The following is a 60948-nucleotide window of genomic DNA, read 5'->3' as shown; positions in this document are numbered from 1 at the left end:
GGACCTCCTCCCCTGGCTCTGGGGATCATGGCCATCTCTTCAGTAATAACACCATGATGACTAGTGCTGAAGACAGAGCAACATACACACCCTGAGCACAGATCCTGAGCAGTCTAAGTTCTGGTATAGTTCTGGTAGTTCTGGTACTTGTTCAGTAGAAGCCATGTTTAAACAAAGATGACATCCGCACCAGCCAACAGTCTCAATACGACTGTCTGACCAAACGGCAGCTGGGCAGAGAATTGAGCAGGATCTTACACAGCTGAGATGAGGACAGGGGGATATTTATGTAACCACCTGTATGGTCAACTCACCACCAATCAATCAGTGATGTTGGAATACGTTCATTAAAATGCATCCCAGAAAATGCACGATTTCACACTTGCACCGTGACGGAAATTGTGATTGTTGTGATTACTTTGAGGTTTCTGTTTGGAAGCACACTAGTTGAAAGCCAAAGCTGGAATGAGGAACAGAAGAGAAAAGGAGCAGCCTCACTGAGCAGGGGAGAGGAAGTCCTTGAGCTGTCAGCCTGTTATTTGATGCCCTGACTGAGCCAGGCCTTGGCGGGGGACTAGGTCGAAAGTTAGGAGAAACTTTTGTTGCTAGGTTACAACATATCTTACAAGCAGCTAGAGCATGCTGCTCGCACACCAGTCTTGCTCCAATCCCCAAAGGAGGATGTGAGTGTTTTTCATAACAGCTTCTATTTGAACATGAAGTAAAAAGAGAATTGTCTTCCAAATTGAAAACATGAAATGAATGAACAGTAAAGAGATGTTTCTTTTTTATATTTTAGTAAAATAAAAAATAATTGACATATGTTATACATCTCCACAAGGGGTAGAACTACATTTGCAGCGAACAACCTTTCCACAACACCATGCCGCTATGTCTGAATCGAGAATGTTTTACTCCTAAGAATGCAGTCAGTCAGGGACAAACGGGGAAACGTTCAATGACAAAACCCTATTTTGTTGTCCTTTACACAATAAAGGATGCATTGACACAAATAACACATAGAGAGATGAACCCAAATCCAGACACAGTCTCAGGGTGTGTGGCCTGTTTAATCAGCAGATGAAATGAGTTTTGAAGGTGTAGGAAGTTGGTCAACAGGACTGCTGACAGATGCAGATTCAACACAGATACCTCAGGAACCTTGGGGTGACCATGGATGACAAGCTCTCCTTCACAGCCCACATTGCTGCGGTCTCCCGGTCGTGTAGATTCACCCTCTACAACATCCGGAAGATCAGGAGATACCTGTCTGAGCATTCCACCCAGCTGCTAGTCCGAGCACTTTTCCTCTCCAAGTTGGACTACTGCAACTCGCTGCTCGCCGGTCTCCCAGCATGCGCAACCTGCCCTCTCCAGAGAATTCAGAACACGGCAGCCCGTCTGGTCTTCAATCTACCCACGTTACTACTCGACGCTCCCATGTTACCCCGCTCCTCATCTCCCTCCACTGGCTTCCCATCACAGCCCGTATCAGATTCAAGACTCTGGTACTGACCTTCCGAGCGGAGAACGGGACTGCACTCGACTACATCAAGTCTCTCCTGCAGCCTTACACCCCCACCCACCACCTACGGTCTTCTTCTGACAACCGTCTGGTGGTCCCACCGCTCAACAGCGCCCGGTCCCGACACAAGCTCTTCTCCTGTCTGGCCCCCCAATGGTGGAACCAACTCCCCACCTCCATCAGAGACACTGACAGTCTACCCACCTTCAAGAGTTGGCTCAAGACGCACTTGTTCCGGGAGTACAACGGCGCTTTGGCATGATTGGCTGGACCTGATATTTCAGGATCACAATGACTCTTTTCGAAAGTCTTGTTGCTCTTGTTGGTTAGTTGTAACTGACTGTAGGAGCCGAATGAACCTTTACGTTGGTTCTTGGTTCTATGTTATCTCTTAAAACTATTGTACTTGCTGTGTAATATATTTTTGTTGCTTGCTTTTTCTCCCCCACAGGTTCACCCTTGCACTTTTGAGGTTCATGTTCTTGAATTGTTGTTTAATTGTAACTTGTTCAACTACATGCCCTTATGGTTTTTCCCTCTGGGACTTATTTAATTTTCACAATGTATGCTTCATGTTTTGGTTACCCACAATGTATGCTTCATGTTTTGGTTACCCACAATGTATGCTTCATGTTTTGGTTACCCACAATGTATGCTTCATGTTTTGGTTACCCACAATGTTTGGGGCTATCTTACTGTTATGATCAGGGACTTTCGTAAAACTCTCTTTTGGAAGTTGCTTTGGATAAAAGCATCTGCTAAATGCATAAATGTAAATGTAATGTTGATACAAGCTGCCAATCCCAGAGGCAATGTCTCTGCTACTGTCCCAAGTTAAAGTTGAACACATAAGAGACAGAAAACATAGATGGTATGTCACGGGTATGTTGTGTGTGTGAGGATCGTCATGTTCATGTGTGTTAATGTTTCACTGATGTCAATGATTGATGTGATAGATTAAATATACTCAAAAGATTAACGCTTGATGCTCATACAGACCGTGTAGGGATGGACTAGGCGGATTGCTACAGAGGAACACTAATATAGATTGTCCAAATGAGATTTCACATCAAGCATCATTTTTACAGACGACTTCAAGATTTCATGTGATTGAGATTTTGAGCCGTGAAGCATTCAGTATTGAATGATGTGTGCAGCGACACTGCTCCTGTCGGCCCACCGCAGAGCAGAGCAGCCGCTGCAGTCCCGACAGCTGTCACAAACATGATTAATGATCAGAAAAAGAACACTGTTCCTGTTCAAACACAATACATCATCCACCAACTACTGTGGTAGGGAAGGTTAAAGTGTTGCAACAATAATGAGGTAGTCATTATGAAATGACACAAAATCTAGTTTCTTGACTGACTGCTCAAATTGTGTGTCCTATGTAACTACCACATGACTCACATGTTCAACTGTTAGGTGTGTTTTTTTTGTTATATATTTTTCTAAGTGACAACTTTCTCCTGTTGAAAAGCGTGCGCAGGGCTATTTGTAGAATGCTAATGATGTTCTCCCCTCGTCTGCAGAGACACCAAAGGTGCTAATCCGACAGACACAAGGTGTCGGGAGATAGAAAAAAAAGAAGGGGGGAGACGATGAGAGCAATGAGGGGAGAGGTTTTGGAGAGAGAGAAAACCATTCAACTTTTAGTGCTGCTTAGTTAGCTGCTATTTTAAAATTGGATCATGCAAACGATCTACACACGAAACTTAAACGCACACACACACACACAGTGCATGTTCTCATTCGTGTGTAAATAAATCAGTGTTGCGTGTAATTATTTCTTATAGACAGATGCAGCTCATGGAAGGAGCTGATAACAATCATGTTTTCTGCGCCTTTCGGGTCTGTTCACAATAACTCTCTGATTGCTGGCAAAGGGTGTTAATGTATAATATCATACCCTTTAAATACACACAGCCAATATAAATGAGATCATTTACACCTCCTCAGTGGTGTCCTACCCAGTAGGGGGTAGTGTGGACAGCAGCCTAACAAAGGCTGCATCGCCAGGCAGCTGATAACTCTTCGATGTAGGTGAGCTGCAGTAATATTTTGAGGAGGCTTATAAAAAAGGGATTCATTACAAAGGAAATATTCCAGGCTCCTGCCCCAGAAGCCCTGTTTAATTGTGGTGCTGTAGCCTTGAGAAAGGTCAGTGGATGAGAACAATGGAAGAACGGTCACCAGACACAGATCAGGTGAAGTGGAGAAATTGGCCTTTAAAAACTGAAAAAGGAGAGAGGGGAAGACAGAGAAAAAGAGAAATGGGGGAAAGAGTTAAGGATAACGATAGTCGGAAAGAGACAGGTGGAAAGAGACAAGTTGCAGCGACAGAAAGAGAGAGAGACACACAGAGAAAGACAGAATATAAGTAAGAAAGACAACCAGACAATCAGAGGGAGAAATTGGTGAGGGTTGGAGGAAGAAAAAAAATCTGACAGACAGGATTTACACCTGAGTGGTGAGCAGGAGATGAGGTTACCACTCCGCCCCTGGTATTTTCCACCTGAGGAGTTAAGAGGGGAACACATACTGTACCTCACACAGGGACAGTGGGAGTGACAGAGAGAGAGGAAAGAGAGAGATGTGGAAAGAGAGGGTGACAGAGAGGGTGACAGGAGGAAGATAAGGACATAAGGAAAGGAGAGTAAAAGCAACAGTAATTCATTTCTTCCCGGACATGTTGAACACACGTTTCCTCCTATGTGTTTCTTCAGATATCACCAAGGTCTTTGCATTTGCTAAATTACATAATTCTATACACCATAACAAGTCAAGTCAAATCCAAACATTGTCCTTATCACGGAAAAGAACAATACCACAGCGCCGAACACACCAAAGAAATTGGCAGGTTGAATGTGAATGCAGCTAGCGCCTTGTAGTCAGACCAACTGCAGCTTCTCGATTACCAGTCTCATTACCAGGACCCACGTGGGAGAGAGGAGCATCTTTATCGACACCATACAGACAGAATCACCGGGGCCTTTTGGTAAAAGCAAAGGGAAGGACCTAATCCTGCCTCTGAATAACGAAGAACAAAAGAAGCACCCTGGGATGGCCAGCAGGCTGTCTCTTTCTGCGTGGGCGCTGTTGCTCTAGTGCGTGTTGGGAAGACGTGTGTAAGGATCAAGCAGAGGCTGTGTCTAGCTGGTGTGTAAGGGTCAAGCAGAGGCTGTGTCTACCTGGTGTGTAAGGGTCAAGCAGAGGCTGTGTCTAGCTGGTGTGTAAGGGTCAAGCAGAGGCTGTGTCTAGCTGGTGTGTAAGGGTCAAGCAGAGGCTGTGTCTAGCTGGTGTGTAAGGGTCAAGCAGAGGCTGTGTCTAGCTGGTGTGTAAGGGTCAAGCAGAGGCTGTGTCTAGCTGGTGTGTAAGGGTCAAGCAGAGGCTGTGTCTAGCTGGTGTGTAAGGGTCAAGCAGAGGCTGTGTCTAGCTGGTGTGTAAGGGTCAAGCAGAGGCTGTGTCTAGCTGGTGTGTAAGGGTCAAGCAGAGGCTGTGTCTAGCTGGTGTGTAAGGGTCAAGCAGAGGCTGTGTCTAGCTGGTGTGTAAGGGTCAAGCAGAGGCTGTGTCTAGCTGGCGTGTAAGGGTCAAGCAGAGGCTGTGTCTAGCTGGTGTGTAAGGATCAAGCAGAGGCTGTGTCTAGCTGGTGTGTAAGGGTCAAGCAGAGGCTGTGTCTAGCTGGTGTGTAAGGGTCAAGCAGAGGCTGTGTCTAGCTGGTGTGTAAGGGTCAAGCAGAGGCTGTGTCTAGCTGGTGTCTCCTCAGCTGAGCCTTCCCAAGTGTTACTGTAGTAAACCTAAAGGGACACCATCTTGAACACCACAGAGCAAAACACAGCATGCAGCTGGGAGGAGCTCCTGGCTATTCCAAACCGTCAGAGCTGATTACTCGAGGCATGATTGGTCAGTGATAGGTACACCTTCTACAGATCATTATAATCAGTATGCTAACATGGTGACGAGTTCCACTTATGACTAAGTTTTGACTTTGACTAGAGGACATTCACAGCTTCCCTAACACTGCCACCACCTGGTAAAAGACACAATGATGGGTCTACTTTACATTTCAACTGGGCTAACAAGCCTTAACTAATAAATAGGAAATGTAGCAGACTATCATTGATTCAGGATTCATATTGAAATGTATACTACAACTAAAGGAGGATTTAAGTAGGAATATATATCAGAATAATGATCGGCAGCAGTTTCTGTGTTGCATGGCAACTAGCTTTAGCTGTTTGGAACAGAAGGAAGCTGGTAATTAAAAAATTAAAGCTAGTTATTTAAAAGTGAAAGCAAGATAGCTTAAGTTGGAAGCCAGTTATTTTGCAATGACAAAAACAACAACACCTTTTTTGTGTTCAGTAATATTTCATACGAAGGAACATTTTTTTGAAAGCTCTAATGCTTTGAATTTACGAGTGCAGCTCATTAAAGGTTCCTGAGCAAGATGTTGAAACCGACTCAACCGTTGCATCATGCCTTAGATAAAAATATAAAAAATAAGTTCTGATGTGACTTTGACCCCATAAGGAGTTCAATGAAAATGACACCAGAGGACTGTCCACTCACTTTGTCATGAGGCTGGATGCGTGACTCACTTCTGACAGGGACATGTGTGACTGCCCACTGACAGGATCTGGAGGTGAAGTCAGTCTAAGACTAATCAATTCAAAACTACCTCTGGTGATCCTAATGTGTCCCGCTGAGGCCTCTACATCCATTACGGATAACGAGAAAAGGGGATGGACACAGCTGAGGGTGGAGAAGGCAAATAAAAGATACATTATTTATGATATCACCATGAGACTGAGAAGTGTTGACTGCATTGAGAGGCTGTGTGCTATCCTGTGTGTGTGGCATGTGTGGCGAGGGGAAGGGGGATACGTTCATGCATTTAACTAATCCACAATAAATGTTAATCACAGCACATAAGTGAGAGATCCAAAACCCATTACATGCTGCTAGAGAGAGGTGCCCCACTAACACAAGCCAAACATAACTGTAACATTGGAATCAAGCAAGCACAATAGCCACTGTCCACTTTCCTTACACAAGTAAGAGGAGGGTTTACATTTGGGGGGAGAGAGAGATATAGAGAGAGAGATAAAGGGGGGTGGGGGGGGGATTATAGAGAGACAGAGCCAGGCAGTTTAATCCCTTGTCAGAGGTAATTAAGGAGTTGAACAGAGAGAGTTAGCCCAAGGCTTTTAAGAGTACAGATAGAGAAAGAGATGGAGAATTCACATTCATGAAAAACGTACTGTCCATAATTGTTTGTGTACAGAGAATTCAAAATACGGAAAACTGAGATTGAATGTGACACAGTGACAAAGCATGCATAACTCACTAACTAGGCTTATCTGGATGAAAAAAATGTATCTGAAACTCTGCCAGCAAATCTCACTCCTACTGCGATATGTATAGCAGTCTCTGTAACTCGAAAATGACTTTTGTAGCTATTAGCCCCCTAGGGTGTCTTGGTAGCGGTACCCCATAATAAGGGCCTCTCTGTTCCTGCTCAGTGACACAGCATACCTGGGGTGCTCTAATGATCTGTCAAACACATGTATGCCTCCCAGCAGGGGGGGTCACAGTGAGAGTGAAACGGAGGCACGGGACGGGCTCAGCACACCCCTGGGTGGGGTTTAGCACATTAGCCAGCGTTCTCTGTTTAACCTCCCTTCCAGGCTGCTTGATGGTTATCCTGTTCTAGAAATGCCCTCTAAGCCCCCAACCACCCTCACCGCCCCCCCCCCCCCCCTCCCCCTCTGCTCGTGCTCCGTGCAGGAGCTCTTAATACTCTCCACACACACACACACACACAAACAAACACACACACAGACACATACGCATGCATCTCCCTCTCTTGCCAGGCCTCTTGCGCTGCTCTCCCTCGTTTAGGGAATGCAGCTCTGACACTGGTGTCGGGGGACGAGTGACGCGGAGCTGCTGCCGCTCGGTCCGGGAGAGAAACGGCAGCAAGGGAAATAATGTGGCGCACAACGAGGGGCCAGGGAGCGAGCGTGCTGGGGACTCGGTGAGAGGGCTTGGAAACCCAGTCCTGATAGAGGAACAGCACCGCCAGAGCGAGCGAACGAGCACGGTGAGCGGACTGTGTCAAGTAGGGGCAGTGTGGTAGGAGTAGCAGTAGTACAAGCACTTGTTGTAGTAGTCTGTGGGATTGGGAAGCACTGGTGGACCTATATTTTCACAGTATTTGTGTTGTCGTGAATCTGCTTGGGGTGTTTTGTGCTTGAACAGTGTGGTCTTCAGGAGAGCTGGGCACAGCTAAGGAGACTCTGGGACTGAGTGTCTAGACAGTCACCTCTAGAGATGCCTGTGTCAGTGTGCTATCACTGTGATTGACAGGTTCATCAATGAGCTTCCACCGCCACTGTCCCCTCACATACAGGTGACAATCCCGAGTGATTTTTTTTCTGGTTGGTTGGCATCGGGGCCGTAGCAAGAATAATCTTTTTGGGTCGGCCTACAAAAATATGGATAGGCATCTTGTCCGTTTTTTTACTTTACGATGTGCACCCGGCGCACAATCTTTCAGAGATCTTTTTTTGTTTTTGGTTAGGCCTTAGAACCTGTGCCAGGCCTACCCGTGGTTACGCCTCTGTTTGGCATACATCACAATCACCACTGGTTTATGCATTGAGGCTGCCATTGGGATCTGTAAGACCTCATCAGGCAATGAAACAAAAGAAACACAGACAAAAACAAAGCCGTATTCTCTGAGGTTGGGAATTTCCTGGCATTTCCAGCCATGCAGAGATAATTCTGTGGCTGTGGGGAGACAATTTTTAAGGGTCCGGGACCTCATAGCTTGGTAATTGCTTTGCCCAGTTATCAAGACTGCAGTAATGAGCTTGTTTAATTGTGATGGGCACAGGGCAAAGGAGAGATCAGATGGCTTTCATTGAAAACTGTGTTGAGCAACAACACCTATTCAGAACTGTCTTGTTTTCTCCGTGTCGCAAAAGTGTTTTTCAGAGAAGCTGTGTTCATTTCCCTTTGACAGAAAACACTGTTGCCTCGTCTCTATTGACACAGATGACACAAATCATCAACCCATTTAGAAACATGATAATACCCTGGTGTAAACATCACACACACACACACACACACACACACACACACACACACACACACACACACACACACACATACAGAGTGTGTGTTCATACAGTATGTATGAAAGCACATGCTCGGGGCAGGTGTATCCATCTTGAGATACTGAATAGAACAGAGTTATAATCTCCAAGTAAGCTGTTTGTGTGACCCGAGTCCTACTTCCTTTTGCACATCTCATACTAATTAAGGAGGTAATCCTCATACTAACTGGGAGAGCTGGACTCATCGCCTTTACACCTCATTAGCAGTACACATGCAAGTACTAGCTTACCTTCCTCATGTCTGTGGCAGTGAACTGGGTTAAATTGCTTCTCTACACAGAATGCAAATGTGCCCAGCAGTTAAAACCCTCCCTGCTGGCTGGATGCCATGTATTGTAAAACCAGAATCTTCTATTAGGGTCATGAGTCTACACGGGGAAGGAACTTCTAAGTGGTCACATGGTTTGTGAAGGATCAGGGGTTTTCAGGAAACCTCTACACTGCAATGTTTTTGGTACAAAAACAAAATACCAATGGAGTTTCCATCTCTTATTCTTGTCTAACAGGCAACCTTTGAGGTAAAGTTGACAAGCTTTCAGTTTGTGTTAGAGTCTCCAACAGTGCAAATGTGGTTTTAAGACACTAATCAATGGAAGTACTTACACTATCAGTAACTTTCATGTAAAACAAGAAACATGTGCAGCACAAAGACAGCAGATCAAGTCTCTCCATTTGTGGACACCCTCTGTGGAACAATGGGTTGAATGGAGCTGACCGACTCTGGGAAATAACCACAGGTAAATCAAACCACAGCTGGTTTGCCTGCTCTACATAATAAATACAAAACAACCATGGCTCACAGGGATAAAGTAGGGTGAAGCGATAATGTTATTAATAAAACAACACGGGTTGTCTCCTTTTGGGTGTGAGATGCCAGTGTGGGGAGTGAAACAGAGGAACCACAGAGAAGGATTTGAAGGTATTAGATGAGGATCCAAAAAAAGCCCTCAGTCACTAAAGGCGTGTGGCGTAGGAGGCTGGGGTTAGAGGGGAGCGCATTACCACAGAGCAAGTTGTGTTCCTGGCAGTGCTGTCGGGTAAGAACACTACTGGGAGTGACCAAAGGCCTATTAAATGGTTTAATGTATTAGAGGGGTTACAAGGCTGGCTGTGCTGAACGTAAACAAAAGGAAACTGATATTATTTTATATGGGACTGACAGAAGTCTTCTAAAGCGATCTCCTCTCAAAGACTCTGACTAATGCTGGAGTGTATCACCATTGAAAAGATAGAAAACAAGGTGAATCTCTTCTGCATTGTTTTATTTACTGCTTTTTTGTACCTGCTGTTAATAGTGGGAGTAAATATCTTCTGAATGTAGCTTACTCTACAGGCCTAATGAGTGCCACTGTCTTGGCCATCTTTTGGGGCGAGGGGCTTATTGTTTTCTGAATCAGGAGTTGTCTTGTTTTTTTACCGAGTGTTTTTGCTGTGTTTTCAGCAGAGCTTCATGAGGTTTTTCTAGTTATGATGTTCTATGTTAAAGCACTACTTTGTGATTATGGCATGTCGTTTGAAAGCTGAGCTGAACGTTGGTGCTGCTGTATTCTGTCATTCGCAGTACCAGGCTGAGAAACTGGAGGAGCAGGAGGTCAGAGGAAGATGCTGACCCCATGTAGACTGCTCCTCTGCCAGCTGGCCATCAACATTTCCTACCATGTCGTGTCAGGTGGGGAGCTAATTACTCACACACCCCCACTGCCCGCTCCCATGCACTCCCTTTGAAACTACAGCATGCCTCAACTTTCAAATCCTGTTCATATCCTATCACTTTTAAAAGTCCACCATAGATGAAGCTGTCTGGCATACAGTATATTATTGTCTTACTTTGTGATTGCTTTACTTATTGCCTTAGTGAATAAAGACTTACTCAATGCGTGTCTGCTCTGATTGACAGCTAGCCTATGCCTTGGTGGGTCAGACATCTTTGCAAAAGTCAGAGAGAACAGCCCCACTGGAGAGTTCATTGCAAACCTCAGCATTATTGGCGACCCAGGAGCCAATAGCATCCGCTTGTGCCTCACAGGAGATAACGCTGATTGGTTCTTCCTTGAGGGGCGGACCATCAGGCTAAACTCCTCCTTCTCAAGGAACCTGGATCGAGAGGTCAGTCTTCTTTCTCTTCTTGTGTTTAAAATGAAGTTCCATCAAACAAGTCCATGTTAGCACTGTGTGGGGAGTAACACATTCATCTTAACTCTTTAAACCTGTCTTTCATAGGTTCAGGGATCCATTCTGATGGCAGCATTAACTTGTTATGAAGAAGACATTAAACAGGTTTGTCTGCTACTTAATACTATCAACTGAATGTGATTCAACACAAGAATAATGTAGGCTTTGTTAAAGCAAATGAACTTCATTAAAGAGTATTTGTTCTGTCCCCAGAGTGAGTACAGCATCATGGTAGAGATCATGAATGAAAATGACAACAGACCACGCTTCTTGCAGAGGACTGTACAACCATTCTTCATCAGTGAGGTAAAGCTAATAATTTGTAATGCATTGTAACCATGGACAGAAAATGTATAAAAGGGTGTTCTATGAAGCCAAACTGCACCTGGCCAACATATCAAGATTTGTGGATTATCTCTTTTGGAAAGTACAATATCAAATATAGAGAATAGAGTAGTCTAGTTATGTCATTCAATATACAAAGACGCTTTTCATTATTCCCCAGCTTGCTACCGTGAACTCTGTGGTCTTCACAGTGAAGGCAGTTGATGCTGATGGAGACACCCTCACTTATCTCATTGACTACTCATCGGTGCGTATTCATCCAGGATGAACATATTTCAAATAGGATTTAATAACATTTCCATACAATGTTTTCACATGGACTGCGCTGTAAACATAGGTCAAGTATGTATGTGCAGGCCTGTATGTTTGTCTCTGTATCCTCCTATGTCAGCCTGATGCAAGCTACTTCAGGATAGATCTACCAAACATTGGAAAAGTATTCCTGGACAAGCCTTTGGACTATGAGACCCAAACCCAACTGCAGCTGGTTATCTACGCTGTGGTAATACCTACTAAACCTAAATTCTAGAAATCAACAGGAAGGGAAAAGCACAATATTTCTCTTTCTACCACATTACGTAATTAGGTTTATTCACTCAAATATTTCTTAAGCTCAGGTGTAAAGTAGGTCATTGACGGTCATTCACCTGTGCCGGCTGAACAATCAGCCGGCACGAGGGCCAGCACCGAAGCAGCTTTTGAAAGACATTGTTTCTGTTGCAGGAATCCAACACCAGGGAAAAGTACAACGCCACGGCCAACCTGATTATCAACCTGAAGGATGGAGATGACCAGTACCCCCAGTTCCTCCCCTGCACCCTCATCTCCCAGGCCAGCAGCCCTGAGGTCTGCACCAACCCCATCTACACCAGCAACATCACAGAGAAAGACCAGGTGAACTCAACTCATTGTCTGTCCTGGTGTTCGTCTAACTCTACCAACTCTATCGTCAACCATCACTGTAGACGCTAACAAACACCAAACTGTTCTCATTTCAGGACAATGTACTCAAATTTTCTCCTGGTCCAATTCATGCGGAGGATGGTGACAAAAGTCTTGATACCCCTCTGCTGTACACTCTTCTAGCAGGTGAGGTCTCTACAGTACCTCATCTCAATGTCAACGACAATGTGAAACAAATCTGACCTATCCAGTGTGTGTGTTGACCCTCACTGTGCCTCAGGTGACGATGATGGCAGGTTTGTGATCGCCAACCTGACTGGAGAGATCACGTTAACGAGACGTGTGGAAAACAGACAGCTGACGCCAACCTTCAGAATGCGTCTCATGGTAAGGAGGTGTCTGACCGAGAGGATCGTCTAAATCTGGCATCTCGATTCCTGCAGTGACGTCATTGTCACCCCCCCCCCCCCTCCCCACCTGTGAAATCACAATGCATAGAGACACATGTTTAACACTCTGTGTCACACCTGCAGGCATCTCAGCTCAACGATCCCAAAAAATACAGCGTGACGACAGCCTTGATCCGAGTGTTGGCAGAGAACCATTTCCCACCCGTCTTTAACAAAACCATCTACAAGGGCTTCATCATCGAGAGCTCCAGCCCTGCCACACTGGTCTCCACCTATGGGAACAGAGTGCTGCTCATCAACGCCATAGACCGGGACTTTAGAGATGTAACACGTTTGTCTCTGTCCCTCCCTTTTCAGCCATCTACTTGTCCCCTCACTCCATTTCTGAAACATGAGGACACATACACAGTTCTGAAAGCCTCTGCTTTGCACTCCCCCTTGCAGGGGGTGAATCCAAAGATACACTACTCCCTCCAACCTCATTCTGCCAGCGATGGGCTGTACCACATGACCCAGGAGGGGGTTCTTATTGCCAGGACAGACCGCCTGCGAGCCTTTGACAGGGATATCCTGGAGGTGAGGTTTTAACCCGACCAGAAACACAAATCAGCTGCCTGGGAATCAGGGTTAACTTAAAAAGTGTGTGACAATGTGTGATTTTAGTGGGATGGTTGTTCATAAGATTTGTTGCCTCCACTTTCACAAACGTTGGCCTGGGCCGATTAAAAGTTTCACAGTAATACTATTTCCTGAAACACACAGAGTGGGATGGGCGTCTCCTAAATCGGAGATTAGAGCAGCAAGCTTTACAGTGTCAATGTCCCTTCAGCTCCTGTGGTGTGACATGACTCATACATCCAGTCGGGCTGCATCAAAACGTAGATTAAATATATATTTGAGTGTCCCCATAGGGAAAATTGTGAGTGTGTGTGTGTTGGGGGGGGACGACATTAAATTATATCTACAAAAAGCATTCCAACTTTCTACTTAAATAAATCTATTTCCAACAGATAGTAGCTACGGATGAAGAATCAGGTGAAGTTGCTAAGGCCTCTGTGGACATTGAGGTATTACAGAGAGGGCAGCCAGGTAAGCAGAGCAGGAAATGGCACTTAACATCAGGCTGCTGAGAATTTATGGCCAATCCAAACACAGACACATTAAGCTGTTCGACATGTCATCCCTACACAAGCACAACTGGTGGCGGGTCAACAACGGTTAATCCCTCTAGATAAAGACAACAGAGAATAATAATACCACTTACAGCAGTTGTAGTAGTAGTAGTTGTTGTGCTACTAAGGACAACCAAAGGACACAAGCATGCTTTGATTGCTACAGTGGTTTAATCTGCTCTATTCATTGTGAGGGCCTAAATCTGTCTCTCTAATTGGATTACCTCCATTATCTCCCTAACCCCCCCCCCCCCCTCTCCATACACACATCCTGTCAATCACCCCCCCCCCCCCCTATTATGGCATGCCAAAAGTTAAACACTAAAGGATGAATCACTCCTGGAAGCTCATCGTCAAGCTGTTCTCTTTGGATCCCCGTCTATCTCCTCGAGTTACCATACCAGAACAGCTATATCCACAACACTGTGTCTTGTGTTCAAGCTTCAGAAAACCGCTTTTCAGCAGTGCAGATGAGGGGGTACTGAGAGGACTAGGAGTGAAAGACAACAGACAGACGGGCAAACTGACTGACTGATTTATCCCCCCGCTCTTCTTCCCCTACCTCTCCCTCCCTGCCAACACAGTGCCCCGGAGCCCGTTTGGAGAGGAGCGCTTGTTTGCGGACATGGACGCAGGGATGGCTGGAGGAATAGCAGGAGTGATATTACTGGTGTTAGTGGCAGCCCTGGTTCTGCTGCTCCGATTGGTCAGGAGGAGGAGACACAGACAGGACCCATCCGACAGGGGCGCTGTAGCCCTGGGGAAGCACCCAAATGTGGTACGGGATTTACACACACACACACATTGACAGCAGACAGAGGGCTTCCTTCATTATTGTGCAAGCAACACCAAGGGCACACACAACAGGGTAGTAATCTAGGCACTCAAGTTAACATTATCTACAGCACAACATAGTATCCATGTCAACACTACTTCACTGTCAACCACACATGTCCTACCACAAACTATTCTCACTTTTTTTACAAAAGCAGTTTAGACAGAGCAGAAGACTGCCTCCACACCTCTTTCACCCTCACTTTCCACCATTACCACCTTCACCCTCTCATCCTCACTCTCCACCATTACCACCTTCACCCTCTCATCCTCACTCTCCACCATTACCACCTTCACCCTCTCACCCTCACTCTCCACCATTACCACCTTCACCCTCTCACCCTCACTCTTCACCATTACCACCTTCACCCTCTCATCCTCACTCTCCACCATTACCACATTCACCCTCTCACCCTCACTCTCCACCATTACCAACTTCACCCTCTCACCCTCACTCTCCACCATTACCACATTCACCCTCTCACCCTCACTCTCCACCATTACCACCTTCACCCACACTCTCTCATTACTTCCGCCCATCTCTCTTCCTAATGCTGCTTATGTAGACCCTATGCTGGTTCCAGATGGTGAGTCAACAATGTAGCTTTTGTGTCGTTGTTGTGGTCGTGACCCTGAGTGATGCAGTGTGATGTTTGTACTCGAGCTGCACTTCCATTGCATGGAATGGCCTTGTGGTATTTAACGGCACTGGGTGTTCTGTTTTGCTTGCCCAATATGGAACTGACAAGCTTCTTGAATGTGGCACTAAATGTGGCTGTATAGCCACAACTGTGTTTTTGTTGATGAGGTGAAAAACTGACCAATTAACGTCCTTAAGTGTATACTGGGGTCAAACGGCTGGGAATTGGTCAGAGACTGTCTCGTGTGTATGGTGAATATCATAGACCCAGTTGTGATGTGCTATAAGTGTAGATTCAACAATAACGTTCTGATCCTTGAGAACAGATCGACCAATGAGCATCATTGCGACATGCCCTGAAAACAGACCCCACAGAAGCCCCTAAACGCCCCTCTTTCCGTGATCAACAGGTTAACTCAGCCTGCCCTGTCCCCTTGGTTGAGGAAGTGTCCTACCACAACGAAGCGTTCAGAGGGGACCACGAGCCCTGTACGCCAGGACGGTACACCAGGAGGGAGGATATGGCCGCACCCCCCCGACGCTCCACCAACCAGGAGCAAGAGAGCTCCAAAGGAGGCTCCAGGCTTGTCAGCAACACCCTGCCCCTCCTGGTGATCCCAGAGCCAATGCCCAGACAGTCCCCAACACCCATCACCTCTAACGGCGGGAGGACACCAGGGAATATCATCACAACGGGGGTGGCAAAGAAAGACGAGAATCTGGAAGAGGAGAGACAGAAAGAAAATGGGAAGGAGCTCACTGCCTCAAAGGAGAATGGAGAATTTTCTGCAGGACTAACCAAGGACGAGGCTGTGGCTGTTTTGGAATTGGAAAGAAATGATGCTAGAGAGACATCGAAGACAGTGGAGCATCAGAGCAATACCATGATCACAAACCAAATCACAAAACCCAAAGAAAAAGCGATAAACAAGCAAGAAATAACTGCTATTGTGGAGCATGAGGCAGAGGACCCAGTTAACTGTGTCTCTGACCATGATGACAAACCCCCCGGGGGCCAAGGCCATGAAAGGTCTGGTTCCCACGGTAACATAACCGCCCAGAACAGGGAAATGATAGTTTCCCAGAACAAGGACTCAGAGAAACTTACAGTAGACCAGCCATCCAAACCAAACAGCGCACACACCCAACAAGACCCCTTACAAACTATTCAATTTATGGATGATTCGGAATAACTCTGGACGTTATTTTTAAGCAAAACTGCCACACATTGATGGCAAAAGAAGGGTGTTTACAGTCAAGAAGGTTTATAAATGTCAGTTTTCCTAATTTTGAAGTGCTGGCTGGGTGAAACAAACTAATTAGACTTGACCTTTTTTATACAAAAGCCAACACAGTTCAGACAGAGCAGAAAACTGCCTCCACCCCTCTTTCACCCTCAACCTCACTCTCCACCATTGGGAGTTTTCCTCATTTTGAAGTGCTGGCTAGGAGAAACAGAAATGTGTTTGTGGCCTTACTGCCAACAAAGCCACTGTATCTGTATTTCCTTTATAACACAGAAAGACACAGTCCAAAGAACTTCTTGGCAGTAAATTGCAGTCTTGTAGCACACAAATATGACCATGCAGGGCAAATTTCAAACATCAGTGTTAGCCATAGTCATCTGATATATTCTAACAATTTAAGGGACTGTGGTTTTGTCTTAAAAGCAGGAGACCTACACTCCTCAACAAAATCTCACTTATCACTGTTAATACACAATGCACTCGCAATCCATTTGTAATTAAACCAGTTTTGTGACTAAGGAATTTGTAAAAGTGCTTTTTTTTTATTGTGGGTAAAGGATTTGAGCTGTGTAAGCTATGTTTATATCTGTGGTTTTTAAGTAAGAGGAGGGTACTCATTATTCATTAATAAGTAATTTAATTTAACATGGATCTCCTTTGGATTGTGTTTTTTAATTGCCTTTCCAAATGAGCTGGCACTTCATGAGTCACACATCCTGCCTGCTGTGGGGCCTCTGCGCTGCAGCGTTGTAGACTTCCACAAGTCTGAATGATTGGACGAGCAGAGCAACATGTAAAATAGTGTATCTGACGACGGCAAGCAGAGGCCTGAGTATGTTCCTGACAGCCACTGATATGTTGATGAGAAGCCTGGCCAGTGGCTGGATGACATGGCTGTACAGTGTCCCAAACAAGGGTGCAATCATCTGCTTCCCAAGTACTGTGACTAGTCCCACTATCAACATCTGTTGACAGGTAAAAACCAGTAAGCTTAAAACAATTTAGCCAAACAGAAAACTGTAGCATGTAGCATGCTATAGATCAAAAGACTGAGTCCGAGCATATGAATAGCTTTAGGACATGTGTGAGTTAAGGTTAGGGTTTGTCAGTGGGTGGTGGGTGCCTTTACCTCAACAACATACTGCGAGATGAAGCTGATCAATTCTATGATGAGCACAGAGGTGAAGGTTAATGGGAAGCCGATAGCCTGGAAGATTCTACGCCAACAATTGTGCATCATTTGTCTAGACCTAGAGAGATGACCTTAAGGTCATGGCTGGCAGATGTGTTCTTTTGTGTAGCCAAATGTAACATGACTACAGTAACAGGTGCTATGGAGGACTTATGAAGTAGAAACTCACCTGTGCATAGCATGGTCACACCCATCCCTATCCTCTGTGTTGCTGTTTGGTGTGTTTTGGGAAAAACGTAGTGGCACAAAATAACGCAAAAAAACATCTATCAATTGGAAGTGTGTGCTGTGTGGTTTGGCTGACATTGGCTGCTTACCTCTCATCTTCACCTTCTCTCTGTCTGTCCTCAGATCCCAGTGGTGCCCTGCCCTCCACTCCAGAATCCTTAAGGACACACACACACGTTTGTTACCAGTGCGGAGACCTATCATCTACCATTCATCCACAGCTTAGAAAATGATTAAGTGATCCATAAAATTGTTTTAAAATGTAACCAAATCAAAACATTACCATTTGTATCACAGTTTGAAATGTATATAGTTTTTTGCACAGTATGTCTGTAGTGGGTGCAGCAGATTCATTTTCATGAACAGTTTGTTACTGGTACTCTGTATTACCAAGTATATGCTGTTCCCTTTAGAAAATATATTACCATAAGGATGCTGAATACATGCACTGCCAAAAAAAATATTGGTGCTGTTACAACAAATTATGAACAGAAAATATATGTTAAGGGTCAAAGAATTGTGTGGGTCAATAAAGTTAAATGGGACACAACCTTACTCTGAAAAACCATATTAGTACTTTATAATTAACCCCATTAGTACTTCATTATCACACAGGTGCTCACCAGTCCAATGTACATCCTCAGTGGGCTTGTAGGAAGGACATCTTATTTACAAACACCAAGACACCCTCCCAAAACTATCATTCAGCTACACTAAAACAACTGGCAAATCAATTATATTTAGTTCCATAATTTGTTATATTTCATGACCAAGTACTGATCTTAACCAAATGGTTGATCTTAACCTTGGTTAATCTTTCTGATATCATTGCATACTTTTTAATTAACCAGGGTGATGTAATGCCAAGTAAACATGAGTACCCCCATGCTCAGTAGCTCCTCCTCTTCCAGACTGTACTGCGACTCAGACAGGTGATCCTCTGAGCCTGTTATGGTGTCCAGCTTCAGGAGGAGCTGCTGCAGCTTGAGCTTCTTGAGAGCCAGGTCCCTGATGTGCTGGTTCTTCTGGGCCCTGACATGGGTACTGGCCTGCTCCTTCATCCTCAGTAGGAGCTCCTGGCTGCTGGGATTCATGGAGCTGGGTGGATCCACATCATGTTCTTCTCTGTACACACTGTTGCCAGGGGCCTCTGTGAAATGTATGTGGGTAGTCTGACTAGTTTGGGGGAAACTGTTCAAGGTGAGATTAAGTGAGGTACAGGACATGCTATTGAAAGGAATGACTCACCTTGACCAACGGATGGGAAGTTGTAGTTTTCATAGAGTTCAGAGTTTATGCTGCGGCTGTCTGACTGAGGGTCACCAACAGGTGTGCTTGGGCCTAAAACTTAGAGAGGAAGAGTTTTCACTGTTAACAAATGCACTGGATTGAGGCCTGTGCACTGGATGTGTAAAAGTATTATGGAAAACATCTCTGTCACCTTCAGGCAGATCGGGGATGAACGTGGTCTCACTGTACTGTGAAGGAAGGACATCAATGCCAGACTCCAGTGCTGGCTCAGAATACTGTGGAACACTGTTGAGGACTCTGATACAGCAAAGACACCAGTTTACTCACTTATCAGTGATGGTCCAATAAGCTAGTCATTGTGTTAGTGTCAGAAAACCAAGGGTGACATTTTTAAAGGTTACATTACCCTAATGGATTAACATCGATCTGCACAAAAGGAGGTGGTGTATTTACTCTTTCTTTGGTATGTTGAATCTCAGAAGCTGAGTCACTGTTATTGGCCTGTTTGGGGAAAATACACTGTCTTAACATTGACTTTTGATGAAATACATTCAAAAGAAACACATAATGATGGCTTAGCCTACTCACCATGTGCAATTAGGTTAACTCCAGCAATTGTTATTTCAGATAATGAATGACTTTACGTTCGCTTGGACATGACTACTCGCAAGTCATTGAACATATTCCTCCCAAACGTTACGGCTGAAATAACCCAAACTGACGTTAAAGAAACAAATAATAACATGACCACGAAAACAATCAAGAACACAAGCCATTCAATATAGACAATCATTTCAGAATGGTTGATTTGCGTCAAGTGCGGTTTATTGACATAGTAGCCCTATTACCATGGAAATAGAACACGTGAAACAAATTCTACTGAAAATAAGAAGGCAAAGGAATTCGGCTGGAATTATTTTTAAAGTTACCTGGAGTACATTTTGTTTCACAAATGGGATTAGGCCAGGCTTTCCTGTATCTCTGAAACCCTATAACTCCCCCTGGTGGTTACACTATATAATCTATTTAATATTTTGAAATACCTATCATATAGTAGGCCTATATATAATTTGTATTGATGGATGTTAGCCAACTTCCTACTTAAATCATTCACAACCACATTTGACAGTTGACAGGCATGGATGGGTGCAAAAATTTTTTTGTCGGTTTATTCTTTTTGGTCTGTTTGATAAAATTCCAAGGAATAGCATTTGCTTAAATATAAATAAAATTATTATTTAAGATCAGAAAGATACACGTCCATGCAGTTTTGGAAAATAGTCCTTTAGAGTAGCCCAACCATTAGCTACACAAAACTACACATTTACCGGCCCAAAGGGTCAATTGGACCAGCTGTAACAAACATAAAAAATATCACCATTGATGAGACAAAGTTTTGTTTAGCGTACTTGTTTCCGTTCGTTGCGCTGCCACCCGGAAGGGTGGTACCTGCACTAGTTCCACAAACACATTTGTAACGCGTTTGTTTGTAACAATATTTTGCCGCGGCTAGTGGACAAAGTATAGAGTAAGTTTTAAGTGTTTGCTTTAACTTGTAGGAATGTAACCTTTTAAAACGAGTTATTGAAAGAAAATGGCACATTTTAATCCACCCGCACAGCTACACCTGTGGGAGCACTGGACGCGTACCTTTCTGACTAGTTTAACGCTACCTCTTGTGTCCTAGAACAAGAAACAAATCAACCTCGGTACGAAGGTACGATATCGTCCTTTTGGAACGGTGGGTACTACAAATTACTTTAAATTTGAATTTACCAGTTCAAGGGACCGTCTACTGACAACGGTGGCAATATGAGTATATATTTTAAAATAGCTTCTATTCATGAAACATGTCTTGTTTACTCCTTTGCTGCTCTTTTGGTTGGGGTCCTTGCTGGGTTTTTGCAGAGGTTCATACTCTTGATAATGAATCAACCTTTTGTCACTTGGCATTTCATCGTAGAATATCCGCTCACAAATGTCAAATGGAATAGGTTAATGGTCTTCAAATGGACGTTTTTGTTTACCCATACATGAGTTCCTCTTCACAAACCTTATCTTAAAAACACAAAAAGCAAAACCGTGCTTCATTTTGGGAGCAGCTTAGTACAGGTAGGCTGCTTACAGAATATCGGCTCATATTGTGGAGCTCCTGCACTTAAAGATGAAACAACTTTGGTACAGTTTCAGTCCTTATCAAGCACTACTATGACTTTGCAATTCAACAAGTCTCTGGAGTGAAATGTAATGTGTTATTCTGCCTCCGGCATACCTGTCATATCATACAAGGTCGCAGGTAGTATACATTTCCGTCCCATATGAACTCTGTATTTTAAAGGACTAAAGGGGTTGAAGCACCTCAGTTTATTATGCGGGCACGTGTGTGTACATATAGATCTGTTTGTGTTATTTAAGGGCAGGGAAGACTTCGTTAATGTCCATGCAGATGCTACTGTTTTGCCTCCGTCTAGGGTCAGTTAAAGCAGTTGTCTGTGTATTTCTCAGTGTGTGATGCTTCAGCAGCAGTTCCCTTGCTTTCTTTCCCTGTTCCTATGATCCAGGAGCTCATACAGAGGCTCCAATTGGCTGTGGAATGTGTGTAGACTAGCCCAGCATGCTTGATATTCTATATCTCGTATTCTAGTATCAATAAACTTTCCTTAATTCATCTTGAGGTTCCATGTCTTGTTTTTTAGGTTAGGGCCACATTGTGTGTTTTTGTTCTGTATTTGATGAAATCATGGAATCCCTGGTTCCTCTTTTATTCTCAGTTTCAGTTTCCACATTCCCTGTCTTTCTGTGTGTCTCAGGTGATACATTTCTAAACAAGGATGCCATAATACATAGAAATGACACACTACCTTCCCCCCCACCCTCTTCTCCCACCCTCCATCCCCACTGCCCACATATCCTGCCACACCAGCCTGAGCTTCCCCCAAGCCAAGGCATCTCCAGGATGAGTGTCCATCCCAGGCGGATCCGCCTGAAGCCGTGGCTGTTAGCCCAGGTGAACAGTAGCAGGTACCCGGGCCTGCAGTGGCTCAGTCAGGACCAGCGGCTCTTCCAGATCCCCTGGAGACATGCCACACGACACATGCCCATGTCAGAGGAGGAGAACACCATCTTTAAGGTTGTCATTTATTATATGTTCTACCTAATATAGGGATTATTTCGTTTTGGGTAAACATCTGTCAAAATAAAAAGTCAAATGTAAGGTCAGTCCAGCATTGTCTCTGAGCAATGCACATTGGTTGTGAATCAGGGGCGTCGCCAGAATAATCTTTTTGGGTAGGCCAAGAAATATATGGATAGGCATATTTTAATTTTTTTAACTTATTTAAAGTAAAAAATAAGTTATTTTTACTTATGCGATGTGCGCCCGGTGCATAATTATTCGGGGATATTTTCTTTTTTGGGTAGGCCTTAGAACAAATTGGGTAGGCCTGTGTGCCTACCCGTGGCTACGCCTCTGTTGTGAATACATATGCTACACATGAAGATGGGTCTGAGCTGCATGGGGCAAAAAGCTTGTTTTGTCAGTGATTTCTGGCAACTTCCTTGTCTGAAGAGGTGGACATACTTCCTTAGGTTTCTTTAGAGTTAAAAAGGACTAGTTTCATTTCACTGTTTCTGGATCGACTCATCTGGGTTTTCCTGACACTAGCTGAAACATCCTATTACCTTTGAAAGGCATGTGTGTTTCTGTGGTAACAGAAAGTCATTTCCTTCTTCAGTTTCCCAGTTCTCTATTTAGTTGTGACAGATGTGATTCTAACCGCTGAGCAGTAATTCTGGCTTTATAATTATAAGGGAACCATTAAGACAGTTCTATTTAAAGGAAATTAACGTCAGGGGCCATTTAGCTCTTTCTGTGCCGTCATTGCAAGATAAATAAATGTCATTATCTATCAATCATTGAAGAAACCCGTTTGTATACATAATCTCAAAATTGAATCAGTGACTATTGTGAAAACCATTTTTCACGTTATTAAAGTAGTTAGATTGCCCTTTACTTGTTTTGATTCAGTTTGACAATCACATTTAACAACCACCCCCCTCCCTGCCAAAAACCAATACATACATACATATACAAAAAATCCCTTCCCTTTCACCTCACTTCTTCAAACCTGTTCTACTTCCTGTCCACCTCTGTTTAACCTCCCCCTGCTTCCCCTTCCTCCCCAGGCCTGGGCTCTGGAGACAGGGAAGTACCAGGAGGGGCTGGATGAACCCGACCCTGCCAAGTGGAAAGCCAACCTGCGCTGTGCCCTCAACAAAAGTAGAGAGTTCAGTCTGAAATACGATGGCACCAAAGAAACCCCCGTCCAGCCATATAAGATCTACGAGGTTTGCGACCAGCCTGGCAACGGAGGTGTGTGTGTGTGTGTTTCTTCAGCGGGCCTACCTGCTAATGTTCCAAACTGATAATACTGCTTTCATGAAATCTTATTTGTGAGACTTTATGGGGACTTAGGAGTTAGAATAAGGTATACATTTGTCATTTTTAGAGTTATCTTGAATATAAATCAAGTTCCTTTTTATCTGGATTTCAGATGCTGTCGATGATGATGATGAAGAGGTGATGTGATAAATCAAAAGAAATTGCATCTGGGATTTATTTGCTTTGGTATTAAAACAATTTCACTTACGTATATCTTTTGACCTTTCAGATGCCGAATATTAACGACCTTACTATAAGTAAGTGTATCCTTGAGGGTTTAGGTTGGTTGAGGGGCAGTTCTATGGGCGAATGTAAAGCCCTCTGTGACATGCTTGCGTGTAAAAAGGGCTATACAAATACATTTGATCTGATTTGATGTATACACCATCCCTGGTAACCAGAACATTAGGGTGCTCTTAGTTGAAATTAGTAATGCAGTCTGTGTTTTAAATAAGTATTTAATATGTTTGATGATGTCACCAAAGTATCAATAACATGCACTCTTTCACAGCATTCCCTGCTCACAGGGACAACTCAGTCCACTTCAATGAGCCACTCTATGACAGATTTGGTTCTGCCCACCCCATCTCCATGCCCCTTCTTCAGCACCCTAATCCCAACGGAGGCCTTCACATGAAGACAGAACTCCCTGGACCAGCTCAGGTTCAGCTGGTAGGGGTTGGCAGTATGGACCATGGGGCCTTTGCCCACCAGGCAGGACTCTCTAACGGGCTGGGCATGGCTGGAGGGAGCATACCACCTCCGACCCTTTCAGACCTGCATCCCATGCCCGCCTCTGGAGCCCCTGTAGCACCAGGGCTGACCCTCATGGACGTCCAGGCGGGCCCCATGGAGGGGATGCAGAGCCAGGCAGAGGAGCAGCCCCAGCCCTGCAAATACGACCTTCTGAACAGCCTGCCTTGTGAGTGTCACATCACTACCAGGACTGAGATGATGATAAATTATATCCATACAGCTCATTATTTCAGTCCCTCATTGGCCCTAATATTCCATCTATAAAGCACTTTCATTGGTGTTTAACATTCCTTAGATGCACATTAGCTACTAGAATAAGGAATTGGTGTTGAACAGGTAGTACAGTGCATACTTGTTTGTCTGTCAGTCACACCCAGCCTCTGGCACTGGCTGCTGTTTTCTGAAGGTGTGGCAGATGGTGTTACAAATTCTGTGGGTGATGAAGAAGAAAGCTGATCAGCTGGGTTACTGTGTGTTGGGATTCTTTTAAGAGTCTCATGTATCAGTTGCCAATTCACAAAATCAGCAACTGATTTTGTCAGCAACTCAAGTCTGCAACTCAAGTCTGAATCAGCAACTCAAGTCTGTCCACAATGATCATCATCCGTTCGCCCTGTCTCTCTCTTACTCTCGTCTATGTTCCCAGTGACTGATCTAGACTTGAAGTTCCAGTACCGGGGTCGTACTGTGGGCGCCCAGATTGTCAGTAACCCCCAGGGATGCCGGCTGTACTACGGCCACCTGGAGCCCACGCCAGAGCAGGTGGAGCTGTTTGGGCCCGTCACCCTCCACCAGGTGCGGTTCCCCTGCTCGGCGGACATCCAGAACCAAAAGCAGCGCTTCTACACAGAGCATCTGCTGGACGTGATGGACCGGGGCCTGATCCTGGAGATCTGGGAGCAGGACATCTACGCTGTGCGTCTGTGCCAGTGCAAGGTGTACTGGTCAGGGCCCGGCGTGCCTGAGCTGGGGCCCCCCAACCCCATGGAACGGGAACGCAAGATTAAAGTGTTCAGCCTCAACAACTTTCTACACGGTAAGCGAGACCCTCATTGAGAATCAGTCCAACCATTAACTTAGCCCTGCTGGTAGCCAGTGGTTGAACTGAAGGTAATTTTTTTTACATGAGACAAATGTTTGTCTCCTATTCCATTAACATGACCATTGTGTGTGAGCCCTGAGTAACTGGTGTGTACACAGTTGCATTGCCTTTGCATGCCATTCTCTTATTGGCCAAACAGGCCACCTGTGACGAAAGCACTACCAAAGATGATCTTGCATCTTTCTCCTTCCACATAATATCTGCTCACCCCAAACTGCAGGGCTCATCCTGTTCCAGAAAGGAGAAGCTCCGAGTCCTCCTCCGTTTGAGATCTGCTTCTGTTTCGGTGAAGACTGGCCAGATAAGAAGCCTAAGGAGAAGAAGCTTATCATCGTCCAGGTGACGACTCGAGTTTAAAGCAGTGTGCAGTTCCTTTTGATTCTTTCATAACTGCCTGTTGGAATGGAAAACATGAAGACACACATGATAAGACACTTCTCATCTCCCTGTACTGCCGTATCCAAACTAATCTTGAGATAACTCTAATCTGAGAACAGAGATAACACCAATGTAGACAAAAATGCGCTGTCCAATGTGACACAGGCATATCCAGCTGTTTCAATGTTTGTGTTACATTTACGAGACGCTCGTATCCAGAGCGACTTACAGTAAGTACAGGGACATTCCCCCGAGGCGAGTAGGGTGAAGTGCCTTGCCCAAGGACACAACATCAATTTGGCACGGCCGGGAATCGAACCGGTAACCTTCTGATTACTAGCCCGATTCCCTAACAGCTCAGCCATCTGACCCCTCCATTGTGTTGAATGTGTAAGTGAGCAGTGCTGTGACGGTGTTCCCAGGTGGTGCCTGTGGTGGCCCGGATGCTGACTGAGATGTTCTCCGGAGAACTCAACTGGTCCACGGACAGCATCCGCCTGCAGATCTCCAACCCCGACGTGAAGGACCAAACAGTGGAGCAGTTCAAGGAGCTGCAGAGGCTGCTCCAGAGCCAGCATGCCCAGGGGCCCTGGGCCAACAACGCGCCCTGAGTTGGAGCCCTCGACCATGGCCTCAGTAAGAGGCATGTTTTAAGCTGCGTTTTCCGACCTGAACTTCACGAAGACTGCAGTCAGCATGATGGAATCATACTCTACCTTTATGAACTCTGAGCCCATCCTCTGACGCCGACGGCCATTAACATTGGAGAATCGGTACAATGCAAGCTTTTATCCAGACAGCCAGCTGTGGAACCACCCAGAACTAATCCAACCACACCTGGCTGGGTCTGCGCCCTGGCCACGGAATTACAACACCACTGGAATTAACAGTAGCTGTGTCCTTTTTTAAGATTTCAGTTAATACCAGACAGTATTGTTTACATTGTAGAAGGTATACCTTCTCTCCCTTCTGTGTAATTTACTTTCACAAATGTTTAATACCTGCATCTGTGAAGAAGCTACATGATGTACTTTGTTGCTGGCTTCTGCCCAAAGACATGTGCCTACAGTGCCAACAATTGGAATATTTTAAAGCCATACACAATCTCAGAAGTATTGGAATGTTACATTTTTAATAAATACATGATATGCATACATTCAGCAATGAGTGGTAACTGCTTCCCTGATCTACACAAACACATAGCGATGTTTCCTCATAAACACAACTAATGCCAGGTTCCAGAAAAGGGTTGACAATGTAAGCATGGTTCCCAGAAAAGGTGTGTGTCAGGGGGGAGGGGTAGAACTAGTATTCCCCCCCCCCCCCCCCCATTGGGTATCAGATTCTATTGGCAAACCTACAGGGAATTTCCCTTAACAGCAAGTGAACATGGGCCTCTATCAGTGTTGCCAAATTAATATGAACCTGTTTTACCTGAACTAATATACAGGGTCTCAGCTCGGTGATTCAAACAGACTTGGGGAAATGTCATCAGAAACTCGAGGGAGGGCTGAGAGTGGCTTCTATGCTACACAGCTCTAGACTCTGCAGGTGGAGGAGATGAGTGTGGACAGTGATGCTATTCTAGGTCCTAGCAGATCCTGATGTGTGCAGATTGAGTTGCAAGTCAGATTTGAGGGCAGGGGACCTGCTGATGTGCTGCGTGTGTACAAAGGGCTCTTCTACAGTACATGTCTGCATGTGTGGAAGTCTTGTCTGGCAGATGGGGGGGCTGTGCAACAATGGAAAACTTGTTCAACTGGTTTCCAGGTATAATTATTGAAAGGTATAGGTGCAGTACCAGAGGGCTTGATATCTCTACAAGACAACCTAAAACATGATACACAGAACAAGGGTACGTTTGTTCCTCACAGTTGTTTTTATTGTTCACAACAAGGCTACATAGCCAATGGTAGTGTCTGCCTCTCCCAAAAATGGACCAGTTGGAACAAAAAAAAAAAAAAAAAAAATCATTTGCCAGAATCCACTATCCGCTTGACCTACCTGTCACCATAGTCTTCCTGGCAAAATAACAGTAAAACTCCAGCCAACATGTTTAAAAAGGTCAAAGGTGACGCCAAATCTCCAAGCATTCCCCTTCCACCATTTCCTAAATGCCCCCCACAGGCAATGGCTGCCATTTTGTGAAGGGCATCATGGGTTTGCTATTCATTTTTTATATGGCACGGACAGCAAGACCATGTTTTAAAGTTCTAAAGACACGTCCATGAAAATAAATCATTTCTAAATTTTTAAAAACTTACAAGTCTTTTTTTGATGCATTATGATTTGCAACCAGGCACATCCTTTGTTTTGTTTTCTTTGTTGTCGTATTTTGTTCTTCTTCTTGAAGATGGATCCTGTAGAAATCCAACTGACGCAGAACTAATCCATTTCAGTCCATTCAGTCGGTGAACGTCCTTCCTCCTTGGGCCTGCCTCCATCTCGCCCCCTTCCAACACTGCAGCCACCCGCCTCTGGGGCAACAATGAGGCAGGGAACCAAGAGGGAGCTGAAGGGGGGTTGGGGGGGCTCCTCTTGCAAAATGTGTGGTTTGTTTCACCCTGTCGCTCCAGTCCTAGCGATGCGTCTTATTGGCTTTCCACAGTGCCAAGTCCCGCTTATCAATCCAGTAGGAGTTCCCTTTAGATTCTTGTCCGCAGTCTTCAGCCTTTTTGCCGTCACCTCTGAACATTTGCCAACAAAAGATTTAACCTGCGGAGTAGGATACCAGAAGTAAACAAACAGTAAGAGTTTATAGACACTGGACATGTCGTGACTGATCCACTACTGGAAAGAATGGTTGGGTAGGGTGTGGAGGGTCTCTGGGAGGCATCCGTTTCTGGGGCTTAGAGCCTTACCTGGTGTTCTGGCAGATCTCTTTGGGGCGCGGCTATCGGAACAATCTGGTGAACTCCCGGATAGCCCAGCACACCTGTTTACACTCCTCCGCACTGGTGAGGGGGCGAGAGAGAACGGCAGGGCACGGGAGAGTTAGACATGAACAGAGGACAAGACAACAGGGAGCGAGCTCATCACGACAGAGCTAATCAGGGGGGAAAAAAGAGGGGTATTTTTGTCATGAAAGGGGCCTTTAATACATAGTGCCCCATTATATATCTGTGCCCCAAGACTGCCTCGGCTGATTGAGGCTGCAGTATAGCATTGGAAGGGGGCACCCTTGGGCAGGGAACAGGCCGGCCTCTGGGCATGCCTGGGCGAGTGCTGGGGAACCCATGTGGATTCACCCACTCTCTCCTGCATTCTCCTAGGTTCCACAGCACAGACACCTGTCTGGGCATGCTCCGAATACTCCCACTCAGGAGGCGGAAAACCAACTGCCCTTTAAGCACACCTCTGGGATCAGCATACTAATCTTAGCCACGAACGAGCACAATAATTAAAAGTCTAGGGACAGCTTTATCCTGATTCTAATGAAGCAACAGCTGACAGATGAGTCAACCGTCACAGGTGCAGGCCAGGATCTGTCTGGAATCCCAGGTTGTGACAGGTGGGCGTGGCTGTAGCGTGAGCGAGTCATGGTCCTCCCTGCCCTCACCTGGTGACCTGCTTGTGGAAGTCTGTGAGCTGTTTGTGTGTGACGGTCACGGCCCCTCCTGACGTCTCCTTTGGAAGCCCCTTCAGAGCACTCTCCAGCCAGCGGCAGAACGTCTGGGAGGGAGAGGAGGAAGAACGGAGGGTGAGCTGTGGTAGTGCCATCTTGTGGTAGAGCCAAGTGTGTGCACTTTGTGGAATCTGGGCATATCTTTAGACACATAGAATGGGTGAGGGCGAGCGTGCAGTATTGCATGTCGTCATGTGACGGGGGGGGGGGGGGGGGGGGGGGGACTGGGTGTGTGTGACTCACAGGCCGGTCAAACACCATGATCTCCCACAGCACCTCAGCCACGTCTGGGAGGGTGTAAGGCGGCAGGCAGAAGCAGCACGTGTGCATGAGCTGGGTGACCAGCTGCTGCCCGTGCTGCTCCATGGCCTGGCCAATCAGCTGCTTCCGCACCTCAAAGTCATCCTCGTGCTGGAATACAATGACATACATTTACATGTTTTCATTTAGCAGACACTTTTATCCAAAGCAACTTCCAAGAGAGAGCTTTACAAAAAGTGCATAAGTCAATTATCATAAACAACGAGATAGCCCCCAAAAACATTGTGGGTAACTAAAACATGAAGCATACATTGTGAAAAGCAAATAAGTGCCAATGGGTAGAACCAAAAGAGCATGTAGTTAAACAAGTTACACTTAAACAACATGATACTCAAAACTGTCTAGAGTGTACCCCCTTTGTCTCCCCCGCTGGAGAAGACAAAGTTATACACTGTTCAACATACCCCCATCTTCATATCTACTATTCAGAGTGAAAGATGAAGGAAATAGTACTGAGTGATTTGAACCAATCATGAAGTTCAGTATCCAGCTCTGAACACTGATCACATTAGCTGATAAAACAGTTGTCCTGGTGACTTTGTCTGATTAGATTGTGTCAGGATCAAGCGGTGATGAAATGTGTGTGCGCTGAGTGGTGGTTTGACTCACGTCGTTGCTGACCCCTGTGTGGATGAGGTCTCGGACAAACTTCATCACGCTGCAGTTAGCGTCCCGGTGGTCGAGCGTGGTGGCGGCGATGGCACACTGGATGATGTGGACGATGATGCCACTGCTGAGCAGGGTGACGGGACTGCGCTGGACAAACCTGGAGAGGAGGAGAGGAGGGGGTGAGGTCTGCACTCAAGTCACCACAGCAGCAGTCACCACAGCAGCAGTCACCACAGCAGCAGTCACCACAGTAACGCTGGGGGCGTTGAGGGGGGGCAGGCGACCGCGTACCTGGTGGCGAGCCTGAAGAGGTCGTCCACCGTGTCGGGGTGGTTGCGGAGGCCATTGGGCTGCTCCAGCAGCTGGAAGGTGGGCATGCACAGAGCCTACGGGCAGTGAGGAGGGACAAACTGAAGAACCAAACTGAAAATCCACTGTGAGCTCACCGTGTGTGAAGACTGTGTAGCCTTTCAATTTGTTACAGCACAGATGTTAGTTGAATGCCTGTGTGTGTGTGTTACCTGTAGCATGTCCAGTAGTCCCTGTCTGCAACCATCCTCCATCCCATACTCGTCCACCAGGATGCTGCCCAGGTACAGGAAGCAGGAGTGGGGATACACCTGGTACACACTCACCATCTGAAACACACACACCCAGCACTCACGTCAAGGCCGCTTCTGGTACCTACTCACACACACTTAATATTAAAAAAATATTTTTATTTAAAATAAGTCAACACATTCACAAACTGACACACACACACACCTGAGTGACCAGGGGCTGTAGAAGGGAGGCCGAGCCCTTGCCCACACAGCGCACGGCGAATCGGAGGCAGCGGCAGCAGCGCTCCACGATGCGGTTGTCGGCCTGGTGTGTGTTCAGAGTCTCCGAGAGCACCGGCCAGATCTGCTTCCGTGCACACACGCGTGCGCACACACACACACACACGCACACACACACAAACGTTAGAATCAATCGGATTGGAGCCTCGTCCTTCCGGGCGAGGTGGCACACACTCGACTCCCCAAATCCGAGTTACCTCCTGGATGACTTTCTGACAGGGGTGCGTCTGTCCGTTCTCCACGATGGGGTTTGTATGTCTGCAGAAACAAGCAAACATGGGAACGTGAAATCAGCTCGGTGCTCGGCCCCAACTAAACCAAACCCCACCCAGATAATTGGACTGAATGTCGGGGGTGCGGCAGAGCGAAGGAGAGCTGTGTGCGTGAGCAGAATGAGAGCGGAGCGTACCGGAAGATGACCGCTAGCCTGTCCAGCCACACAGTGGGGTCAGCAGTTTTCCCATTGCTGGGGTTCTGAGACAGAAGCTGGGGGGAAGAAAAACACACACATTAGGACAGACACTCAACTACTAAGTTACTACCTGACCCGGTACATTATGTAAATGAGTCAGATCGCCTGATGCCAAGATTCACATTACCTTCTTAAGGGCCATGACCTGCACAGCACACAGGTCACTCAAACACTCTGCTATCTTCTCCAGAGGCAGGCGAGCCAGGACTAGGGCAGTACCTGCAGCATGACAAGGCAGCATTACTACTGGCACACTAGACCACAGCAGACAGGAGAGCGAAAGGCAAAAACAAGACAGAGGGGGAGGGAGGACGACGACGACAAGAGACATGGGAATACAAGGCAAGTTTCGCAGTCACCTTTGAGAAGTCCGACAGCAGCTTCGGTGGAGAGGGCGAATGAGTCCAGGGCTCTGGCAATGTCCAGAAGCCCCTGGAAGTGCTGGGCCATGTGGTCTCTGCACACTGAGCAGATGTTGTGGATGGCCTTGGCTGCCACCGAGGCCAGCGGCTTCTCCCTCAAGCCCTTCATCAGGTAGTTCAACACGGGATCTGACACAGGCAAGCCAGCAGGGGTCAAAGGTCGCTCGTAGACGATGCACACGCAGAAAAATACGTCCGGGGGGGGGAAAACATGCAATGTGGGTCACCGGGGACATCCAAAGACACAAACACAGATCCCTACCTAGAAAGCGTGGGTTCCTGTCCACGACCTCGCTCATCTCCCCCACCAGCTCTATGCTGGTGAAGCGGACAGCGATGTGGACCGTCTCAGGCAGCAGCACCACCTGCTCCAGAACCTCCGTCAGGGTGGGGTTGTTCTCCCTGCAGGTGGGTGGGGGGGGGGGGGGGGGGGAGGAGGGGAATAATTTCCATGTAACACTCAGGCAAAACAAGGAGAGGTAAACGGTCAACGGGCCTGATGGGACGCGCTGCTGACACTCACGGGTCGACACTCTTGGCGATGGCGGCCATGATGAAGAGAACTGCCTCAGTCACCTCCCAAGGCGGGTTCCCCTCTTTCAGAGTGGAGTACAGCTGAGGGGAAAGCAGAGAGAGAGAACAGGATGTGAGGTTCTAGAGTTTGTGCGTTCTGATGGGGTTAGCTTGGCGCTCAGGTCCGCCAGGCTGGGGAGGTGTTCAACAGCTTCCTGTACCTGGGAGAAACACTCCATGGAGCCCACCAGGAAGATGACGTCCTTGACCAGGTCAGACACCCTCATCCTGAACTCCCCAAAGTCATCCGTGTCCTCTGGAATCCCCTCCTGGGAGCCGCCAATAACACACAGGTTCACAAATGCAGCAAAAGACAGAGAATGAAATACAGAAAAAGAGAGGGAGGAGCAGCGTGAGGGATCCATACGTGGTCAGGGTCCAGCTGGCAGTGGCGGGCCAGGCCGTGCAACAGTCTCTGGATGTAGGGTCTGAAGATTCCGTGCAAGGCTGGGTCGTTGGTCTTATACAGGTGCTCTCCCAGACGGTACCAGAAGTTAAAGGAGATCTCAACCACCTGGGACACAGCAACACACACACACACAAACTCAGGATCCGGCTGGCTGTGTGCGTCGGCGTGAGGGACAGAGCGACACGGAAAGGAAAGCGTGTGTGTGTGTGAGGCGTGTGTGTTTACCTCATACTGGGGGTGTCCTGCACAGATGAGCAGGAGCTCCAGGGTCCGTAGGTCTCCCATGCCCTGGCCCGGGCTCCTCACGGTGGTCTCCAGGAACGTCTCGCACAGCTCGGTGAAGATCCTACAGTAATTGAGCACTCTGAGAAAGACCAAAACAAAAACAGGGGAAGTTGTGAGAAAAGGCAGCGGGTGGGAAAAAAATCGGGAAACCCTTTGGTCAGTCGCGCGTGAGTGAGTGCGTACTTGTCAAGGTCCTCTCGGGCCACGGCCATGTGGTAGGCCGTCTCCAGCGTGAGCACGCCCTGGAACAGCTGCAGGGCCAGCGGCATGTGGGTGTCCACGTTCTCGATGGCGTACAGGGCCGAGCACACGCAGTCCGAGGCGGCCTCGTGCAAGTTGGTGGAAGTCTCGTCTCTCTGCTGCAGGAGGAAGAGAGGTTGCCACCCAGGTGTTAGCATCATCCTCATGCAAAATGCAGAGATGGAGTTTGGGAAACGGCATGAATTATAAAGGCAATGGGGGACCTAGAAAGGAATACTGCAGATGAATGAATGCTTGAAGAAAAAAACGAGTGCAAATGAGAGAACAAGAGAAGGAGGCAGATGCTGAGGGGGGGAGAAAAATGGAGACGCTGACCAGCACTTGGAAGAGGACCATGAGCAGCTGGTTGCTGGCCATGAAGTTGCTGTCCAGGACTCCCAGGTTGAACCAGCTGCCCAGACAGCGGAACACCTTGATCAGCATCTTCTCGTCGCTGCCTGTCTTCTCCACACACGTCACCTGGATAACACGACATAACCCTCATCATCCACCACACTGGCCTTCAAGTCAAACATGTCAATGCTCCGTGTATATAAAAATAAAATAAACAACATAATCCCCTTTTCTGGAAAATGTAGGTGTGCTGGGTGTTGTTGGTGTGATTAATTGTGGAATGCTGCCCTTGGGAAACTCTTAGCAGGCAAATGATAGGGCAAAGAAAGGTAACAATTTTCCTGTAAACGTAAAATCGACACTAGCGGAGTAAATCACCAACTTTCATTTTGCTTATAGAGCCATTGATTGATTGATTGAACTGATTAAACTCAGGAGACTGAAAACTGCAGCAAGAGTGAGTGGGTTTGTCTAAGCTTGTGATAATGAGGCTGTTCCCTTGGGTTCCACGGTGACTAATGAAAGAAAGCACTCAGGGGAGCTCTGCTTAACCACTATGCTCTACTTTATTGCAGTCTGTCTGTCTATGCATGCTTGACAGGATGGAAACCCTATCAGTGCAGTAGGATCAGAGACAGGAGGCCATTCGAGCGAGCCCTCACCAGTAGGGTGACCACGGTGCTAGAGTAGTAGGCCAGGTCCTCGATGATCTCAGTCCTTCGGTTGGCTCCGATACGCAGGGAGCGGCTGTGCACCTCCTCAGGCAGCACCGTCAAGATCTCCATCAGGAACGTCATGGAGCTGACGTCGTTATTGTACCTGGACAGCACAAAGGACGGGGGAGATTAACACAGGAAGCAGTCCTGTAACACAGCTATCACTTTTAGACAGTGAGAGGGAACGTGTGCGAGCGTGGAAGAGAGGTGTTGAAGATCTAACACTGTCCAACTTCACTCATTCACACACACAGACACACACAGAGAACATTACAAGGAATTTCCAAAGACGCCGAAACTGCTTCTGTTCCTGCCACTCTTACTTTTCAATGAGGGTGTGAACGCAGCCCTTCCAGGAAGCCATTTGAAGGGCAAGGTCTGCTATGGCCAGAGCCAGCTGACAGAAAAGGAAGAGAGAGAGAAATTAGATACAAGACCAAATTAAATGACTGGTAATTCTATTAATATGAAAGGGTAGCCTCCCAGAGGCCAGCCTCCCTCTTTAAGAATATATTTTCTATTCAGCAGGTCAAACACATTTACACATAACAAAAAAGTGTGCAGAGTGAAACCTTTGAGTAACAGTGACCCTGATGAGTGTGCTACCTGGGAGACAATACCCGGGAACGCCTCTGAGGTTTGAATCAATGGGAGGTGTTACCTGCGTGGTTCTCACTGAAGGCAGGGTGGGGGGCGAGAGGTGTTACCTGAGTGACGATGATGGGGGAAAGGTCTTTGAGGTTCTGGATGTGGGAGAGCAGTGAGTCACGCAGGGCGATGTGCGTCTCTGGTGGGAGCTCGTAGAACGACGTCTGGATCTTCATCTTCATGGTCTGAGCTGCGAAGTAGCACGACTCCACATCCTGCTTCATTTGAAGGAGCTGGTCGGATATCTCCCAGGCATACATCTGCAGAGGGGGGCAGTCCAGGATCAGATGAAGCTATGAGCTCCTCTACCCATGATGTACGTTAGCTTAGAAGTGACACTTTAGTTCACTTCCACTGCAAATCAGGTGTTTTTGGCTACTTTGGCTATGGATCTTAAGACCGTCGAGCATATGTTTAGGTGCTAGCTAGGCATGTGATTACTCTGCTTGGCATTCTTTACATTCCCAGACCTATAAATATAGCATTGCCCAAGTTGCCACTGACTGGTGCTAAAAGCCATATACTGTATACTCACCCGACTTGCAACCCTGCTACGTACACTAGATAAAAAGTATTTACAATTTCCCTATTATATGTATGCAAAGTTGCAAACCTGTTTGATTTAGTACAAACTTTGAAGGGGGGGGGGGGGGGGGGGGGGGGTCTTCAAATGTCAGTCAGTGACTAGTATGTCCTGCCATTGGCAGCCATAGAAAAGTTGCTGACAGAACAGCATGCTTTATCTCCGCTACCGCCACCCCCCTCCACACACACACCGGTCAATCACTTTCAAATTTTCCCTTTCAAATTCCTTAAAAAAACAACAAGCAGTGTGCATTTCAATGTCGTACCACATTAATTTTAGGTAAAAAAAGAATTTTATTTTGGATTCCAGGCGTAAGACCCATAAGTCATCCTGAATCCCATCCGGCTAAAAACAATTTGCGTTACCACCCGAGATGCACTTTAGGAAAGTTAAATTGTATTTCTACGACGAGTGCATCAAAACTCCTATAGTCTTTTATTTTTACACAAGTGATAAATCTGCTGAAATCTTTCTTCGTAGGTACTTATTGTGGTAACAAAAATGCTTAGTAGATTATCATCATCGGTTTTGAATAAATTTGAAAGCAGGTATAAAATACGCCTTACGTAAAAGTCCTCTTTAAATTGCAGTTGGAAGTCGCAGGCAGGAACTAAATTAGATAAAAAATGTGTTTCGGTATTTTAGAACGGTACCCTACTCGTATTTTATGTATCTGGAGCTGCCTCCAGGGAGACATTGAGTAATGTATGCAGTACATGCAATGTATGTAGTATGGGTCAACGGATCTCAAAAAGTTGCAACGACAAGTAAGAAATACAAACACGGAAATGAAAATAACGATGGGTAAGCTATAAACAACGTCAGCGATAACGCTTCACATTCAATACAGGCCGATTGCATGGTTTTCAACTAGCTACCTAGTGTAGGCTAGCATTAATCAGGTGGCACACCGCTAGCAAGCTAGCCCCTACTGAACAATCAAGACGCGACGCCCCTCATTACAATGCAAACATATTTTAGCAAAATATTGCACGCTTTAATAGCCGGTTTGGTGCTGCTGTTAAGTTGGCTAACTACGCGTGTAGCCTACAAGTAGGCTAAGTTGTGTTGGCTCACTGCGGCCATGCAAGCTAGCTAACGGTACCCACCCACTCTGCCGCTTTAGCTGTGCCTAGTAGTAATCCCCGTGGATTTCTCTGAAATTTCAGTTTTGCAGGTAGACACAAAGTACAAACATCTACCACAGTGTTTGATTGAAAGCATGCTGATGCATATATGCAGGTTTTCTGGCAGCTAGGCAAGGCTAGCCAATGCTGTAGTTTGCTTCCGTATAGCTAGCATAAAGGGCTATCTAGCTAATTGTTGTTAGCCACCAGATTCATTCATTCCTTGCAATGATGACGGCAAGCTTGATATTTTACTAACTAGCTAACGTAACGCAACAATTAATCAATATGAACCGACGACGAGGTCTCATGGAGTTTCATGCAATATTTAGCTGAGCAAGGGCCTTTCGCGCTATGGCTTTTTTCCAATAGGTTAGCTAGCTAGGCCCATTCGAAGTCCCCATACCTCTCCCATTTCCTTACCGATCTCTGCAGCTCCCCAAGCCACACGGAGGCTCGCTCTTTACCGGCAGGGTCCGGATCATGATAAAGAGCCTGCACGGCTTGATACACAAGTGCAAGTGTCGGTTTACCCCCCTCCATAGCGCTATGCTATGTCGTAGGTTGAAGATATCTATGTGGGTATCTATAAAGGCGCTAGCTTCCTCAAGAGAGTATAGTTACACGGGGTACCAATGTCTATTCAGTCCTTGTGGTTGTGCTCGTTATTCCCGGCCGTACAGTTTCCCGTGTGCACCGACAAATATCCCCGTCTAGGAATAGAGTTGCGAGAATTAAAGTACCGCCCGCAAAATCAAATGACTAATTACCTGATTTAAAAAAGGTAAACTACACTAGTGTCATGAATAATTTACGTCATATACATCTATGTTACAGTGTTCATACAACGTACGATTATTACTTAATTTTCGACCGTTCCCTAAATAGATACACTCAATTAAAATCATACTAGTTCATGTCAGAGCACAGTGCTTCAACAATGTTTTAGGTTGACAATCCATCATGTACATTAAATTACATGGATGACAGCGCAGATGTAATTTAAATTTAGTTTGTTTTCAATCTGAGCATCAATAAACCTCCATCCATGTATCCCATTCATGTAAATTTGCCTTTGATCAACTTAATCAACTGTATCAGAAACCACACCTTGTCTGGTTGGGTCAATGCCAGTGCACCATCTCTGGCATGCTAGACAACAAAAAAATAGATAAAAGGTGAGGATTAGGATAGACTATGGGGATTTGTGATGTGAATGACTGTTGGAATCAGTGTGGTTTTAGTGGTGGCATGTGAAAATGGTATTCAAGCAGGGGCAAAATACGTTTTTTAAGTTTTCATAAATATAGATCACAGTTCACTGTATCGATGAAATAATGTAATTTACACGATCACATGTACAGTTGCACTAACTGAAATACTTGACTAATGACTTGTCTATGTGATTAATGGAGCATCCAAACTGTTTGTCAAGCCTCTTACCAGCTCTCTTGAGTCTGCTGAGCCTTCAAGAAGGGTCTTAGACTTTCCTCCTTAGCCCCTTCCCAAATTCATCAATACAGACATGGTCTAAGATACTGAAGTGAGCATAAATATTCAGTCATTCATTCAACCTGCTACTCACGCAGTAACTTTCTTGGTAACCTACTCGTTCACCTATTTACTCATAATGCATTTGTAACGTTGGAATGACCAGACATCATCTTTAATTGGATGTTATAAAATTACTGTAGATTTCTGAGTGTTAATACCCTCTCAAGGTCACCTTTGACTATCTGAGTAAAGGGTTCTAGTGACTGAGAGGCAGTTGAATCCCTGGTAGCAAACATGTTTTTTTTTAGCTACATACACGTTTTAAATGCTCTGGAGTCTTGGGGAATACTCTTAAGTCAGTGTGTAACATTCTGAAGCCTTTTTTTTTTTTTTTTGAAGATACCACAAATGCCAAGTTAAGAAAGCACATTTTAGTTATTTTGTTTCCATGGTGCACAATGCCATCAGCTTTCATCAACACACTCAAGTTACAAATAAATAATTTCAAAATTTCAGAAATTTGTCTTCAACTCTTTATTTTCCATCTGCTTTTCAAAGTCAAATATGTACCATAATAGTAGGTAAGTGCAGATGTTGTTTGGGTGAGGCGCTGTTGCAGACCACCCCCAAATCCAGGTCGTAACATACCCATGCATTTGAAACATACAGCTTGGTTATGATACAACCCCGGGTCTGGGGATGACATCTCTTTTAGCTGTTCACTCACTTCCCTTGCGTTAGTACCTATATTCAAGCAAAGTAGAGCAAGCAGATTGTAACAAGATACACATACACATGCAATTATGGTTAGATTCATGTTTTTTGTAACTTACATTCCACAAAAACACTTGAAAGTTTGATGTTTCCCTTCCAATAAATATAAATGACCGATGTCTTGTAAATATTATACCATTGCGCAAATCAAAGAAATTAACCAGAGTGACCATTGACTGTTAGAAGAACAGTCCTAAAATAATATTCCATTTTTTATTTCAATATAAACAGTCAGTTTGAAAATAAAAAATATCCCTTAATTTTCTTTAAATCAAAAAGGTTTTTACAGAACACATTTAAAGACAACCACACTTGGAAGGTTCCATTTACAAATGGTGAACTAAAAAAATGAAACATACCTGTGTGTCAGGAGAGCCTTTGCCTCATGTGAGATATGATTCATCAAAGTAACTGAACCAGCACCTTACCTGGCACACCTTTTAGTCTGTACTGACCTACCAACACAGAGACAGAGAAAGAGATAGGGAAAGGGAGAGAGAGATAGCGAGACAAAAGTACACAGAAAGTGAAGAGTTACCAAAGAAAACAGAAGGGACAGAGGGGAGGTATATAAAAGGAGGGTGTTATGGTAAGTAGTAGAGGAGGAGATTGAACTCTTTGTCCCATCCTGAGATTAGCTAACCTGACACAGAATCAAAATTTACACTAATGGGATAAACCTGTAGTTTGGTGCTTATCCCAGGATTTGTTGGGATTAGGAGGATTGGCCAGGTATATTTCAGGTTAAACCATATTAAAGGCTGATCCCTGAGCTTGTGGCATCCTAAGACTCTTGTGTCCTGTTTGTGACATTGGCCTGATAGACATGGCATTGTCAAGTTGGAAGGCTTCACATGGCAGGACACTAAGAGGGAGGAGCATGACGACAAACCTAGGCCACTTACCTGGAGAACACCTGTCATATCTACTGTCCTTCTATGAATTTCAGGGAGTAAATCCACTATCCAATGCCATGATGTATTAAATACCCTGATGCTGGTGAAGTATTGCTTTCAAGTATTGTTTCCAAAAATGGTCTTTCTTTGTTTTCTTTGTTATATATATCATTTTTAGTGCCTGTAGGGGAAACATCTGGACAAATCACTGTAAATTTTAAGAAAAGGGGAAAATGTTATCAGTGACATGGCTTTACAGAGTACATATGTTGCCATGAGTGTTTGCATATTTCAAACATAAACTATGAAAACATTTACCTTTCCATATTGTTTGCTTTCCATACGTATTAATATCCTTAGAATGTATAGTGTACCACACTATACGTACACAGACAGCGAGATACAGTATTTTCAGAAAGGAAACAATGGTTTCAACAAGCGTTTCATCACCTGAAATTAAAACCTTCATGTCACCCAGATAAGGAGCACCTAAAAACATTTTTTTTGTATAACACTGAACATCATATACAGATAATGCTAACTAACTTTATTGGTTTTAGAAATTACAGGTAGATGCATGTGCTACTTCAGCATAGGCTTTATCGTACATGTCATGCCGTACCAAAAGCTACCTTGCTCCTTTCAGTCACACAACGCAATCCATGTGTCCAATCTCAAAAGAAGATCATTCTCATTTCACAAAAAAGACAGAAAGCAGCCCATCAACATTCCCCTCATACTATATATACGTTCATATTTCTCTAAAAGTTATCTCAAGCATGCCGTGTATTCCAAATGATCCACAATCAATACTCCACACACTGTACCCCCGCTCTACATACACTCACCACTGACTTGATCATTGATGCATAAACAGATCTGCAATGGCAGGAGGTCATGGTCTCAGGTGGAGCTTAACTGCTGTGTGATGCTTATACGTTTCATCCGGACGATCCGTTTTTTTCTTTAGATGGTCTTTGTCCGTCATGATCTTTAAGAGGTTTATGAAAGCTTTAAGACACTTTATAAAGCAGTAGCCACTGTAACATCATTTGGTTTTCAGTCGAGAGTAGCAGAGCTGACAGACAGGAGAGAAGATGGGGAAGTTATTCCAGCTGTAGGAGAACATCTCTAAGGTGGATCGATTTGAGCAATACCAACACTTGGTTATTGGTCTTCTACATGGAAGCTGTCATTATGGGTTTTGTTGTACTGGCTACTGGGCTTATTCTGGTTATGAGTGCTAACAAGTCTCTCTGAGATAAAGGGAATTGTAGAAGGGGATGAATTTACTTACTTATGAGAACACTGAGCACTGTGTGCTGAGCTCATAGTGCTCAGTGGTATTGTTTACACATTGAACAAGGGTAATACCGCATGTGAACTCGCCCTCAACCAACCAACTAGATTCAGGGTATGAAAAGCATCATCATACAGGCCAAGGGTTTAGGGCCATTTTGTTATTTGTGCAACAATGCTCAGTTCAGTTTATTGTTATTGTAATTGGTGGGTGTGGTTACTGTCCATGAGAGGGAGGCAGAAAGGGGGGAGGGGGGGGGGGGCACTGTTCAGAAGCCTCACAGCCTGTGGATACAGATTGTTGGTCTGTCTTGATGTTCTGGCCCATATGGACCTGTACCTTCTACCTGAGGGCAGCAGGAGGAACAGATGGTGAGCTGGGTGGGGACGGTCCCACAGGATGTTGTGCACTCTCCTCAGACAGCGGGTGGCGTAGATGGTACTGATCTCGGGGAGAGTCGTCCTAATGATTGTCGCCGCAGTTTTTTCCCCCCCGTTGGAGTGCCTGCTGTTCAGCCTTAGTGCAGCTGGAAAACCACACTAAGAAACCATAGGTTAACACACTGCTGATGGCACAGTTGTAAAAGTTTGCCATCAGTGGTTTCGGGATGTTGGCGCTCCTCAGTTTCCTCAGATAGTAGAGGCGTTGTTGGGCTTTTCCCACAGCTAAGGCAGTGTGAGTACCCCAGGACAGGTTTTCAGTCATAGTCACCCCAAGGAACTTAAAGTTGGGCACCCTCTCTACCTCGTCTGCGCCAATAGAGAGTGTCGGATGGTTATTTTTTCCGCATGTGCGGAAATCTATAATGATCTCCTTGGTCTTGTTGATGTTCGACACCAGGTTATTGCAGTGGCACCATGACGCCAGGTGTTGCACCTCATCCCTGTCGGCAGTCTCATTGTTGTTGTTAATGAGACTGAGCACTGTGGTGTCGTCGGCAAATTTGACAATGAGATTGAAGGAGGAAGAGGCAAGGCAGTAATGCGTCTACAAAGTATAGAGCAGGGGGCTCAGCAAACACCCGTGGGGGGCCCAGGTGATAATGAAAAGGGTGGAGAAGGTGTTCTTTTCCACTCTGACCCTCTGCGTGCCATTAGTTAAAAAGTCAGCAATTCAGTTGCACAGTATGGTGTCTAATCCAAGATTATTTAACTTGGGCCGGAGTTTGAATGGCCGGAAGGTGTTAAAAGCCAAACAGTAGTCCACAAAGACGAGCCGTGCAGAGGTGTTCTTCTGCTCCAGGTGCTCCAGTAGTGTGTGGAGCACAATGGCAATGGCATCCTCAGTTGATCTGTTCTCCCTGAATGCAAATTGATATGGATCAAGTGATGGTTGAGATAGCTGCTTTAAAATCTTTGATGACTAGTCTCTAAGCATTTTGCAGGAATGGAGGTGAGTGCCACAGGTCTGTAGTCATTTAGACATGTGACCTTAGACTGTTTGGGGATGGGGACTATTATAGCGGCCTTGAAGCAGGCTGGGACCCATGATGTAGCCAGCCACATGTTACATATGCCGGAAAAGACGTCTCTTAGCACCCGGCCCAGCACTCCGTCTGGTCCAGGTGCTTTCCTAATGTTAATTCTGCGGAAGACACATCTCACCTCATGTGTGCTCAGGACCGGGGAGGAGTCCGTTGGGAGTAGGGGGGGCAGGACAGGGTCTGTGTTTTCCCTGTCAAAAACACAAAAGTCACTAGACCCAGATACCTTTAAATACCCTGACCAAGATGTAACACAGGTACTTTTGTCTATGGAAGGCAATTACGGTCGCACAGGAAGCCTTTAAGAGATGGAAAAGAGTGGAGGCCCGCAAGTCCTCTGGAGCGCTTGTAAGGCCTTTTGATGATGTTGACAGTGAAATTCTTAGCGGCATTCTCACTCAAATTTCGAGACTTCGAGACCCAAATCAAAATTCTGATGTGACAGATCAATTAGGAATCACTTTCTCTCTTAAAGGCTGTCCTCCTGACCCTTTTGGTCTTTTTAAATCTAACAATTTGTATTATCCGTGTGGTCCTTTTGCCATTATAAATGCTATCCTTTCCCGGTTTTCTGCAACCACATTGCGCGCGCATCCCGAATGTTTACAAACAAAATATAGGTCTATAAAAAAAGAATTTTGTATTTAGAGCGAGCGCAAGATGCAATGGTTATTTATAGTAGAAATTGGTGCATATCGCGCGTCCTGATTGAGTCCCGGAGGGGGGCTGGGGGGTGGGGGTGGGGGTGGGGGGGGGAGGCACCTCCCGGAAATGAGTCTCTGCAGGTTGGGATGTCTGCAGTCAGGAAGATCAAATCCCAATTGTCACTTTTGTTTCTCTATAGATATGGCAGGACTTGCAAAGGGAAACCATCCCTGCAGTACTCCATCAGTCGGACTTCAAAGTACATTGGCTGGATGGAAGCCACTCAGGTGAACATGACGGCCCTCCATGGTGATGCTGCTTAGCAGCCGGGTTTAGAAGACTGAGGGGAATAATGGAAGGATAAACCAAAAATATGGAGATATCCTCTTAGAAAATCTACAGAGTGCACAGAACTTCCGACTGAGGCAAAGATTCACCTTAAAGCATGACAACCTAAAGCTCACAACCCCAAGAGAAAATCAGTCGACAGGCACACTTGTTTTCTATTTATTCTGATTTAATAAAACCTGCAAGGAATAATAGGGAAACATGTACAATGCAGGTAGAAGCATGTCGCAAATGATACAATAATGTACTGGCTGCCAAAGAGCTTCTACAAAGCATGACTGTCTAGTCATGTAAATCTTTTAGACACAAAGTATTACATTTTCTCCCCTAACTAGAGGAGCAGAAAACACCTTAACTTTAGTTTATTTCAAATACGATCTAATAAATCCAATTAGATTAATTTGTAATTCCTTTACAACAGGGGTAAGACAGCTAATGACCGTCCCCAAAACACTACGTCAGTTAAATAATTGAGGTAATGCTGAGGCAATTCCATGGTGTATAGACTTGCTTACTTTCACAATTTATTATTAATTCACCATACTGATATACAAGACCAAGATATGTGAAATATCAATACAACCTCAATGCCTACTGCATAGTCAAATATTAACCAAATGTCCTCTTCATGAATCACTCATTCTGACTAAATGGAACGAACAGGGTAGAGTTTGGCTGGTTGTCAGGGCACCACCATGTCAGATGTATCTTAAGCCGATTACTTTTAGGAAATGTAAACCATTAGGGTAATTGATCTTGTAGTTTGTGATAGTTTTGTGACAGTATAAAAACATCCTCTCCAGATTCACACACAACATCTCAATCAGAGGGTCTTGTCAGACAGGAGGACTCAAGATGGGGAAGGTTTTCTATTTGTATGAGAACATCTCCAAGATCAGCCCTTTTGAGGGGCCACAGTACCACTTGGCACCTGTGTGGGTTTTCTATCTGCAAGCTGCCTTCATGGGCACTGTCTTCTTTGTTGGAACACCTCTAAACTTCGTTGTTCTACTGGTGACAGTGAAATACAAGAAACTGAGGCAGCCCTTGAACTACATCCTGGTCAATATTTCTTTTGCTGGCTTCTTGGCCTTGTTAATCTCAGTGTTTCAAGTGTTCCTTGCCAGTTGCAAAGGATACTTTTTTATGGGCCACATGGCCTGTTCTTTAGAAACATGGATGGGATCCGTAGCAGGTAAAAAGAGTATACAATGAGAATAACTTTCGTATCAAATGCACAAATCTCAGGATCATTAGATCTAAATGTATGTGAATTTCTGTTATTACTTTCTGTTTCTTCAATTCCTTTTCATCAGGATTGGTGACAGGATGGTCCTTGGCTGTCCTTGCCTTTGAGAGATATGTGGTCATCTGTAAACCCTTTGGCCAGTTCAAGTTTGGGAGCAGCCAGGCTACGGCAGCGGTGGCCTTCACCTGGTTCATGGGCCTGGGGTGTTCCTCCCCACCATTCTTTGGCTGGAGCAGGTAACTAAGCTTGATTTGCCATCTGACTTACATTTACATTTTACATTTAGGCATTTAGCAGACGCTGTTATCCAGAGCGACTTACAGTAAGTACAGGGACATTCCCCCGAGGCAAGTAGAGTGAAGTGCCTTCCCCAAAGACACAACGTCATTTGGCATGGCCGGGAATCGAATGGCAACCTTCTGATTGGTAGCCCGATTCCCTAACCGCTCAGCCATCTGACCCCCTTGTACCTTAGAATATGACCATTTGCTGCACCACAAGAGCTGGGTAATGGTAACCACACAGTTGATCTTGTTCAGGATATTGTTCAGATAACAACTGTGATCACACATTCTGAAAAATGCGATGGAGGTGGTGTCAAGTTCTCAAAACTGTACACCTCTCAATATGTCAATGCATATGTCAATATGTACATTGTTGTTCTTTGGTTTTCCAGGTTCATTCCTGAGGGTCTGGGTTGCTCCTGTGGACCTGACTGGTACACTCATAATGAAGAGTTCCACTGCACAAGCTACACCTGGTTCCTGATGGTGACCTGCTTTGTCATGCCCATTACCGTTATTGTCTTCTCTTATGGCCAACTTCTGGGTGCACTGCGAGCTGTAAGTTCAACGCTTTAATACATCCATAAAAAACACTATTGAATATTTTGCATTATCGAACTGGTGTGATGAAATGACATAAAAAGGTTTGACTTTTAACTAAAATGTGATTTGTATGAAAATCTAAATGAAGGAATAACAGTTGCAGAATAATGATGAAGTCGTATAATCAAGCGCTCAAGCCGTACTGTTTGAGAGAGACTCTGCTTTGTCATGTGTTTCTGTAGGTGGCAGCTCAGCAGGCTGAATCAGCCTCCACTCAGAAGGCTGAGAAAGAAGTCTCCAGGATGATTATTGTGATGGTGGGCTCCTTTATAGTGTGCTACTGCCCCTATGCCCTAGCAGCCCTGTACTTTGCACTCTCAACCAGCGAGGACAAAGACTACCGCTTGGTCACCATCCCAGCATTCTTTACTAAGAGCTCCTGTGTGTACAATCCCCTCATCTATGCTTTCATGAACAAACAGGTAGGAAGGACTGGCATGCACACACACACACAAACACACACATGCACTCTTGTATGCATGTGCAGGTGCGCACACTCAAACACACACATATACACACACAAACACACACACACACATATACATGTTCTATAACGGTGCCTCCGTTCCTCCACTCCTCAGTTTAACGCTTGCATCATGGAGACAGTATTTGGGAAGAAGATGGAGGAGACATCTGAGGTGTCCTCTAAGACTGAAACCTCCACAGTCTCCACTGCATAAGGCCTGCCAGCTGAGTTGCTGTGTACTTAGTTTGAGCAGGCAGCACACATGCTCATCCCCATCATATACTTCTTCTACATACCTTTTGTTGGATAGGTATGAAGAGTACTGCATATCCTTGTAAATACCTATTATTTGACCAGAAATGCTATAATCAGGGGGATAATATTGCCTGGTTTTCTCAGTTACTTTTACAGCAGTGTCTGTATTGCAAATGTGCAAAGCAAAATAAAGAAGAAACATAATAGAAAAATTTAGTTTTGATAGCATTTTTACTAGTAATAAGCAGTCCCAAAGAAAGAACAAAGAACAGTTATTTTATGTTTCTAAAAGGTTCAGCAGGTGTACAACTGACTTTCTCTGCATGTAAATTAAATACTAATTTAAACCATCCTCCAGGACCTCAGAATGTTGTGAAAACATCTTATTTTAAACAACTTATCTTCACCTTATGCTAAAACCTTGTGTTAGATATATCTTCAAAAATACAGTTTTTTTTTACAGGCTGAAAACCATATGATACCCAGCCTAAACCAGGTCAACATACCCAGTCCCAGTCCCATCTTGAAGTCATACATCTGTATGTGAGTCCCCTAACCCTGTGACTGCTAAGCTTTGAACGCTTGATGGAAATGGCAGGTCATGTTTCCAAGGCAACTTTGCTGTATGCATGACATGAAAAAACAAATGACGTAATGCATGACATGACTGATCATATCATCCAATGTTCAAATTTAAAATGGATTTCTGTCAGCCGTATCATAGGTAACATTGTACCAAAAGCGTTCCATGGAATGTATTGTATAATATTTAACCGGAATAAATAGCTTAATTGCACTTTGTCCATGTGTGGATTTTCCTTCTATATAGAATTTAATTTAAACATATTCCAAACTGATGATTGACAACATAAATACAAAATTCAACCAGGCGTCCTGATATTTTATTATAGATAATCTGCAACGAGGAATTGTAGAATCTGTCCAGGTCTGCATTTTGGTGGAACCATACCCAAGGAGATTGAAATCTGGATTTGCAGCCAAACACTGCCCCACCTACTTTCACTCACCCCCCCCCCCCCCCCCCCCCCCCCTAATACTACACCAGCAGGTGCACCTTAATGTCAAGGTCCTTTTATAACAAGATTGACTAATTATTTTAGTTTGTAATTGGTTCATGGGTAAGACAGTTAATTCCTAATAAAAGAAGCCAAAAGATTGTTTACACAGAGTCATTCACATGGAATGTGAACTCCCTTCTACATTTACAACTTTTCTCAGTTTTCATCCATCCAAGACATGGATGTGTTTAAGAATAGTATATATGCAATAATACCAACAAATCTTATATGCCTACCGCATAAGCTCAAATGAAAACATCCATAGTTTTGAAAATCACCAATTCACTAATTACAAAGAATGAGATTACACAGTGGGACAGATTGCAAGTGCTTGCGTCATGGTGCTAAACTGAAGGGTGAGCCTTTATCCATTGTCTAGGAAATTGGACACGTTAATCTTGTTGGTCACCGTTTTAGTGGTAATTGGTAAGTGACAGTATAAAAACATCCTCTCTAGATTCAAAAACACACCGTCTTAGTCAGAGAGTCTTGTCAGACAGGAGGATTCAAGATGGGGAAGTACTTCCACTTGTATGAGAACATCTCCAACATCAGCCCTTTCGAGGGGCCACAGTACTACTTGGCACCTTTATGGGCTTTCTATCTGCAAGCTGCCTTCATGGGCACTGTCTTCTTTGTTGGAACACCTCTAAACTTCGTTGTTCTACTTGTGACAGTGAAATACAAGAAACTGAGGCAGCCCTTGAACTACATCCTGGTCAATATTTCTTTTGCTGGCTTCTTAGCCTTGATATTCTCAGTGTTTCAAGTGTTCATTGCCAGTTGCAGAGGATACTTTTTCCAGGGCCCTTTTGCTTGTGGTGTAGAAACATGGATTGGATCTGTAGCAGGTAAAACCTTTTTTTATTATTTTTTATTATTATTTACTGCTAAGATTATTCTAAGGACCATGAAATCAACGTTCATGTGAACATCTGTTATTTCTTTATTTTGTGTTTTAAAACTTCCTTTTCATCAGGATTGGTGACAGGATGGTCCTTGGCTGTCCTTGCCTTGGAGAGATATGTGGTCATCTGCAAACCTTTAGGCCAGTTCAAGTTTGGGAGCAGCCAGGCTGGGGCAGCTGTGGCCTTCACCTGGTTCATGGGAATTGCATGTTCCACCCCACCATTCTTTGGCTGGAGCAGGTAACCAAGCTTAATTTGCCATCTGACTTTGTACCTTAGTCTGGATACATTTAGGATGTAATTCAGTTGAACTGTGGTGTAGGTGTAGTCCAGGGTGTACAAGAGCTATGATGATAGCCATAAACCATACAACTGACTATCTTTATAATGATAACACTTATTTACACAAATTATTTTCAATAGCAAGTCCTGAACTATGCGGTGTGTGTCAATTTCTATAAGTTGTACCTTTTGGTTTTCCAGGTTCATTCCTGAGGGTCTGGGTTGCTCCTGTGGACCTGACTGGTACACTCACAATGAAGAGTACCACTGCACAAGCTACACCTACTTCCTGATTGTGACCTGCTTCATAATGCCCATGACCATCATTATCTTCTCTTACGCCCAACTTCTGGGTGCACTGCGAGCTGTAAGTACAATCACTATCCATGTATGATACTACCATACTGGTGTGATGACATGACATTGATTTAAATTAAACTAAAATGAGATGTAACTATTTATTAGTATTACTTTGATAACATACTGTGGACAGAAACTATTTTTTATAATTGTATTTTTAAAGACATTATGTTGTAGGGTAGCTTAATCATTTGGTTTCCCTGTAGTGTATCCAATATCAGAAGATACAAGTCTTAAATAAATTTTCAATACCTTTAGCATTTTCCTTTATTTAACTTTTGTGCAAGTGGGGAATATGGGTCGCTAGTCTAAATCTGATGATTGACTGTAAATTGCAGTCAAATGCAATCCTTTTGCAGGCTCTGAACAATCTATTCTTCGTAATGATGCACAGTGTTGGTTTTGTCACGTGTTTCTGTAGGTGGCAGCTCAGCAGGCTGAATCAGCCTCCACTCAGAAGGCTGAGAAGGAAGTCTCCAGGATGGTCATTGTGATGGTGGGCTCCTTTGTAGTGTGCTATGCCCCCTATGCTATTACAGCAATGTGGTTTGGCATTGCGGATGATAAAAACAAAGATTATCGCATGGTCACCATCCCAGCATTCTTTACGAAGAGTTCCTGTGTATATAATCCTCTAATCTATGCCTTCATGAACAAACAGGTATGTATTACTGTCACAGACATACACACACATTTGCACTTATGATTGCATGCACCGACACACATGCACATAACGCGTGTATTTCCACCCCCCTCAGTTCAATGCGTGCATCATGGAGACAGTATTTGGGAAGAAGATGGAGGAGACATCTGAGGTGTCCTCCAAGACTGAAACCTCCACAGTCTCCACTGCATAAGGCCTGCCAGCTGAGTTGCTATGTAAAACGGGCAACAGGCATGATCCTTCCCAACATGCAGTTCTCCCACATACTCAATGTCTGATATAAGTCTACAGTATATCCTTATACATGCCTCGTTTTCCCACAAAAATGCTGCTATCAAGATGATAATATTGCTTGATATATTCTGTTACTTTTAAAGCTTAGTATACATTGCAAATGTCAATAAGGTCAAAAAGCAAAAGGTCAAAATTAAATAAATGAAAAGAAGAATTATGTTTCAATAACTTTTACTTTCACAGAAAGCAGTACATGAGAAACACCAAGAAAAATCATATTGTGGAAACTTAGTCTGTGAAACCTTTTGTAATCGCCTTATGCAAAAATAAATGTTGTTTGTGTATGTACATTGTCGGTCCATTTGAAACTGAAGGCCAATATCTTTAAAAAAAAAAGTTTTTCTTTACAGGATAAGCTTTGTGATACATAGCATTCACCAGGTCAGTTTACCCAGTTCGATCATTAAGATGTAAATCCCTTGTGAGTCTCTAAACCTTTTATCTGCCAGGCTTTAAATACATGGCACTTAATGGGAAATGGTAGGTTATCCAATGTTCATATTTAATGAATGATTGAATCATTAATGAATAAATAGTTTCATTGCACTTTCTCCATTTGTGGACATCCCCTATGTAACCTACATATCTTTCATAATTCAATGTTTCTTTAATTTATGGTATCATTATGAACTTCAAATGTCACATGCAACTATGAAAAAGTGAACACAAGACATATGCAGATTTCATTCATCAGACTGGATTATAAAAAACCCTGATTTATTATTTAGTAGAGTAAAACAGAACAGAATGGAGTAGAGTGCAGTGGACTTGAGTTTAGCGAAACGTTTTGGATCCCAGGAGGAAATGACTGTTAAAGCCGCATTAATATGCAATAAACAAAATATTGGAAATTAGCTGGACACAATCCTGGTAAATGCAAAACATGCCCAACTGTGTGCAACACGATGGTATCTGTAAAGTGTCCACAGTAGATAACAGATTTGAGTCCATGGTATCTGTAAAGTGTCCACTGTAGATAACAGATTTGAGTCCATGGTATCTGTAAAGTGTCCACAGTAGATAACAGATTTGAGTCCATGGTATCTGTAAAGTGTCCACAGTAGATAACAGATTTGAGTCCATGGTATCTGTAGAGTGTCCACAGTAGATAACAGATTTGAGTCCATGGTATCTGTAGAGTGTCCACAGTAGATAACAGATTTGAGTCCATGGTATCTGTAAAGTGTCCACAGTAGATAACAGATTTGAGTCCATGGTATCTGTAGAGTGTCCACAGTAGATAACAGATTTGAGTCCATGGTATCTGTAGAGTGTCCACAGTAGATAACAGATTTGAGTCCATGGTATCTGTAGAGTGTCCACAGTAGATAACAGATTTGAGTCCATGGTATCTGTAGAGTGTCCACAGTAGATAACAGATTTGAGTCCATGGTATCTGTAGAGTGTCCACAGTAGATAACAGATTTGAGTCCATGGTATCTGTAGAGTGTCCACAGTAGATAACAGATTTGAGTCCATGGTATCTGTAGAGTGTCCACAGTAGATAACAGATTTGAGTCCATGGTATCTGTAGAGTGTCCACAGTAGATAACAGATTTGAGTCCATGGTATCTGTAGAGTGTCCACAGTAGATAACAGATTTGAGTCCATGGTATCTGTTAAGTGTCCACAGTAGATAACAGATTTGAGTCCATGGTATCTGTTAAGTGTCCACAGTAGATAACAGATTTGAGTCCATAGTATCTGTTAAGTGTCCACAGTAGATAACAGATTTGAGTCCATGGTATCTGTAGAGTGTCCACAGTAGATAACAGATTTGAGTCCATGGTATCTGTAAAGTGTCCACAGTAGATAACAGATTTGAGTCCATGGTATCTGTAGAGTGTCCACAGTAGATAACAGATTTGAGTCCATGGTATCTGTAGAGTGTCCACAGTAGATAACAGATTTGAGTCCATGGTATCTGTTAAGTGTCCACAGTAGATAACAGATTTGAGTCCATGGTATCTGTTAAGTGTCCACAGTAGATAACAGATTTGAGTCCATGGTGTCAAGACAGTCATGGGATGGATGAGGAAAGTTTTTGTCCGACTATTCATTAACGGACTGACTAAATCCAGTTGAGTTCTGGATTATTATCAATCTGCCGAATTGGAGAGAAAACAAGACCTAAATTACAACACAACACCCATCTTAGGTCTCAATCATTACATTACATTTACATTTAGCAGACGCTCTTATCCAGAGCGACTTACAGTAAGTGCAGGGACATTCCCCCCGAGGCAAGTAGGGTGAAGTGCCTTGCCCAAGCACACAACGTCATCTGGCACGGCGGGGAATCGATCCAGCAACCTTCTGATTACTAGCCCGACTCCCTCACCGCTCAGCCATCTGACTCCCCAATCAAGTCTCTCTTAGCTCTGAATTTCAGAGGACGGTGATTATAGTGAATGATGGAAAATAAAGATAACACACAGCCCATAGCTGTTTCTTATCATAGGCAGGTGGATACTACATCATAGAACTGTGACTGTCATCAGAACACAGTACATTACAGTAGGAACACACACGTGAATGGATAATAAGACTAAGTAATAATCTTATTAATAATTAATAATAATACGAATATTGAACAGATGATAAATGAATATCTGATAGTGATTAACATGAGCACATAGGAAATTCAATTTCTTCCACCGGATGCGTTGAATAGCAAACCGGTAACAACCTTCGGAACAACTCAGTCAAGGCCAGCCACACATGAAGGTTGTAGCTGCAGTGCTCTGTACCCTGCCCAGGGTGTCAGGAGAGATGCTGTCCATGATGACCACCACCTCTGTCCAAACTGAATCCCAGATAAGACAATAACACAATACATGTATTAAACAAACCCTGTTACTATGTGAAGAGTCAGTAATGATGACCACCTAATGTCCTCAGCCTGCCATGTGGTATGACGTTAAAACAAGTGTAAGTCCCTGTAAGATTAGGCAGGAATTGGACTGGTCAATGGTAAGACCATCAGCCCTAAATTAATCCTTGTGCTGCCTTTGCAAAGGTTCACAACGATCCATCGTTGTGTTGCGACAACTTTACCAAATACAAAAACAAATAAAAAGGATTTTATTTGAACCTTCGCAATGTGGGGGGTATGAAACAGCCCGACGGTTAAAAGAAAATGCTTCACTTTGTTTTTGTATGCGGTAAAGTTGTCACAATACGACGGTGGGTCACAATGACTGATAGGTCAGAATGACCCGAAGATAACTCAAGGGTTAAGCATGTTATACTTAGAAGATGATTTTCACCATAACTGTTAAACCTCTCATACAATACTTTTCAATACATGGCTACTTTTGCATTTGTAACAATAAATTGTACACAATTAATTGATAATTATCAAATAATGTTTTAACATGTTTATGTACAATAGACAAAGTCTGAAATTATTACAGTGATTTAAATGAGTATTATTAGCATAATAATAGTAAATAATAACCTTTATCTTAATGTTCTTGTCTGTTAAATATTCAAGCATTGATTTCCCTTTGAAACTAAACAGCACAACCTCAGGATATAGCACAGGAGTGAAATAAGCACAACTTTGTCTGCTGGTTCAACAACAGTACTGTTTTGTATTAAGTACATTGAGTACATTGACTACATTGAGTACATTGACTACATTGACTACATTGACTACATTGAGTACATTCAGTATTATCTTTTATTCTATAATATTTTATTTGTATTCTATATTATTTTATTCTATATTATTTTATAGTATTTTATATTGTTTAGCTCTGCCAGTATTTTGTTGTACATTTTCAACATTTTATCTTGTTTATTATGTTTACTGTATGCACCTGCCCACCAAAGTAAATTCCTTGTTTGTGACCTCTTACTTGCCGATCAAACGCTATTCTGTTTAAGATTCAGATTTGGTAATCTTTCCCAAACCGATCTTGTCTGCTCCCCCTCTTCATATTCTGTATCTCCCCAATTAGCAGAACGTATATTGTACCTAGATACAATATACCTCCTTCATCATACAAAAAGTGAAACTTTTTTTTACTCTGCTCTTCCCTCATGGCTCCTCTAAATGCGGATTACACGTGGTGGAGGAATGTGCACCTTAATCCTCCGATTTACTCTCATCCAGATCAAGAAAATCGTCTCCGGAGGCTCCGGAGGCTTGATCTTTAGCATATGTAATTGGTTTATGATCTTATAAAAAGGATCTTCCCAGACATGGCACTCTCAGACGGACACTCTGTGGAGACAAAGAGTTAAGATGGGGAAGCACTTCCATTTGTATGAGAACATCTCCAAGATCGACCCCTTTGAAGGACCACAGTACTATTTGGCTCCGGTGTGGGCTTTCTATCTGCAGGCTGCGTTCATGGGCTTTGTGTTCTTTGCTGGAACACCTTTAAACTTTGTTATTCTATTAGTGACAGCGAAATACAAGAAACTAAGGCAGCCTCTGAATTACATTCTGGTCAACATCTCGTTCGCAGGCTTTATTTTTGCTACGTTTTCTGTGAGTCAAGTGTTTGTCGCAAGTCTAAAAGGATACTATTTCCTGGGCCCTACATTATGTGCATTAGAAGCATGTATGGGATCAATAGCAGGTAAAATGCACTGTAGATCCAGCTATATTATCAAACATTTGATTTTGAAATCTTGTTTATGCTTTTAATTTGTTTCCTGATGTTTCTAAATATGTCTGTCCTTCTTAGGGTTGGTGACAGGTTGGTCGCTGGCTGTCCTTGCCTTTGAGAGATACGTGGTCATCTGTAAACCCTTTGGCCAGTTCAAGTTTGGGAGCACCCAGGCTGGGATAGCAGTGGGCTTCACCTGGTTCATGGGAGTTGGATGTTCCACCCCACCACTCTATGGCTGGAGCAGGTAACTAAGAATCTGATTATATCATTGTACCACAGTTTGGAACCATTCCATACACAATTAAATCATTACATTTCCAGAAATTACACCTGGATATATTTTAAAGTTTTAAATCAGGCTCAGATATATGGTATAATAAGATTGTCTAGAACAACTTTTGAAACCTTTTTTAAATAATTGTTGTTGAACTGTTAGTATAATAACCCGGCTTAACATGTCTTTCTTGTTGTAGATGTGATCCTTTCCAAACTGTTTAAGTTTGAAGAGTTTGGTGTATCAATTGAACATTTCAACAATCCCCCCCCTCCCCACTCCCAGCATGAGTCAACCAGTCTTGGTTTTCCAGGTTCATTCCTGAAGGTCTGGGTTGCGCCTGTGGACCTGACTGGTACACTCACAATGAAGAGTACCACTGCACAAGCTACACCTACTTCCTGATCGTGACCTGCTTCATGATGCCCCTATCCATCATTATCGTGTCTTATTCACAACTTCTGGGTGCACTGCGAGCTGTAAGTGAAATTACTCACATACAATATTGCATTAATGATATTATCATACTGGTGCGAGGACATGACATGAAACTAGTTTTAATTAAACCGAAATGTCATTAAACTATTTATTAAGGTTACCGTGCAAATCCAATGTGTTTGTTCTAGTACAAAAACAAACTGTCAGTGTGAACATTTGAAAAGGTGCAAATTGGGGATTTTAGCCAATCACTTTGCAGGCTTTGAACTACCTATTCTTCTTCATGATGCACAGTGTTGGTTTTGTCACGTGTTTCTGTAGGTGGCAGCTCAGCAGGCTGAATCAGCCTCCACTCAGAAGGCTGAGAAGGAAGTCTCCAGGATGGTCATTGTGATGGTGGGCTCCTTTGTAGTGTGCTATGCCCCCTATGCCATAGCAGGCTTGTACTTTGCATTCTCAACCAACGAGGACAAAGACTACCGCTTGGTCACCATCCCAGCAATGTTCTCTAAGAGCTCCTGTGTCTACAACCCTCTCATCTACGCATTCATGAACAAACAGGTGAATATATCCATCAATCAATTCATCTGTCAATCTGACTGTTAACGGAACCACCATTAGAATAATCAATGTTGTCTCTTTTTCTCAGTTCAATGCGTGTATCATGGAGACAGTGTTTGGGAAGAAGATTGATGAGTCATCTGAGGTTTCTTCCAAGACTGAAACCTCCACAGTCTCCACTGCATGAGGCCTGCAAACAGTGGTGTATAAAGGCATTTGAAAACCACCGGGTTTTCAAAACTGGGCTCTCTGTTTCCAGTATTGGTAATAAGTCTCCAGTTGTTTATGGCTCTCAAAAAATGTAATTTTCCCAAAATATGTAATTTTGCTATCTTTCTGAATGTATATTTTCAATTATATTTTGATCTGATTGGGATCAATTAATGAATCACTTAGATTATTTGTCAAGTGTGACTTGAGTGTGAGAAATAGAATAGGTTTATTGACTCTACTTCTTTATGTATTCTGAGGAATCACTACATATCGAATTAAATAAAGATGTATATATTGAAGCAGCATGCACGTTGTGGGGGAAATTCATGATTTGAACATTTAACACACATATTCACAAGGACGTATGCACAAGATGTACAGTATAATTGCAGCCACAAAGTACATTTGCCAATTTAGATTTTTATTAAGAAACAGGCTGTGTACTACAATACAGCATTTTGACCAAAACATAAACTGTACATTCTGTGCATGGAAAAAGAATGTGCTGTTTATGTGAAATAACAGTTTTAAATGACAGCGCAAGAAACATAACATGTAGTGGCAGTTCTGCAAGGCATTGATAGATGAGAAATAATTTACTTGAGAAAACTGAATTAAAACAAAACCAGTCTAATTAATGTTTATGCTTAACTCGTGAAGTAATAGCCCATATATTTTCAAAATTCTTGTGTAAGACAAACATGTTTTGGTCTGAAACGGGTTACACCATTTTAATTGTGAATGGAAATAGTGGCTGTAAGGCGGTAGCACTCTATTCACCCTTGCTTAAGGCTCTCCTGGCTGGTGGTTTTGTGCATATTGTGGGTGGCCTGATGGAACTCATGGTTGTCTAAATGCTGGCTGTGTATGTAGTTTGACTTTTCCATATGGATGTTGCTAATCAGCTAATGCCTTAGTAAAAGGAGAGATGGACAAACTCATAATGTGCCGTGAACACAATATGTTTCACCATCCATTTATTTTAAACATTTTGCTAACAATAATATCTTAACTATTTATTTAAGGTAGCATTAACACTTTGATAGGAACTGAACATTACTGTGTATAAATATGATTTGCTTCTATTTTAGGGCAGCTTCTATGTGCCGTTAGGTGTCGCCAGAGAGAGAAATGTATTTCCATGGCTCTAATCACATACTAGCGTGCAGAATCCAACACACGACTTCCATTGACCACATATGTGGGTGTAATATCACCAGCCAAATTTTGCTTCTGAAAAAGACTGGTGGATACCACCCTCAAGGAATTCTGAGGTGATCTGATGTTTCAGTCACATGTATATTTTGAAAGGCACACAATGGGTTGTTCTTTACTAAATAGGGGTCATGTGTAAACCTGTAAAAACAACTAATGCTTTCCTCATACCTATTAATAGTTTCAGGGGGAAAACAGTCCAAGATAATTTCTAAAATGAATATTCAGTGCTTCTGAGTGTATCATGTCAAATCTCAAAGTCAACAATAAAGAACATCAAGACTTTTACCAGTATGTCCTATCATAAAACTAGAAAATGTAACACATTCCCAATTAGAAAAGGCTTAAATGGAAGCCATACAATGTAAACACACCAGACTACTGTATCAAATGCCATCATGGATAGACTATCTATAGAAATTGTAGTGTTAGTATAGGTTTCATACAAAATAAATTATATTACTTATCAAATTAAGTTTAAAATTGGTTTGTCTAACTACACAAAATTACCTAAAACTCATCATGCCGTACTAGCGCCTCTCCAAAGTCAGTTGCTTGACTCCCGACAAACAGGTCATACTTGTTCAGGATTTCCTCCTTGGTTAGCTTTCCATCCTAAAGAATGAAGGAAGTCAAACCACTCTGATTAAACTGTTAACAGAGACACATGCAATACACACTGTAATCAGTGAGAGAGCAAATTCACCTTGTCGGAGTCTGACTCGTAAACTAGGTGTTTGGCCTCGGCTTCTGCGTGGTCGTAGTCTGATGGCAGGATCCAGTCCATGGTCTCCTCCCTATCCATCTTTCCATCTTTGTTCTTGTCCCGGAACTCTGAGAACTGCTCGCGCTCAGTTGCCACCCACTCCGGCTCCTCCATTTCATCCTCATGGTTGTACATGTCACCTAGGAGAGGAGGAGGATGGAAAATGGACATGGAAACGTGTTGTATGCGCCAGACATGAATAATGTGTGTTGTTTTATGACAGGCTTACTGTATGCTCCTTTTCAATGTTGTGTATTGCTTTTTCACAGTGCTACAGTTGTAAATTCAACTGTTCTGGTCTTACCAATGTACTCTTCCAGGTCAATAAAGCCGTCACCATTCTTATCAATATCTTCCATGGTTTCCTTTCATTGAAGCAGAAGGGGGAGAAATTATTTAGAACAAGGTGGTCTAGTTTTACTACATTTTAAAAACTTTCCAGCAGGTAGCATGTTCAAACTTACCAGCACCACAATATCTTTCATATGGTCATAGTCCTCAGGGTGAAGGAAAGCTGTAAACTCCTCTTTGTTAGCGATCTGGTCTTCATTTTTGTCTGCCATTTTGAACCGCCTTTCATCTCTAGCCATCATCCTCTGATAGTCGTAGCTATCGTCTGGCTCTGGGTCATCTGGTTGACAGGAAGTAGTCTTGTTTATGTCAAGTCAATCATTGGAAGACATACATGTAAAAGGCCTTTCATAATGCCCCAAGGAGTTCATCTACTGGGCCAGTATTTGTGTAGTGGCCCTGCTTACCCAGATAGGTGCCATAAGTGACATTCCTGTACTCCTCCCATGAGATCATCCCATCGTTGTTCATGTCAAAGTCCTTCCACTGACGGTCCACATTGTCATAGATATACTTCTTTTGAGCTTTTTTGATCCAAGCTTTCAACTCAGCCTCAGTCACAAAACCATCCCCATCACCATCAATCTTACCCACAATTATCCTGGAGGAAGTGATCATGTCAATATCATTAACGTACAAAATACACAGCCCAGGTACAATCCCTGGTGCCTGGCAGAATGATGCCTGAGGATGGGGGAGTTAATTACCTCCCATGCAATTCCATGTACAGTACTTCCTTAATACATGGTTCCCTTTTGTTCAAACAGAATTGTGCATTTTAAGTGAGTGCATTTTCTTTCCTCACCCCAGTCTGCGTTTGCTCTCCTCCGGAGTGAGGTCATCAAAGGTCTTGGCCTGCTCCTTGCCCAGGAAAGCTTCATGGTCGTACTCGAAGCCTTCAGCGTCGACATGCTCCCGGCTGCTCAGCGGAGCCTCATGGTGAGTGCGCTCCTTCTTCTCTGTGGGCTTGCTGGTGGCGTAGACCACACAGAGGGCAAAGCACATCAGCAGTGGCCGGATCATTCTGTTAACAAGAGAGGAGAAGATTGTTGAGAGACACAACAAACCTACAACAGTACTGTTTACCATACAACACTGTTTGAGGGTCTAACAGGATGTAAACAGAAGCCTCTCATCTCAACACATCTAAATGAGGACCCAAAGTGCATGCTAAGAAGTTCGTTTTGGAGACTGACATTGCTGGGATGTTATCCACACATACTTGGAATTTTGAAATATGCATGATGACGAAATATTAATCAACATGAGTTGGTCATTTGAATTGCCTCAATGTTACAAGCATTTAACTTCCCACAAGAACAGTCAGTAGCCGAACATGGAAAGAAACATTAATATCTCAACTATTACGTTTACTGCATTTTGCATTATTCCATAATAGAAAATTCAACGTTTTAAGTTCGGTTAAATAAATTGTATTCACATTTTAAACTATATTTAAAGTGGCTATCCTTGACACCCATGTCTGCCCGCAAGCTCACAGATCAGCTGGTCTCAAGGAATGCGACAAGTAGCTCACTCAGGGAAAAAGAGTTACGCTCAATATAACACTGGCTGTCAAAGTGCTGTTACTACATCATTATAACAGATCTACCTACCTTACTGATTATTCCACATTAATGATAAGACCACGTTTTAAGCCTTCACACGTCTGATGTCCACCGACTCCAGAACCAAGCATCAATCCGTTTCCTACAGTCAGTTTCCAGATATAAACCAATGAGGTTGCTCATGCAGACCACCTCGAACATTGATTGGTCCACTTCAGCAGAACATTTTTTGGGAGATGACTTCATGGTACATAGCTCATCGCACTCGCAAGTGGTTGGCTAACAACAACAAACAGTAGTATTTGCCCCAATCTAAAATTTGAAACAGAATTTGTGGTGAAAACGCGACAGCTCATCACGGTTATCCGATTGGCTGCTACTTGCCACGTAGACAGCTGATAGTTAAAGCCATTTTAGCTTGATGGACACGAGCGCGTTTGTTAATTAGCCTTAGAACTAAATTGAACAAATAATTGATCACAATCCTTCAACTGAATAGTAAATATTGTCAGCAAACTGTGTGTTGACTTCCATTAGAATTGAG

The 60948-nt window shown here is 44.0% G+C and overlaps 7 protein-coding genes across 11 annotated transcripts; 5 read left to right on the top strand and 2 right to left on the bottom strand.

The window, feature by feature from the left end:
- Window positions 1–7364: 7364 nt before the first annotated feature.
- Window positions 7365–18387, top strand: cdhr5-rs (cadherin-related family member 5, related sequence). Of its 2 annotated transcripts, XM_047022912.1 has the most exons (16): window positions 7365–7631; window positions 10271–10378; window positions 10607–10815; window positions 10930–10986; window positions 11095–11187; window positions 11387–11473; window positions 11618–11728; window positions 11950–12120; window positions 12225–12315; window positions 12410–12516; window positions 12663–12863; window positions 12984–13115; window positions 13550–13628; window positions 14296–14489; window positions 15112–15132; window positions 15596–16852. In XM_047022912.1, exons 2-16 carry the CDS (start codon window positions 10312–10314, stop codon window positions 16376–16378), a joined length of 2403 nt encoding a protein of 800 aa, XP_046878868.1. In that variant the 5' UTR covers window positions 7365–7631; window positions 10271–10311; the 3' UTR covers window positions 16379–16852. The 2 variants fall into 2 exon arrangements, with proteins under 2 accessions (XP_046878868.1, XP_046878871.1); XM_047022915.1 differs by lacking the exons at window positions 15112–15132; window positions 15596–16852 and adding an exon at window positions 17976–18387.
- Window positions 18388–20520: 2133 nt separating this feature from the next.
- Window positions 20521–26934, top strand: irf5 (interferon regulatory factor 5). 2 transcript variants are annotated; one of them, XM_047023133.1, is made up of 10 exons: window positions 20521–20631; window positions 20791–20820; window positions 22027–22233; window positions 23289–23475; window positions 23657–23682; window positions 23774–23801; window positions 24056–24466; window positions 24947–25336; window positions 25623–25741; window positions 26203–26934. In XM_047023133.1, the coding sequence occupies exons 3-10, from the start codon at window positions 22060–22062 to the stop codon at window positions 26389–26391; spliced, it is 1524 nt and encodes a 507-aa protein (XP_046879089.1). In that variant the 5' UTR covers window positions 20521–20631; window positions 20791–20820; window positions 22027–22059; the 3' UTR covers window positions 26392–26934. The 2 variants fall into 2 exon arrangements, with proteins under 2 accessions (XP_046879089.1, XP_046879088.1); XM_047023132.1 differs by having other exon boundaries at window positions 20791–20844.
- A 706-nt stretch (window positions 26935–27640) lies between these two features.
- Window positions 27641–37702, bottom strand: tnpo3 (transportin 3). Of its 3 annotated transcripts, none has more exons than XM_047023129.1 (23): window positions 37433–37702; window positions 35356–35556; window positions 34972–35045; window positions 34595–34751; window positions 33915–34058; window positions 33522–33697; window positions 33279–33417; window positions 33012–33158; window positions 32806–32913; window positions 32595–32686; window positions 32334–32473; window positions 32009–32200; window positions 31777–31868; window positions 31587–31663; window positions 31375–31435; window positions 31101–31244; window positions 30857–30973; window positions 30627–30721; window positions 30336–30492; window positions 29649–29816; window positions 29340–29452; window positions 28642–28734; window positions 27641–28495 (listed from the first exon to the last, which is right to left on the bottom strand). In XM_047023129.1, exons 1-22 carry the CDS (start codon window positions 37550–37552, stop codon window positions 28674–28676), a joined length of 2775 nt encoding a protein of 924 aa, XP_046879085.1. In that variant the 5' UTR covers window positions 37553–37702; the 3' UTR covers window positions 27641–28495; window positions 28642–28673. The 3 variants fall into 3 exon arrangements, with proteins under 3 accessions (XP_046879085.1, XP_046879086.1, XP_046879087.1); XM_047023130.1 differs by having other exon boundaries at window positions 31101–31241; XM_047023131.1 differs by lacking the exon at window positions 37433–37702 and adding an exon at window positions 36449–36532.
- Window positions 37703–44771: 7069 nt separating this feature from the next.
- On the top strand, window positions 44772–47575 carry LOC124469686 (putative violet-sensitive opsin). The gene is made up of 5 exons (XM_047023134.1): window positions 44772–45144; window positions 45266–45434; window positions 45875–46040; window positions 46268–46507; window positions 46667–47575. Exons 1-5 carry the CDS (start codon window positions 44805–44807, stop codon window positions 46763–46765), a joined length of 1014 nt encoding a protein of 337 aa, XP_046879090.1. The 5' UTR covers window positions 44772–44804; the 3' UTR covers window positions 46766–47575.
- An 821-nt stretch (window positions 47576–48396) lies between these two features.
- On the top strand, window positions 48397–50775 carry LOC124469405 (putative violet-sensitive opsin). Its single transcript, XM_047022673.1, has 5 exons — window positions 48397–48736; window positions 48865–49033; window positions 49277–49442; window positions 49857–50096; window positions 50194–50775. The coding sequence occupies exons 1-5, from the start codon at window positions 48397–48399 to the stop codon at window positions 50290–50292; spliced, it is 1014 nt and encodes a 337-aa protein (XP_046878629.1). The 3' UTR covers window positions 50293–50775.
- A 3870-nt stretch (window positions 50776–54645) lies between these two features.
- LOC124469410 (ultraviolet-sensitive opsin-like) lies at window positions 54646–56527 on the top strand. The gene is made up of 5 exons (XM_047022682.1): window positions 54646–54985; window positions 55094–55262; window positions 55606–55771; window positions 56052–56291; window positions 56380–56527. The coding sequence occupies exons 1-5, from the start codon at window positions 54646–54648 to the stop codon at window positions 56476–56478; spliced, it is 1014 nt and encodes a 337-aa protein (XP_046878638.1). The 3' UTR covers window positions 56479–56527.
- A 184-nt stretch (window positions 56528–56711) lies between these two features.
- On the bottom strand, window positions 56712–60573 carry calua (calumenin a). The gene is made up of 7 exons (XM_047022569.1): window positions 60453–60573; window positions 59642–59860; window positions 59244–59437; window positions 58950–59116; window positions 58790–58850; window positions 58426–58625; window positions 56712–58334 (listed from the first exon to the last, which is right to left on the bottom strand). Exons 2-7 carry the CDS (start codon window positions 59857–59859, stop codon window positions 58230–58232), a joined length of 945 nt encoding a protein of 314 aa, XP_046878525.1. The 5' UTR covers window position 59860; window positions 60453–60573; the 3' UTR covers window positions 56712–58229.
- Between the last annotated feature and the right edge of the window lie 375 nt (window positions 60574–60948).

Source organism: Hypomesus transpacificus, chromosome 7 (assembly GCF_021917145.1).
Source record: "Hypomesus transpacificus isolate Combined female chromosome 7, fHypTra1, whole genome shotgun sequence".
Taxonomy (NCBI): Eukaryota; Metazoa; Chordata; class Actinopteri; order Osmeriformes; family Osmeridae; genus Hypomesus; species Hypomesus transpacificus.
Note: the sequence above shows the minus strand (reverse complement) of the source record. Positions and strands in the feature narration are given on the sequence as shown.

What these genes read in the sequence shown, in the direction of transcription:
- LOC124469410 (XM_047022682.1), top strand. Translation starts at nt 54,646, where the DNA reads ATGGGGAAGCACTTCCATTTGTATGAGAACATCTCCAAGATCGACCCC. An exon ending in ATGTATGGGATCAATAGCAG is followed by an intron (nt 54,986 to 55,093) that starts GTAAAATGCACT and finishes TGTCCTTCTTAG; the next exon opens with GGTTGGTGACAGGTTGGTCG. An exon ending in ACGCATTCATGAACAAACAG is followed by an intron (nt 56,292 to 56,379) that starts GTGAATATATCC and finishes TCTTTTTCTCAG; the next exon opens with TTCAATGCGTGTATCATGGA.
- cdhr5-rs (XM_047022912.1), top strand. Translation starts at nt 10,312, where the DNA reads ATGCTGACCCCATGTAGACTGCTCCTCTGCCAGCTGGCCATCAACATT. An exon ending in TTGACAGGGATATCCTGGAG is followed by an intron (nt 13,116 to 13,549) that starts GTGAGGTTTTAA and finishes TATTTCCAACAG; the next exon opens with ATAGTAGCTACGGATGAAGA. An exon ending in TGGGGAAGCACCCAAATGTG is followed by an intron (nt 14,490 to 15,111) that starts GTACGGGATTTA and finishes CTGCTTATGTAG; the next exon opens with ACCCTATGCTGGTTCCAGAT.
- tnpo3 (XM_047023129.1), bottom strand. Translation starts at nt 37,552, where the DNA reads ATGGAGGGGGGTAAACCGACACTTGCACTTGTGTATCAAGCCGTGCAG. An exon ending in GCACCGTGGTCACCCTACTG is followed by an intron (nt 34,059 to 34,594) that starts GTGAGGGCTCGC and finishes CGTGTTATCCAG; the next exon opens with GTGACGTGTGTGGAGAAGAC. An exon ending in ACACAGGGGTCAGCAACGAC is followed by an intron (nt 29,817 to 30,335) that starts GTGAGTCAAACC and finishes ATTGTATTCCAG; the next exon opens with CACGAGGATGACTTTGAGGT.
- calua (XM_047022569.1), bottom strand. Translation starts at nt 59,859, where the DNA reads ATGATCCGGCCACTGCTGATGTGCTTTGCCCTCTGTGTGGTCTACGCC. An exon ending in TGAAAGATATTGTGGTGCTG is followed by an intron (nt 58,851 to 58,949) that starts GTAAGTTTGAAC and finishes CTTCAATGAAAG; the next exon opens with GAAACCATGGAAGATATTGA. An exon ending in TGACCTGGAAGAGTACATTG is followed by an intron (nt 58,626 to 58,789) that starts GTAAGACCAGAA and finishes CTCCTCTCCTAG; the next exon opens with GTGACATGTACAACCATGAG.
- LOC124469686 (XM_047023134.1), top strand. Translation starts at nt 44,805, where the DNA reads ATGGGGAAGGTTTTCTATTTGTATGAGAACATCTCCAAGATCAGCCCT. An exon ending in ATGGATGGGATCCGTAGCAG is followed by an intron (nt 45,145 to 45,265) that starts GTAAAAAGAGTA and finishes CCTTTTCATCAG; the next exon opens with GATTGGTGACAGGATGGTCC. An exon ending in CCATTCTTTGGCTGGAGCAG is followed by an intron (nt 45,435 to 45,874) that starts GTAACTAAGCTT and finishes TTGGTTTTCCAG; the next exon opens with GTTCATTCCTGAGGGTCTGG.
- LOC124469405 (XM_047022673.1), top strand. Translation starts at nt 48,397, where the DNA reads ATGGGGAAGTACTTCCACTTGTATGAGAACATCTCCAACATCAGCCCT. An exon ending in ATGGATTGGATCTGTAGCAG is followed by an intron (nt 48,737 to 48,864) that starts GTAAAACCTTTT and finishes CCTTTTCATCAG; the next exon opens with GATTGGTGACAGGATGGTCC. An exon ending in TTCTGGGTGCACTGCGAGCT is followed by an intron (nt 49,443 to 49,856) that starts GTAAGTACAATC and finishes GTGTTTCTGTAG; the next exon opens with GTGGCAGCTCAGCAGGCTGA.
- irf5 (XM_047023133.1), top strand. Translation starts at nt 22,060, where the DNA reads ATGAGTGTCCATCCCAGGCGGATCCGCCTGAAGCCGTGGCTGTTAGCC. An exon ending in TCGATGATGATGATGAAGAG is followed by an intron (nt 23,683 to 23,773) that starts GTGATGTGATAA and finishes TTGACCTTTCAG; the next exon opens with ATGCCGAATATTAACGACCT. An exon ending in AGAAGCTTATCATCGTCCAG is followed by an intron (nt 25,742 to 26,202) that starts GTGACGACTCGA and finishes CGGTGTTCCCAG; the next exon opens with GTGGTGCCTGTGGTGGCCCG.